This window comes from Lactuca virosa, chromosome 4, assembly GCF_052849685.1.
Source record: "Lactuca virosa cultivar CGN04683 chromosome 4, Lactuca_virosa_CGN04683_v6, whole genome shotgun sequence".
Classification (NCBI taxonomy): Eukaryota; Viridiplantae; Streptophyta; class Magnoliopsida; order Asterales; family Asteraceae; genus Lactuca; species Lactuca virosa.
Window position 1 is genome coordinate 78,407,469 of NC_136429.1, and position 72,089 is coordinate 78,479,557.

Genomic DNA, 72,089 nt, shown 5'->3' on the forward strand with positions numbered 1-72,089 from the left:
CGGGTGAGACCTTCAACAGAACGCGGTCACCAACCTGGAATTCCAAGGGTTTTCGTCTTCTGTCGGCGTAGCTATTTTGTCTATCTCTGGAGGCTTTCAGTCGTTCCCGGATCTGCACAATCTTTTCTGTGGTTTCTCGAATGATTTCCGGGCCAGTGAGAGTGCTATCAGGGACTTGTCCCTTACCCAGCTGCGTGTCGCCTACTTCAGCCCATCACAGAGCGGATCTGCACTTACGGCCATAGAGAGCTTCAAATGGAGCAGCCTTGATACTCGTATGATAGCTGTTGTTATAAGAAAACTCGACCAGGGGAAAATGGGTATCCCACGACTTGCCAAAATCGATAACACATGCTCTTAGCATGTCCACTAGCGTTTGAATTGTCACACCCCCGAAACCAGAAGACGGAAACGTCCGAGGGCTCGCATGACTTAAATGGAATATCATCACAATGAATATACATGAATCATAACATAAACATCACCATGCATCAATACATTACAACTGATATTGTTCACATCCAGTACATTGTTTTAAATATTACACATTCATAACATAAATTGTTTGAGAGTTTTCAAAACATAACATCCTAACGTACTTGATATTACCCTTCAGCTTACCTGTTACCTGAGAATACAAGTTATTTTGAAAAACGTCAACATATGAAATGTTGGTGAGTTCATAAGCAGGGTTGTGATAAAAATGATTTGTGTAGTTTGTAAAACCCAGAAAATCCGATATTTTCTGAAAAGACAATAGTTTACCAAAGTGTGAAGATCCATAAGTTGATGCATGAATGATTTCAAAACGTGTATAAAAAGGGAGTTTTGTATTATAGTTATAGAAAAATACAAGCGAGTGATGTTGATTTCCTCGAAAAACCCGATGTTTTCCGAATACATAAAATACAGTTGTTTCTCAAATTGCTATACCGCCACAACGAATGATTTTGATTACTCTTCCTTGATTACTCGGATGGTATTGGATTAATTAATTTTTGTGAGTCGTTATAACCATGCATAATAATGACTAGTTCGTCTGTCTTGGCAACCTATTGTGCGCCGGGATTGATCTTAAGATTTTGTCACCCTAGACTGGCCGAGTCTAACTGTAGCGAACAGCTGAGGTGTGGGGGAGTCACCCCCGTATAGATCTATACACAAACTCTCGCTCTCCTTCCAGGAGACTTTGATTATAACTACAGACTACGAACGACCCTTAGAGGTGTCGCCCGTTATTACTCACTTAATCCAAACAATATTGATTACTATTGATTAACGACCTGAATTTGTTTACTTTGATTACGCATAAGCCTAACAAACGAGGAGAAGAGGAATACAAAGCCCTGCTACTTTCGTGAGTTATTTTAGGCTGTTGGGTATACGAAGGACACGTTGGCCCATTTCGCATTTGATTACTTGGACCTTACTAGCAATGTTAATGGGCCACTAAGGCCCAATAGCACTTAAAAGCCATTGAGGGTCCCTTTAATATGAAATTGGGTCATAGAAGGCCCAATAACATTTATTATTATTATCCCTTGGGCCCAAAAATCATGTTAATGGATCACAAAGGCCCAACAACATGTTTGGAACTTTCAAGCCCAAAGTTTTGAATATTTACTTGTTTTAGGTATTGCATATTTGTTGGAAGGTTTGATTGAACGATTGATAATTTCGGATCGGCACGAGGCCGTTCGGTTGTTTTTAACGATTTTTGGAATTATACATATATTCACCTTCATGAGTTGTAGTTTTGTATTTTTTTTTGACTCAAACATCTTAATAGTAAAAGAATTGATTCAAAATATTGGTTTGACCTTTTCAGCCCTTCTTTAGTAAAAATGACAATTTTAGTCCCTTATATAAAAAAAGACATTTTAGCCCTTAAACCATTTTTTTGACACATTTGACCCATAGACTTGTTCAAGTGATATTTTTTTTTTGGCTCAAAACTTATTCTTTGGCAGTTTCATCCCTTCCAGCAAAGTGTTTTTCGGTTAAAGTCCAAACTTTTTGCAACTTTTAAAATTTTAGCCCAAAATCCAAAAACTTTACATTTTTTATCCTTTTTGGAAAAGAAAGCATTTTAACCCTTGAAATAGTTTTGTTTAACTTCTTATCCCCTGTTTTGAAGAATTTTCCATTTCAGCCCCTTGAAAATCATGTTTTTCGCAACTTTGGGCTTAATGGGCCGAAAAGCCCAAAAATTGGCCCATTAAGCTAATATTTACATTTCAAGTCCTTTGAAGGGCATAATATTCATAAAAACATATATATTAACTGTTTTGACTCTTTTGACCCTTAAGAAAACCGTGAATGGCAATTTTAAACCCAACTTTTGTTTATTTGACAATTTAAGTCCAAAAATTGGTTTTATGTTACAATATGTTTATCATAATCTTGGAGGGTAATTTTCTTGACTTGTTTAGTGTAATATATCTTAGTTCATGTTTGTTTTCCTTCTTATGCCATAGATTTCGTGATTTCTTCCCTCTTGTTACATATTTACCACATAAACACTTATAATCACACATACATGCATAAAATCATACATAGCATACACATACACATAGATCTACACATTTTACTTGTATTCTCCCCCATAAAACTTATGAAAACCGAAAAAGAGGGGTATGAACTCACCTTGAGTTTGTGGGTTCGATTTTGAAGAAGAATGGAAGAAATTTGATGCTATTCTCGGCCTAGCAAGCTTCTTGGAGGATCTTTGGCTTAGATGTGTTCTAAGATGCAAGATCACGAGTTTGAATAGATTAGGAGGAGATTTTTGATGAAATGAAGTAGTTAGATCATGGATTTAAGCATCAACTTACCTTAGATGATGACTCTTAGGGAGAATCCTACTTGAAAGCTCTTAAATCTCGAAATTTTTGAAGAAGAAGTAAGAGTGTTCTTTGAGAGTGTTTGAGTGAATTGTGTGTGTGTGTCTTTCCCTTTGTGTTCTCGGCCGAAGAAGAAAAGAGAGAGGAGAAGAGAGAGTGTGAAGTGATAGGTGCTTGGGAGTATGAGATGTTGCATGGATATCCTTTGTGTAATTGTGAGGTGGCATGTAGGAAAGTCAACTCTTTTTCCCCCATTTGTGTAGTTGGGCCGAGAGAAGGAGAAGGAAGAAAAGAAATTGGGCCTTCTTGTGCTTAAGTCCATATTTTGGCCCAATTGGATGATTTTTGGTCCAATTGGTCTTTGGAGAGGGTTCATGGCCCAAAATAAGTCAAGAATGAGTTTTATGGCCTTTTTAAGTTAATTAGATTTGTTATGGCCCATTAGGGTATTTTATTTCATTATAGGCCCATTATGGCCCAAAATGTTAAAATAAATGAGAGTGGGTCCAATTAGAGTCCATATAGAAGTTCTAAGCCCAAAATAGTCAAATTGGAAGCTTATTGGTCCATTAGGCCCAATAAGAAAATCCTAATCCAAAATGGACTTAACTGGGATTTCTACGGTTTCCAATTCTTTGTTGACTATTTACAGTGCTTGTATAAAGTGTTTGATGGAAGTTTGTTGTTATTGAATAAGCATCATACATGCTTTCACATTTTTGGTTCACAAATGTTATCATTGTTGTTGTTACAAAGCATCAAAATTCCTAGTTGTGACATCATCCTCCCGTTAGAGGGAATTTTGTCCCGAAATTCTTTTGAAAGCTAGATTTGAGAATGCGAGAATAGGTGTGGGTACTTCTGCTTCATTTGGTCTTCACGTTCCCATGTGAATTCTGGTCCGCGTCTCGCGTTCCATCGAACTTTCACAATCGGAATGCGACTTTGCTTAGTACGCTTCACCTCCCTGTCCATGATTTCGACTGGTTCTTCGATGAACAGGAGATTCTCGTTGATTTCAATTTCTTCAAGTGGAATGACGAGGGTTTCATTGGATAAACACTTTTTCAAATTGGCAACATGGAACACGGGGTGTACACTGCTGAGTTCAGCGGGTAACTGCATTCTATAAGCCACTGGACCTATTTGGGCAAGAATCTCGAAGGGTCCAATGTATCGAGGGTTTAGTTTTCCCCGTTTCCCAAAACGAATCACCCCTTTCCAAGGAGAGACCTTTAATAACATCCTATCCCCGACTCTAAATTCTAAGGGCTTTCGCCGCTTATCGGCGTAGCTCTTTTGTCTGTCTCATGATTATTGCAGTCGGGCCCTGATCTGAATTATCTTCTCGGTCGTTTCGCGTATGATTTCTGGTCCCGTTAATGCATTGTCTGGTGTTTGTCCTTTTGCTAGCTGAGTGTCACCTACCTCAGCCCAACACAACGGTGATCTACATTTACGCCCGTACAATGCCTCGAAAGGAGCAACTTTGATGCTTGAGTGATAACTGTTATTGTACGAGAATTCGATCAAAGGCAAGTGGATATCCCACGACTTTCCAAAGTCTATCACACATGCGCGAAGCATATCTTCTAGCGTTTGGATGGTTCGCTCACTTTGACCATCCGTTTGTGGGTGGTAGGCAGTGCTCATGTCAAGTTGTGTTCCCATAGCTTTCTGAAGTGATTGCCAAAAGCGTGAAGTAAACCTACTATCTCTATCTGAGATGATAGATATTGGCACTCCATGGAGTCTCACGATTTCCTTGATATAGATCCTTGTCAGACGTTCCATCTTGTATGATTCTTTTATTGGCAGGAAATGAGCGGATTTTGTTAATCTGTCAACTACTACCCATATGGTATCCAAACCATCAGTCGACTTGGGTAGTTTGGTCACAAAGTCCATAGTAATCCTTTCCCATTTCCACTCGGGAATTACTGGTTGCTGTAATAATCCTGAGGGCTTCTGATATTCCACCTTTACTTTAGCACATGTGAGGCATTTGCTAACGTAAGTGGCAATCTCTGCCTTCATGTTAGGCCACCAATAATGTTGCTTGATATCCGAGTACATTTTAACTGAACCCGGATGGATGGAGTATCGCGTCTTGTGGGCTTCATTCATGACCACTTCTCTGAATCCCCCAAGTTTAGGGACCCAAATGCGGTTCATGAAATAATATGCTCTGTCCTCCTTCACTTCGAGATTCTTTTCCATTCCACGTAATTCTTCGCTCGTTCTGTTTTCTGCCTTCATGGCATCCGACTGGGCTGCTCTGATTTGCGAGGTCAGGTGGGATTGGATGGTTATTGAGAGAGTCTTCAAACGACGATTCGAGTAATCCTTCCGACTCAAGGCATCAGCTACTACGTTAGCTTTACCTGGGTGGTACTTGATTTTGCACTCGTAATCGTTCAGCAATTCAATCCATCTTCGTTGCCTCATGTTTAACTCCTTTTGATTTAAGATGTGCTGGAGACTCTTGTGGTCAGTGAAAATGGTGCACTTGGTACCATAAAGGTAGTGCCTCCAAATTTTCAGGGCGAAGACCACAGCTCCTAATTCCAGGTCATGGGTGGTATAATTCACTTCATGTGTCTTTAGTTGTCGGGACGCATAAGCTATCACTTTTCCACGCTGCATGAGTACACAGCCCGAACCCTGATTCGACGCATCACAGTAAACTACAAAGTCTTCTGTTCATTCCGGTAGTGATAGCACCGGCGCACTGCAGAGTGCTTGCTTCAGAGTTCGGAATGCAGCTTCTTGTTTATCTGTCCATTCAAAAGGTACGCCCTTTTGTGTAAGCGAGGTAAGTGGCTTGGCTGTTTTGGAAAAGTTCTGAATGAATCTCCTGTAGTAGCCTGCGAGGCCTAAAAATTGGCGAATTTCTATGGGTGTTGTTGGGATCGCCCATCCTTCAATGGCTTTGACCTTAGAAGGATCCACATGTATCCCTTCTTGACTAACAACATGACCTAAAAAGTTCACACTACGGAGCCAAAACTCACACTTAGAGAGTTTTGCGTATAACTTTTCGGTTCGCAGGGTTTCCAGGATTTGTCGGAGATGTCGGCCGTGTTCTTCATCGCTTCGAGAATAGACGAGGATATCGTCGATGAAAACAATGACAAAGTTGTCAAGGAATGGTCGGCAGATTCGATTCATTAGGTCCATGAATGAGGCAGGGGCATTCGTTAGACCGAAGGGCATTACGACAAATTCATAATGTCCATAACGAGTTCGGAAGGCGGTTTTGGGGATATCCTCCTCCCGGACTTTGAGTTGGTGGTATCCAGATCGCAGATCTATCTTAGAGAAGTAACTTGCTCCTTGGAGCTGGTCGAATAGATCGTCGATTCGCGGAAGTGGATAGCGGTTTTTGATAGTGAGCTTGTTAAGTTCCCTATAGTCAATACACATCCTAACGGTACCGTCTTTCTTCTTAACAAAGAGAACTGGAGCTCCCCAAGGTGAGAAGCTGGGCCGGATGAATCCTTTGTCCAAAAGCTCGCTGAGTTGACTGGACAACTCTTGCATCTCCGCAGGAGCCAATCTGTAGGGCGATTTGGTGATGGGAGTAGCTCCTAGCACTAGATCGATTCGGAACTCGACTTGTCTTTCTGGGGGTATCCCTAGAAGATCCTCCGGAAAGACATCCAAGAAATCGCAAGCCACAGGGATGTTTCGAATATTAATCTCTTCTTTGGACTTATCCACTATATGAGCTAGAAACGTCAAGTCCTTCTTTCGTAGATACTTTTGTGCCTTAATGCATGAGATAAGACGCAGGTTCGTGTTGGGTTTGTCTCCGTATATAATTAGGGTTTCATGATTTGGGAGGCGAAGGCGAACGGCCTTCTCGTGACACATAATTTCAGCATGGTGGGGGCTTAACCAATCCATGCCGATAATCACATCAAAACTCCTAATGGAAACAGACATTAAGTTTATTTGAAAGACGTGATGATTTAAGGTCAGGGTACATCCGATGTAGATTTCCCCAATGGATTCTGTTTTCCCATTAGCCATTTCCACCGTAAAGGTTTCATTAAGCTTCTGGGGTTGTTGTTTTAACAAGTATTTGAATTTATTACTCACAAAACTTCGTTCTGCCCCAGTATCAAATAGGATGCATGCATAAGTGTGGTTTAGGAGAAACGTACCGGTAACAACAGCGGGATCCTGAACCGCTTCTCCCTGACCCATAGCTAGCACCCTTCATGTTCCTCCGTTCCCAGGGTTGTTGATGTTGGGTTAGTTTCGACGGATATGCCCAGTCTTTCCACATCCATAGCAGGTGGGGCTTGATCCTGCATTATTGTCGCTGTTGTTGGTGTTGCTGTTGTTGCGGTTGTTGTTGTTGTTGTTTCCTTGTTGTTGGCTCTGGGGAGGATAGGTCCTGCAATACCTTGCCGTGTGACCCTTCTGATTGCAACTGGTACAATGCATCTCCCTGCATTCACCATTATGATGGAGGTTGCACTTGTTGCACTTCGGGAGATTCCCAGAATACTGCCTAGGGGCACTTGGATTAGCTGAAGCTGGAGCATGTGGTGTGGAGGGTACTTGGGTGGTTGCAGCATTGACTGTCACTGTTTGTTGTTTCTTTGACGACCCTGAGCCTTGTCGCCCTTTTCTCTTGTTGTTCTTTCCATTCTTGTTGTCGCTCTCCTTCTTGCCTTCAGTTTCCACTGGCTTCTCGCCCTTCTTGTTGTTGTGGTCGTACAGTTTCTTAGCCAACCTCTTGGTACTGTCGAATGTTTCAGGATTTGCAGCTATTACATTTCCTTGGATTGGGGAGGTTAATCCCCAGATGAATCGTTCGATTTTCTTTCCCTCTGAAGTGATCATGCCAGGGCACAACAGTGACAGTTCGCTAAACCTTGATATGTATGCATCTATATCAGAATTTCGGACGGTGAGATTCCACAGCTCTTGCTCCATTTTCTGAATTTCGCCTCGCGGGCAGTACTCAGCCATCAACATTTCTTTCAATTCCGCCCACGGCATAACGTTGGCTACGGGGAGAGTCATGGCCTCTACATGTCCATTCCACCAAGTGAGAGCTTGGTCAACGAATGTGCATGCAGCGAACTTCACTTTCACCTCTTCGGGGCATTCACATATCTCAAATACAGATTCCACCTTTTCCATCCATCTCTTTAGGGTTATCATTCCACCCGTGCCATTAAAGGTTCGTGGCTTCGCGTTGGTGAAGTCCTTGTAGGAGCATGTCTTGGTAGGTCCTTGATTTATTCCGTTGTTCGAACTTTCAGCCCCTTGTCCATTGACTCCACCATTGTTCCCTTGGTGGATTTGCGCCATGGCCGCAGTAACCGCAGCAGATACAGCTGCTTGGAATGCAGCTGAGTTGACTTCGGGTGTGGTTGGTCTAGGGTTTCCACGGGTTGGTCATTGGGGCATCTTTCTGTCATGAAACGGAAAGATGTTGAGTGCCTATGATTTTTGTGAGATTGTGGTCCTATAAACTAGGTGTATTGCATGAACTTAAGTAGTTTCACAAATTATCATACAATCATGGATACATAACACATAGCAGATCACAACATCACAATAGAACACATAAAATTTTTCCATTAATATTATCTGCACTTTGTTACATGAAAATTTGCTCGAAAGAGCATACACAAGTGGTGCAAGTTCGGCAGTGTAACGACTCTATGAGTAGTGTAATCACTTAAACATAGAGTCGATGGTGCATAGCATAGATCATATAAGCATAATACTAAGGATAGATATGACTAGTCCTAGTCATGATGGGATGTGCCAGGGGGTGGTGCTGAACAAGTGGACGCTCCCTGAAGGCGAGCCACCTGTTGTTTCGCGTCTCGGAGGCGAGTCTCCCACCTCACCTGCCTCATGTGGAACTCTCGGATAACCTCTCGCGTCTCCTGTTCTGCACGCTCAACTCTAGCCCGCATCTGGTGCATCTGATCGACGGTGCTCTGAGCTAGGTCGCCAGTGTTCCGCAATCGTCTCACCATGACCAAAAGCGCGCGATCAGCTGGTCCTCCCTCCCTCAAGTCGTAGAACTCGCGTGCCATGCCAAGCGGAGGTCGCTGTCCCTGCTGTCTGCTCCACCTCCAAAGATCGATACCCCAGGGGGGTGTAGGGCCAGTCAGGCCCATCCGGTGAGCGGGCACCCTAGTCGGGTAAGGGGGGTTGATGACTTCGGACTCCGTGTCCGAATCACCATCATTGCTAGGTTCCTCCTCGAAGTCCTCTTCGGCTTCTTCTTCTTCCAGGACCTCCACGGGCTCGGCAGGTCCGCCCTCGACTTCCGCCTCAGGTTCCTCTACAGACCCTTCCTCAGGGTCTTCTTCAGGTTCCTCCTCCAGCCATCCGTTATTTCCCTGATTAGGGAAATACGGATCTTCGGGGTGATGGAAGCCGGCCATACAGTCTACGAGAGTATATAAATGTACTAATATTATTCCTAAGATGTTTTAGTTATTACGTAATTTGAGTTGATGTTCTTCTCTTGGTAACAAGGGGTATGTTTTTAGGTTTACCGTCCATCGAGGTTTTTACCGGGGAATGTATTAGTTGTACCTCGGAGGAAATGTAGTTGATCATGCTACATTCACCCCCTTAATACCACTATGAACAGTCCCGACTTAACGGAGATGCCAGCATTATCTCATTTGATTTGGTATTATGTTATTTTCCCTATATTGTACAAGTAGGGGTGTTTTATCGTTGTGTTTTATTCGTTTTGTTCAGAGTTGTTTTTGTCCCCCTTTGGTTTATAGTTGCATATCAATGTGTGGTTAGATATGCCAGTTCACTATAAACAGAGTTCTGATACCAACCTGTCACACCCCCGAAACCAGACGGCGGAAACGTCCGAGGGCTCGCGTGACTTAAATTGAATATCATCACAATGGATATACATGAATCATAACATAAACATCACCATGCATCAATACATTACAACTGATATTGTTCACATCCAATACATTGTTTTAAATATTACACATTCATAACATAAATTGTTTGAGAGTTTTCAAAACATAACATCCTAACGTACTTGATATTACCCTTCAGCTTACCTGTTACCTGAGAATACAAGTTATTTTGAAAAACGTCAACATATGAAATGTTGGTGAGTTCATAAGCAGGGTTGTGATAAAAATGATTTGTGTAGTTTGTAAAACCCAGAAAATCCGATATTTTCTGAAAAGACAATAGTTTACCAAAGTGTGAAGATCCATAAGTTGATGCATGAATGATTTCAAAACGTGTATAAAAAGGGAGTTTTGTATTATAGTTATAGAAAAATACAAGCGAGTGATGTTGATTTCCTCGAAAAACCCGATGTTTTTCGAATACATAAAATACAGTTGTTTCTCAAATTGCTATACTGCCACAACGAATGATTTTGATTACTCTTCCTTGATTACTCGGATGGTATTGGATTAATTAATTTTTGTGAGTCGTTATAACCATGCATAATAATGACTAGTTCGTCTGTCTTGGCAACCTATCGTGCGCCGGGATTGATCTTAAGATTTTGTCACCCTAGACTGGCCGAGTCTAACTGTAGCGAACAGCTGAGGTGTGGGGGAGTCACCCCCGTATAGATCTATACACAAACTCTCGCTCTCCTTCCAGGAGACTTTGATTATAACTACAGACTACGAACGACCCGTAGAGGTGTCGCCCGTTATTACTCACTTAATCCAAACAATATTGATTACTATTGATTAACGACCTGAATTTGTTTACTTTGATTACGCATAAGCCTAACAAACGAGGAGAAGAGGAATACAAAGCCCTGCTACTTTCGTGAGTTATTTTAGGCTGTTGGGTATACGAAGGACACGTTGGCCCATTTCGCATTTGATTACTTGGACCTTACTAGCAATGTTAATGGGCCACTAAGGCCCAATAGCACTTAAAAGCCATTGAGGGTCCTTTTAATATGAAATTGGGTCATAGAAGGCCCAATAACATTTATTATTATTATCCCTTGGGCCCAAAAATCATGTTAATGGATCACAAAGGCCCAACAACATGTTTGGAACTTTCAAGCCCAAAGTTTTGAATGTTTACTTGTTTTAGGTATTGCATATTTGTTGGAAGGTTTGATTGAACGATTGATAATTTCGGATCGGCACGAGGCCGTTCGGTTGTTTTTAACGATTTTCGGAATTATACATATATTCACCTTCATGAGTTGTAGTTTTGTAATTTTTTTTGACTCAAACATCTTAATAGTAAAAGAATTGATTCAAAATATTGGTTTGACCTTTTTAGCCCTTCTTTAATAAAAATGACAATTTTAGTCCCTTATATAAAAAAAGACATTTTAGCCCTTAAACCATTTTTTTGACACATTTGACCCATAGACTTGTTCAAGTGATATTTTTTTTTGGCTCAAAACTTATTCTTTGGCAGTTTCAGCCCTTCCAGCAAAGTGTTTTTCGGTTAAAGTCCAAACTTTTTGCAACTTTTACAATTTTAGCCCAAAATCCAAAAACTTTACATTTTTGATCCTTTTTGGAAAAGAAAGCATTTTAACCCTTGAAATAGTTTTGTTTAACTTCTTATCCCCTGTTTTGAAGAATTTACCATTTCAGCCCCTTGAAAATCATGTTTTTCGCAACTTTGGGCTTAATGGGCCGAAAAGCCCAAAAATTGGCCCATTAAGCTAATATTTACATTTCAAGTCCTTTGAAGGGCATAATATTCATAAAAACATATATATTAACTGTTTTGACTCTTTTGACCCTTAAGAAAACCGTGAATGGCAATTTTAAACCCAACTTTTGTTTATTTGACAATTTAAGTCCAAAAATTGGTTTTATGTTACAATATGTTTATCATAATCTTGGAGGGTAATTTTTTTGACTTGTTTAGTGTAATATATCTTAGTTCATGTTTGTTTTCCTTCTTATGCCATAGATTTCGTGATTTATTCCCTCTTGTTACATATTTACCACATAAACACTTATAATCACACATACATGCATAAAATCATACATAGCATACACATACACATAGATCTACACATTTTACATGTATTCTCCCCCATAAAACTTATGAAAACCGAAAAAGAGGGGTATGAACTCACCTTGAGTTTGTGGGTTCGGTTTTGAAGAAGAATGGAAGAAATTTGATGTTATTCTCGGCCTAGCAAGCTTCTTGGAGGATCTTTGGCTTAGATGTGTTCTAAGATGCAAGATCACGAGTTTGAATAGATTAGGAGGAGATTTTTGATGAAATGAAGTAGTTAGATCATGGATTTAAGCATCAACTTACCTTAGATGATGACTCTTAGGGAGAATCCTACTTGAAAGCTCTTAAATCTCGAAATTTTTGAAGAAGAAGTAAGAGTGTTCTTTGAGAGTGTTTGAGTGAATTGTGTGTGTGTGTCTTTCCCTTTGTGTTCTCGGCCGAAGAAGAAAAGAGAGAGGAGAAGAGAAAGTGTGAAGTGATAGGTGCTTGGGAGTATGAGATGTTGCATGGATATCCTTTGTGTAATTGTGAGGTGGCATGTAGGAAAGTCAACTCTTTTTCCCCCATTTGTGTAGTTGGGCCGAGAGAAGGAGAAGGAAGAAAAGAAATTGGGCCTTCTTGTGCTTAACTCCATATTTTGGCCCAATTGGATGATTTTTGGTCCAATTGGTCTTTGGAGAGGGTTCATGGCCCAAAATAAGTCAAGAATGAGTTTTATGGCCTTTTTAAGTTAATTAGATTTGTTATGGCCCATTAGGGTATTTTATTTCATTCTAGGCCCATTATGGCCCAAAATGTTAAAATAAATGAGAGTGGGTCCAATTAGAGTCCATATAGAAGTTCTAAGCCCAAAATAGTCAAATTGGAAGCTTATTGGTCCATTAGGCCCAATAAGAAAATCCTAATCCAAAATGGACTTAACCGGGATTTCTAGGGTTTCCAATTCTTTGTTGACTATTTGCAGTGCTTGTATAAAGTGTTTGATGGAAGTTTGTTGTTATTGAATAAGCATCATACATGCTTTCACATTTTTGGTTCACAAATGTTATCATTGTTGTTGTTACAAAGCATTCAAATTCCTAGTTGTGACATGAATGGTTCTCTCACTCTGCCCGTCGGTTTGCGGATGGTAAGTTGTACTCATATCCAGCTTAGTTCCAAGAGCCTTCTGAAGTGACAGCCAAAATCTCGAGGTGAATCTACTATCTCTATCCGAGATAATGGATACAGGCACAACGTGCAGTCGTACTATCTCTTGGATGTAGGTGCGGGTCAGTCTTTCCATTTTGTAGGTTTCTTTGATTGGCAGGAAGTGGGCGGACTTGGTCAGTCTGTCGACGATTACCCAGATAGTGCCATGGCCACTCGGGGTCTTGGGCAGTTTTGGTGATGGAGTCCATTGTGATATGTTCCCACTTCCACTCAAGTATTTCCGGCTGTTGGAGTAAACCTGAGGGCTTTTGATATTCTACCTTCACATTGGCGCAAGTCAGGCACTTTCCCACAAAGGTAGCAATTTCCGCTTTCATGTTTGGCCACCAATAGAGCTTCTTGAGATCCAGATACATCTTATCTGAATCTGGGTGAACGGAGTATCGGGTTCTGTGGGCTTCGTTCATGACAACCTCCCTGCAACCACCAAACTTTGGGGTCCAGATTCGGCTCATGAATTACTAAATTCCGTCTCCCTTAATCTCTAAGTTCTTCTTCATTCCCCTCAAGGCTTCATCCGACATGTTCTCTGGTTTTATGGCTTCCAGCTGAGCCTCTCTGATTTGGGCGGACAGATGGGAATGGATTGTTCTTGTTAGTGCCTTCATCCTGCAACTTGAGTACTCCTTTCAGCTAAGGGCATCTGCTACCACATTGGCTTTACCGGGATGATAGCGTATTTCACACTCGTAATCATTGAGTAGCTCTACCCATTGTTGTTGTCTCATGTTAAGCTCCTTCTGATCAAAGATGTGTTGAAGGTTTTTGTGGTCGGTGAAGACAATGCACTTGGTCCCGTAGAGGTAATGTCTCCAGATCTTTAATGCGAAGACCACTGCTCCCAACTCCAGATCGTGAGATCGTGAGTTGTATAGTTGACTTCATGTGTCTTAATCTGTCTCGATGCATAAGCAATAACTTTTCCTCGTTGCATAAGCACACAACCTAGCCCCTAATTGGATGCATCGCAGTAGACAACGAAGTCCTCCGTCCCTTCTGGAATAGACAAGATCGGTGCGCTGCATAGGACATGCTTCAATGTTTGGAACGCAGTGTCTTGCTTTTCTCCCCAACTAAAGGCTACACCTTTCTTAGTTAGGACGATAAGAGGCTTAGCGATCCTGGAGAAGTTTTGAATGAATCTGCGATAGTAGCCAGCAAGACCCAAGAATTGACGGATCTCTGTGGGTGTCTTCGGTGCTGACCAATTCTCGATTGCCTTAATTTTGGAAGGGTCCACATGTATGCCTTCTTCGCTAACCACATGACCGAGGAAAGTTACCTTTCTAATCCAAAATTCACACTTTGAGAATTTAGCGTATAATTTCTCCTCCCTTAAAGTGCCTAGCACTTTCCTCAAGTGTTGTCTATGATCTTCCTCACTCCGTGAATAGAAACGTATATCATCTATGAACACTATCACGAATTTGTCTAAGAAGGGGCGGCACACCCGGTTCATTAAATCCATGAATACAGCAGGTGCATTGGTTAGACCAAAGGGCATCACTACAAACTCGTAGTGACCATATCGAGTCTGAAATGTTGTGTTAGGAACATCACCCTCATGGACTCGTAATTGATGGTACCCTGATCTCAGGTCTATCTTTGAGAAGTAGTTGGATCCTTAAAGTTGATCGAAGAGGTCGTCGATTCTAGGTAGAGGGTAGCGATTTTTAATGGTGAGCTTGTTTAGTTCGCGATAATCTATGCACATCCGGAAGGACCCATCCTTCTTCTTCACAAATAAGACTGGTGCTCCCCAGGGTGACAAGCTTGGCCTGATGAATCCCTTGTTGATTAGTTCATTAAGATGACTGGATAACTCCTGTATTTCTGTTGGCGCTAGACGGTAAGGGGATTTGGCTACGAGGGTAGCTCCAGGGACTAAGTCGATTCGGAACTCGACTTGGCTTTCAGGAGGAATTCCTGGAAGATCTTCGGGGAAGATATCAGGAAAGTTGTAGACTTCGGGGATGCTCTTGAGGTCTTTAACTTCTTGTTTTTTGTTAACGACATGGACTAGGAATGCATGGCACTCCTTTCGCAGGTATTTTTGGGCTTTGATGCACGAAATGATACGAAGATTTGTGCTGAGTTTATCTCCATAGATAATGAGGGTTTCACCATTTGGCAGATTGAGGCGAATGGCTTTTTCCAAACAAAGAATATCTGCACGATGAAGACTTAGCCATTCCATGCCGATGATGACATCGAAGCTTTTTATGGAGATCGGCATGAGATCGACCGGGAAGGAATAAGCATTTAGAGTGAAGGTACAGCCTATGAATACGTCGTTAGTGCTCTCTTTCTTTCCGTTAGCCATTTCGACGGTGAACATTTCGGTTAGAGGTTGGGATTTATGCTTGAGTAGGTGTTTAAATGCATGACTAGAAAAACTCCTCTCCGCACCACTATAAAAAATAATGTATGTATAAGAGTTATCGAGGAGGAGCATACCCGTAACTACGGTGGGATCAGCGACTGCCTCCTCCTGGCCCATAGCTAGAACCCTCTCTGTATTGCCAGTAGTCATTGCCTTAGGGAAATTCCTCTTGAAGTGCCCGGTTTCACCACAACCATAGCAGGCTTGACCTACTCCAGCCCCAGGAGCTTGATGTGTTGGCTGGGATTGTGCTTTGAAAAAACAGGTTGTGTGCCCCTTTCTGCCACAGCTGTTGCATTGCATGTAACGGCAAGGTCCGTGATGATGGAAGCTACATTTGTCGTACCTCGGGAGGGTTCCAACATATATACTGGTAGGTGCTTGAGTTGTGGCAACAACAGCAGGAGTGGTAGCAGCATGAACTGCCATTATTTGTTGCTTATTGGAGGGCTCTTGCGAAGATTTGTCCTTGCGCTTGTTCCAGAACTTTTTCTTTCCACCACTCTCCTTGGGTGCTTCGTGGGTGGCTGGCAAGGTATCTTGACGATCCCCATGGTCTATCAAAGTCCGCGCCAATCGTTTGGCACTATCAAACAAAAGAGGATTGGCAGCCAGGACATTCCCTTGTGTTGGGGGAGTTAACCCCCATATGAATCTTTCTACTTTCTTGCTCTCTGGGGTGACCATCCCGGGACATAGAAGAGCAAGATCACTAAACCTATCAGTGTAAGCAGCAATGTCGGAGCCCTTCATCTTTAGACTCCATAGCTCCTGCTCCAGTTTTCGCATCTCGCCCCGCAGGCAGTATTCGGCGAGCATCAATTCCTTCAGATCGTCCCAACTCATGGCATTAGCCACCAGGAGAGTTAGGGATTTGACTTGGCCATTCCACCAAGTTAATGCTCTTTCAGTGAAGGTGCAAGAAGCAAACTTCACCTTTCTGGACTCGGGGCACACACATATCTTTAAAATTGATTCGGTCTTCTCGAACCAGTGGGTTAAGGCTATGACACCTCCAGTGCCTTCGAAAGACCGAGGTTTGGCGTTTGTGAAGTCCTTGTATGAACATTCATTCGTGTGTCCATGACTGTCACCAAGGTTAGATGGGTTGGCACCACTACCCGCCCCGCTAGTGCCACTTGCGTTAATCTGGGACATGGCGGCAGCCACGACGGTCGTCACTGCTGCTTGAAAGACAGCAGGATCGTACTGAGGAGGTGGCAGCGGATCTGTTGGAGGATTGTTGTTCTTTCTATTGGACTTCTTCTTCGGAGGCATCTTTTCTAAAAAGATACAAGGGGAAAATGACAATAATTCCTTTATAGTGGTCATGGGTCAGATATTTTGAATGAGATATATCTTAGTCCTAAATGCATAATATCTTGACATTACAGTGCTATCAGAGATCTACAATAAAGGTTTACTAACATAAGCAAGTAATCATAGATTTTTCATTATTGAGGATTAATACTACTTGTAACAAATCTGTGTAGTGTTATAGTGCTATAAAATACTCCTATAGTATTTTAACTATGTGCTTGTTTCTATTGTTTCATTTGTATAGAGTTTGGTAAGTTTTAGACTTGTCACAACACCACCGTCACTCCTAAACACATGTTGGTCATATCCCGGACAAATATAGTTGATCAGGTTATATTGGTCCCAGATATGATTACATAACTATTCAGGTTTAACTGTAGTGTCCAACTCGTCCTAAATACTTTTATGTAGTTCTTCTTGTGATACTGCTTCTGGTATGTATGTATACTTGCATACTTCTTGTAAATTATTTAGGTTTTAAAAGTATACTTTTAGTTCAGAGCGCTTCGGCCCCTTAGCGTTTATAGTTGTATACCACGTAAGGTTTGATATACTTAGTTCACTATAAACAAAGCTCTGATACCAATCTGTCACACCCCCAAACCGAGACGGCAGAAATGTTCGGGGGTGGAGGACGTCATGTACAGTATCACAACATTTGCATCATAGTAATCAAAGTAAACAAAACCATTACATTGAATATATAAGGTATTTACATCTGTTTGATACGTGATTTGTATACAACAAAAGTATACAAGACGCGACTCTACAAGCTCCGTCTTCTCAAAAACCGGCGATAGTACCTGTCTACTGATTCCCTAAGATTACAAGCGGTTTTGAAAATGTATCAACATTTAAGTTGGTGAGTTCATAAGAATGCTTTGTAATGAATACTAGTGTTTGAATCTGTAAAATGTATGTATGTTTCTCAAGAAAATCCAATATTTTCTTTAGTTGTATATGAAAATGTTAGTTGGTATGCCTGGTTACCACCAGTTGTATTGAATAGTGTTGTTTTGTATAAAACCCTTGTATGAAAAACCTAGCTACCACCAGTAATGTAATATATAATTCTGTATGAAAACCCTGGCTACCACCAGTAATGTAATATAGTTTTATCACTTAAAATAAAACTAATGAGGAATGAACTCCCGTAAACAATTGGTTAGTTTATACTATTGTGAGTTTGATATAACCATGTTTGATATGACCTAGTGACCTCTACGACGTTCTTCGGGCGTCGGAACGGTATGATATTTGTCACCCCAGGCATGCCTATCTAACTGTAGCTAGTAGTTCAGGTGTGGGATTGTCAGTCCCGTATAGATCTATACACAAATTTCACGCTCTCCCTCCAAGAGACTCTGATTATACTGTGGTAGGATTTAGTTTCGCACCCCGAAGGGCGCAATTGAAGTAGTGCCTCACAACTCTGTATTAACTAGTTTACATGTAATGTTGTAGTGTTATCTTGTACTTGAAACTGTATATATGACTTGTAGAGTAAAAATAATTATACTTAAATAATTATTTAGTATTGTACTCTTGTATTCGGAAATTTAGTATTGTATACCATAAACTATATCTACCATAGTATATATGTTTGTTACTGTATAAGCTCTTGAATTGATAAAACCGTGTGTTGAATCCCAAACTATACCTATTATAGTTTGCATGTATGTTATGTACTCGATTCACGTATTGTACTGAAAAACTTTGCAATTATAGTTGTGTATTGAAAACTTCCCTTATACTCAACGTTTTACAAAAGGGATAAAATATCTGAATATTTTGTAAAATGTAGTAATTTCTTGCTTGTATCAATTGCAAAAGTTTTTAATTATGTTTGAAACCCTTTGTATAAGAACCTAAAAATTCCTTGATTTGCTTGTATTCCCCCTGAAAACATAAAAAAAACAGTAAAAGTGTAGGGGTATGAACTCACAGTTGATTATGTGAATGCGCTGGACAACGAGACGGGAAAGATGAGCCTCAAGCTGATGTACGCAAAATTAACGAAATCCTGATGATAATTAAACACATATTTGTATTTAAATTAGCGAAACCAATAACAAAAGTGTTACAGAACACTTGTTTTTGTGTTAGGAATAGTTACCGAAAATGGATTTAAGTGGAAGGAAGGGTTTTCGGTCAAGCTCCACTCGAGAACAAGGTTTTCGGTTCAAATGAGTTTTCGGTCGGAAACTGTTTTCGGTAGAGAACTGGTTTTCGGCCGAAATCAGATGTTTAGTACTGCTGGTGTTTTCGGCCCTTGAAGATATGAATGTTGTTCTTGGTGTTCTTGAGGAAAATATGAAGATTTGAAGGTTCCTTCTTGAAGATGAGAGTGTTATTGTATGATCCTTGGGAGAAAAATGAAGGAGATTTCGTGTGAAAAGAGTGAAAAATGATCAAGTTTCGGAGGGAAAACCTTTATATCAGTCGGGTTTTCGGCCGGAGATGGGTTCTCGGCCGAAAGCCGTTTTCGGCCCGAGGGTTTTCGGCCGAAAACGCATGGTTGAACGAGATTTGCTGTTTTTCAAGGGAAAGCTTGATTTTTCGAGTGTTTTTTGTTCTGAAAATTTATATAAACTTTATTTACATAATTTGAATTGTTTCCTAACCCTCACGAACTTAATGGAATAGATAAAATTTGAAATTTTATTTAACGGAACTGACTTTTGTTGACTAAAAAAGGAATCGGGTTGTCACACGGGAGAGAGCTTAGTTGGTGCAGTATGCAGTAGATGAGGAAATGAAGAAGGTGAGGTATCATGACATACTGCAGAATGATAGCAGGGAGATCGTTAGTATCTCGGGGTGTGATACCCTGAATGATATGACTTCTAGAGCCCAAGAACGGGATATTGACTTGGAACACATTGGGAAAAGGTAACCAGATCAGTTGCTTATATTGAAGGGTCTTGGGAGGATACCCAAGATTTCGGATCAACTTTTGAGAGGCCAGCAGGTCCAGATTCAGTGCAACATGTGCGGGAAACTGCACGATGGAGTCTTTCGTTCCAAGGGTTTAATTAAGTGTAACTCTGGGTTTATCCTTTGTCTGTGTTTGAATTATGTTTCCAAGAGATGTTATATGCCAATTGCATACCGAGAATTATTAGTGGGTAGCGAAAGGTTATTTCCCTAATTGCGGGATTAGGAGTGTACAATGTCATCTTAGTTTATGGTCGAGATCGGATCAGGATTTTTTTGTGGACGGTCTGCAGTCAGGGTTCCGCTAGATGGTTATCTAGCATCGACAGGATTCGATTGTCTTTTGTAACCGTTATTGATTGGTTATTAATGGAGCACTAGTTGGTAAGAGCCGATTGTCATTGGATCGATCGTTGGAAAATGAGAAGGATGGGAAATTTTCCAATTTTTATGTATTGTGAAGACTTAGTCGAATCTAAGTGGGGGGGGGGGAATCATCCAGGGCTTCAGAAGCAGGAGCAGTTTTGAAACTGGGATAAGTTTCGCATCCTTTTCAGAAAGGAAGACAGCCCAAGCGGCTATATGGATTGAGGATAGTGTGAGTTGGAAGTTCGAAAAACTTACCAATAATGAGATCGCGTTCTCGGAATGTTTGATAGCAGGCCTTAGGGAATCAGGTTGGGGATTTCAGTCAGGACATGATTTCAGTTTGGGATGTTAGGCCATGTGTATGCTCGACGTTGGATGTGTTCGGATTAGTAATCAGTGATTGAGATAGTGTGGAAAGTGTTGTAAGACTGCGGGATAGCCGTAGCATTCACCAGCAGTGAGACAGCGTGGAAAGTGTTGTAAGACTGTGGGATAGCCATAGCATTCACTAGCAGCCGGATAGTGTGGGAAGTGTTATAAGTCTGCGGGTGTAGCCGTAGCATTTACAAGGTTAGCAGATATTGCTAGAAGTGTTGTGTAACGCCCGCAGATCCGGGCTAGTCAATTTAGAGAGGATGAGCATCAAAAATGAGTTTTTAATGGAAGGTTATTTAGAAGGTTTAATATTAACCAAGTTGTATTATATTTTACAAGGGTTCCGTACATATAAAGAACGTCGAAATCCGAGTTATAACGAAGAAGTTATGGCCCGTCGAAGTTTTTCGGCAAAACCGGCACCGCACCGGGAAACGTAAATCGTGAATTTACGATAGAGTGAATTTTAGCCTTAGTGATCTAAACGAAATTCGTAGAATATGTTAAACCGAGAACATCCATAAAAAGAACGCCCAAATCTGACTTCGTATGAGGAAGTTATGAATTTTCTAAGATTTGGCATAGCAGTGCATGGACCGAAACTCGAATTTTAGTTCGAGCGGTTTTTGGCCTACGCGACCTAAATGAGAGTTGAAGATCTCATTAATAGGAACTCATCGGTAAAAAGACAAACGAAAACGGAGTCCGTATGTAGAAGTTATGAATTTTACGCGGACATTTAACAGTATAATCTCCTCCTATTGTTAAATTTAAGATCGGCCGAGAATTAGCCAACGGAGTAAAAATGAAAGTTGTAGATTTTATTTTTACCTACGCGTGGATATAAATAACGTCAAAAACGAAGCTCGTATGCGAAAGTTATGGACGAAGCTTAGTCTTTACTTTTCGAGCGCGGCGAATTCGATACAGTTTTGTAAATCCGAGATAGAATGAGAATTAGCCAACAGGGTCTAAATGAAAGTTTTAGTACTCGTAAATACGAACGTGTGGATATAAATAACGTCGGAAACGGAACTCGTATGCGAAAGATATGGACGAAGCTTAGTCGCTACTCTTCGTGCGCGATAAATACGATACAGTTTTTGTAAATCTGAGATAGAAGGAGAATTAGCCGACGGAGTCTAAATGAAAGTTGTAGTACTCGTAAATATCAATGCATGGATATAAAGAACGTAGAAAACGGAGCTCGTACGCGAAAGATACGGACGAAGCTTGGAGACTACTTTACTATAAAATTCCTATAAATAAGAGATGAACTCTTCATAATTTCTTCACACCATAAGTCTTTCTTTCTCTCTCTAACTTCTCTCTAACCTCCCTAAACCCCTCCCAAGTCTAGGGAACCTCCCTAGCATGAGAAGAAAGCCCCGGAGCCCCCGACGGCTTCGAGAAGAAAAGCTTTCGGCTCGGAAACGCTGCTCCAGCGAAGCCCGGTTTTTAATAAAAACCCGCTGTAAGTGAGCTACGCCTATACTATATTTAATATAGCTTTTATTTAATTATAGTAACATTATTAGGACCTTAAAATAATTATTTGGGCTATTATTATGAGTTATATTGAGTGTTATTTAACGTTTATATAATAGTAATAATAGCTAGACTATTAATTAGTCGCGGTTAACGTTAAAAACTAAACCCTAGTGGTATTGATACTAGGTTTTGTTGAGGAAAAATTGTTTTGAGATAACGAAGCATTGTCTGAGTTCTGAATCACCACCTAATCAAGTGAGTGCATAGTCCCTTTCATGAACATGATTTTAATACAAGTATTGATTGATGTATTAAATATATGTTTATGTGCGAATTATTTGATGTTGCCTGAAATACGTGCTAAAGAACATACCTGATTATATATGATGATTTAGGACAAAGAGTAAACCTAAATTAATTATGAGGAATATTGGGTAGAATCTTCTTGCGAGTACGAGTGAGTTATACTCAGAGAATAGAACTTTAGTATATGTCATTGATCCGGGAGTATGGATTAGACATAGTCATTGTCCCTAGTCCGAGAGTATGGATTGGACACGGTCAAATGTCATTAATCCGGGAGTATGGATTAAGACATAGTCAGTTGTCCTTAGTCCGGGAGTATGGACAGGACACAGTTGTTCGACATTAATCCGGGAGTATGGATTTACACATAGACACATGTCCCTAACCCGAGAGTATGGAATGGGCACACTTATTGATCCAGGAGCATGGATTAGATCCGAGAGTATGGACTAAGTAAGAGGTAAAATTTAAGGTCCGAGAGTATGGATAGTCTCGTTGTGAGGATTAACGGGGTGGGGTAAGAGTTGCTTATATATATGGTGAAATCGTATATTTTATAAGTTCTAAATTATATGATATAACATTGTGGGATTGAAATCCCTATGTACTCACCAGGTTTCCCAACCTGACCCACTCAAGCTTATTTGTATCACAGGTGTCGATACGAAGCTACTTTACACTGAGAGATTTAAAAGAGATGTAGATCACTAATGTAAATAAATGTAAGTTCTGTTTATGCTTATGTTTCTGTATTGACGATGACATCCCAAATGTTTTAAAATGAATAAAAATACATTTCTTCGGAAATGCTTTGATAACGTATTTATCATGTTTTTTTTTCTGGGAACAAATTCCGCAACATTTTTATTAAAAGAAGTACTCTGATTTTTATAAAGCATAACCAAAATCGGTCTTTTCTGTCCGTGAAAATGGGGATGTCACATGTTGTAAGTCTGCGGGTGTAGCCGTAGCGTTCACAAAGTTAGCAGATAGTGCTAGAAGTGTTGTAAGTCTGTGGGTGTAGCCGTAACATTCACAAGGTTGGCAGATAGTGCTAGAGTGTTGTAAGTCTGCGGGTGTAGCCGTAGCATTCGCTAGGTTAGTAGATAGCATGGGAATGTGTTGGATCATGGAGGGAACAGTAGTACCCATCAGTTCGGGTGCAGCAGTGAGGGCATGGAAAATCCACAAATTTGTTTAACGGATTTCCCCAGATGAATTAGACCTGTTTGAGCCAGTAATAAGACCGTAGGAACATCACTGCAGTCATGGGATCAAGGAAGCGATGGACCGTCTGAGGTCTTTTGTGATATAAGGCTACCCTTGGTCATGTAGAAATCACTTTTAGCATTAGAATTGGTGAAGTCAGGATTTAACGTATGGATCCGATCAATTGGATCATAAGGTCGTCAGAGCCACAGTGGCAAGATAACCAGTGACAACTATTGACAGACAAGGATTTCGTTTGGAATTCGTGTAGAGCGACTACATGGGAGTCCTTTGGCTCCACAACCGTGTCGGAACCCAGTATTTCAGATGATTGGCAAACGAATTGAGACTAGGGAGGTCTTGGTGAATTTTGGAAGGCAGCCAGGGCGCAACATACTGTTTCATGCAGTTCAGTGTTTCAGGCAGTTCAGTGCTTCAAACAGTTTTAGTGTCTCAAGCAGTAATGGTATTTTAGGATTTCATGTATGGTTGGAGTAACAGATTGCTTGGGCTATGCTAAGAGACTCACAGCGGGATTATCTGAGCCTTGGCTAAGTATAAGTGATATGAAGGGATAATTGGGTCCATGGTTCCATTTTCTAGTGGGAACCTCGAGTTGTCAGAAATTGAGTAGTCAGTTGAGAGATAAGTGGACTGGGTTCAATAATAATGATTCAGTATGAGCGGTCTGTCAGGGAGTCAGACCATCTCAAGAATCCAGATTTCAGATTGAGTAAAAGTGATCATGCTGCAAGGAATTCATTTATCTTCGAGTTTTAGAACCCTGTGAGGATTGGTTACGGTTACCCTGGGAAGGATAGGGTGTGCTCAGGATTGTGACCATGTCACTTGAGTGGTTTGGCGTAACAAGGATGGTAAGGAATGATTTTGAGGACGAAATCTAATTTAAGTGGGGGAGAATTGTAACATCCCGTTTATTAGCTAAATAAATAGAGAAAAACTAATGAATTGATAGTAGCCCAAAAATCCATAATATTTAGAGGGGTGTTAGTTTCGGAGAGCCAAATGTTATAATTTGGATTATTCGGGGGTTAAAATGTAATTTCTGGATTTTTTTTTGTAAAGACTTTTGAAGATTGAGGGCTGTTTAGTTAATTATGGGTTTAATTTGAAAAGGATTTTAGAAGTGAGGGTATGCTTGGTAATTATTAGGACTTATTATGAAGGGAATTATGGAAGTAAGGGCTAAAAGGTAAATTTTGGATTTAGTTTGAAAGAGATTTGGTAAGGAGGGACTGATTGTGAAAAAGTGTATGGAAGTTTGATATTGGCACGAAAATGGACTCGGTGGCTTTTTCCTCCTATGTGAAGACGCATCAGCCAACCCTAACAAAGGTTCTTCAGCCTTCATGTGAGATTTCTGAGCCGCCACCTCCCATTTTACGTCCGTTTTTCCGATCATAAAAATCCGACGCCGCTTGCTACCGTGCCAATGAAACGCCACTGTGACTGCAGGACGTCATGATCAACGCAGAACATCTCATGGGTTGCCGGAGCTGAGAGGCGCGACCGCTACTGTTGTTCGTCGGCAGGACACATCCTCCGGTTTTCTGCTGCGGCTACTCTCTTCCCCTCCGCCTATTTTGTCACTGCGCTGCCGTCATCATCTCTACTCCGAGCAGCAGTCGCGATGGACATCTTCTCCTCCGATTTCCTTACACTGCCACGAGGATGGCCGAGAGTAGGTACGTATTTCTGTGCTGAATCATGATCTGAGTTTGCTAGTTTGTGTTTGTCGATTTTTGGCTTGTTTAGGAACCAATGGAGGACCCGCCACCACCGTGAGGTGGTGGCTGTTACCCTCAACCACCGCGTGCCACCACCAGCCACCGTGTGGAGGTGGTTGTGTGTGTGTGAGTGTATTAAGGTGTGTGTTGTATGTTCCGGGTTGTTTTGATGAAGTTTGGGTCAAAATTATAAGCCACCACCATTGGAAATGGTGGCTGCCGCCGTCGACCACCACTGCCCGAGGTGGCAGTGGGTGGTGTCCGACCTAGTGGAACCCTAATGGACCTAAAACCTTAATCTTGGACTTGGTTAGCTTGTGTTTGGGTTGGAAACCTTAATTAGGGTTTAGAAAACCCTAATTTTGGAAGATGTTAGTTTTGGATTGTCGGGACCCGCGTTTGGACTGTTAGACTGGAATTTTGATTTATGTCCAACTACATTGTATGAATGGCCTAATGGAGTGATGGACTTAATGGATTAAGCCCTTAATGGGTTAATCCCTTAATGGGTTAAGTAAGAATACTTAACCCTAATCGTCATTTCATGTGAGAAACCCTATTTTTGATTGGGCCTTGTGTTGGGCCTTTCTGTTGGATTTTAGTGATTGGACTCTTGATGGGCTATCCAAGAACAAATATATATGGACTAGAATAATTGGATTGGGCTTTATGATAAGGCCCATTGGACAGGCTTGGGCCCAATTGGGAAAATTGGGCCATAGATGGGCCATAATTGGGCCTTGATGATTATGTGATATTGGACCAGTGGACTGCCAAGTTTTTGGGCCAGAATAAATGGTCGGGCCTCAGGGTAAGACCATGTAGATATTTGGGCCCAATTTGGAAAATTGGGCTATATGTTGAGCTTTGGTTCATTGTTTGGCTCTTGGGCCTTTGGATTGGGCATTGGGCTTGAATCAAGCTAAGTTAGGGGTAAAGTAGTCTTTTACCCCAAGCATGGACTTATGGTTATGTGTTGGAACCCAATTATTAATTGGGTATTATTTTGATGTTGACAGTTCGGGAATCTGTCATTCAACAGCTAGAGTTTTGACTGCGGGACTTCAGCAGTGCGAGGTGAGTGTGGGCTGGGATCGATTCTCATAGTAGCCGAGTGTGGGCGGGGCCCGAATCTTGTAGTATTATTTGAGTATGGATGTGACTGGTTGATAGAAATAGATATACTTGTTGTCTGTGTGATACTTGTATGCATGTTAGTAGCGGAGTGTGGGTGGGGCCCGAATCTCCTAGACAGCGGAGTGTGGGCGGGGCCCGAATCTCCTAGACAGCGGAGTGCGGGCGGGGCCCGAATCTCCTAGACAACGGAGAGTGGGCAGGGGCCGAATCTCCATGAGAATGGTTGGGGGCCGTATCTCCTAGTTGCATGTTATGTGTATGGTATGTGGTAGTTTTGGGAGACTCACTAAGTTTCATGTTTACAGTTTTCAGTTTTGGTTTCAGGTACTTTCGGTAGCAAAGGGAAGAGCTCGGGATGATTGCAGTGGACACACCATTTGTTCAGTCTGTTATGTTTATACTCTGATATATTTGACAGATGTTATGATAATCTTGAGATACACGATTTATGATTTTTATATGTTGAATGATAATTATGATTTTATTAATGATTTAAAACGAAAATTTTAGACTGTATTTTTGGAATGTTTCATTATTTTAGTTAGAATCATTGTATTTGTTTATAATCAATTTCGAATTATTCTCTTTGTCATAAGCTCATCTAGATTTGACCCCTACTTACACTACTACATAGATCGATTAAAGTTACTTTTTTTTTCTTCGTATCAACGAATACGATCAAATTTCGGTTTTGTTGTTGGAGAGCTACTGCACTTAGTAGCGTAACTCCTCTTCATTATTTTAATGTTTTATTAATCGATTAAAAAACCCAACAAATATTTTACTTTTCTTGCATCTGCTTGTTTAGTTCTTTATAATTCCCTACTTTTGTAACTTTTTCGAGGGTTCATAGATTTTTGCAAACATACTTTCGTTTCTTTTCCAAGGGTTCAAGGAGTATGCATGCATTCTCTTTACTCTTGACACGTATTTTTCCCAATGGTTCATAGATCTTTACGTGCATACTCCTTGCATGCGCTACATCCACTTTACCATGAACACCTCAAAATTCAAAATTTTGTGAAAATCATTCAATACATTATTGAAGAACTCAATCAATACCATGCTCAACATCATATCATATCCGACTATGCCTTACATTCCATTAATGGAAGATAATCTAGCGTCTTGAGACGGGTTAACGAAATCGTCAGAATTTTGAAATTAAAACAAAATTCATTTCAATGATGCACAGTAATGCACAATATAATGTGTTACCATGACCTAAACGGACATATTACTAGCTTTCCTCAACCTTTTGATATATTCAAAATTAAACATTTTACATAAGATTTTCAAATCGGAACATAAGAGAATCATGAAACACTAAAATCAAAGAGTCGGCTTTTATTGGTTTACATATTTTTTTATTTAAAAACCAACTTTTATTGGTTCAATGAAATCAGTTGCGGACAATTTGTGCTCATGATCAAATTTTAGATCTGTACAAAATGTTTTCAATTATCGTAAGGTCCATGTCTATTAACTATAAAGTGTAAGTTTTGTTAAGATCATAAATTAAAGTGTTATGTGTATATAACTTATAAACTAGTTGATAAAAAGTCAAATAAAATGCTTTTATAATAAAAGAAAATGCATCATAAATAAAAAATCTATACCATATACTCATTATCATACATTAACCCTAAAATTTTACATTTAGAGTAAATTACATGAATGGTCTCTATAGTATAAGGTAATTTGTGTATTTGATCCCTAACTTATCTTTTTAACTAGGAAAGTTCCTATTTTATGTTTTTGTTGCGTCTTTTGTCCCTGCCAAAAGTAAAAAGACTACTTTACCCTTAATATTTTATTTATTTAATTAGTTTATTATTTATAATTTATAAAAATAAAAATTTATTATTTATTATAGTATAATCATGGTCTTCCCTTCCCCACTCCACTGCATATCTCAGGCCATATCACCAACCACCATCTCCGGTCATACCACCGACCACCATCTCCGGCCAACAGAAAATAACCTACCCCATAAAAAATGCAAACAATCCAATAGTAATTTGATAAAAATGAACCTTATAAAATGATTCTGATAAAACATCCAAAAAAACAATTATACAGATCGTTACTCAATTGTCGAATCCCAAAAATAAACCAGAAACAAAATCCTTAAATAAATCCCCCACTGAAACAATCAATCACCAGGTTAGCTATTTTGGTTAATGGAGAAAGTTTACATAGATCAGAGATCGAGGCTAGAAGGGGAGAGAACAGAGGAAGTAAAGATCTGATGATTTTCTTGTGATTTGCCAAACACCACCACTTAACGCCAACAACCGCTCTCAAATCCGACAACCACCATTCATCGTCGCCTCACCCATGTTCACTTCCAAAAAAGACCACCACTAACCATTAGCATCAAATCAAAATGAAAATCAAACCTGAAAAAAATCAAACCCAAATCAAACATGAAAATCAAATTTGAAATCAAACCTTAAACTCAAATTTGAAAATAAAATCAAAATCAAACCTTAAAATCAAAACCAACATCTTCAAATCTTTTGAGACATTCATTTCTAGTATGAAATTGAGAAAAAAAAACGAATGCAGATAACGTCAAAGAGAAGGAAGACATCTTCGGACAGAAAGAAAATTGAAAGCAAACGACGGCATAAATGAACGACATGACACCAGTTGAGCAGAACCTAAAAATCCGACGTCAATGGAGGCGGAGATGAGCAGCGACAAAAGTACAACTTTTGATTTTGATCTCCGGTGGAAGAACAAGACGAGGAAGAGGGTAGGGTTGGTAGAAAGGGAAGATATCGAGAAGGTACAATATACAGAGGTTTCTTGTGGTCGTGGGTGTGAGGCGACGGATGAGAGGCGGTCGGCAGCAGAGCTTTCCGACGGCTGTCTCTCTCATGGTTTTCCAATTTAGGGTTTGAAATAGAGTGAGGGATACCAGGTTGGTGGGGATGTTTATTCTTTTTTGTTCTTTTCTATTTTTTTTTTAATTATGATAAAAAAAAGGTAACAAAAAAATTTAAAAAGAAATCATTAAGGGCAGTATAGTCATTTCAGGTTTGGTAGGGACTCAACGTGAAAGAAAACCAAACTATAGGGATAGTTTGAGTTAAAAAAAAGTTAATGATCAAACGTGTAAATTACCACAAGCCACATGACCATTCGTATAATTTACTACTAACTCGAAATAATACATTTATCATAGATTAACTGGAAAATATTTTTGTTCTTTCAAGTATTTAATACTTTGTCTCCATAAGAAGTAGTTGAGCCCAAGATCCAAGAATAGATTTAAGATGCTAACCAACCACATTGGATATGCTATATTACTATCCACCCCACCGTGTATATTGAATCTTATTTACTTAATAAATAAATAAACTTAATTTGATAAAGAGCTAAACATTGCTCAATTTTTAAAGTATTTTGTAATAATTATAATAATAATTTGAAATAAACTTATTTTAACCAAATACAAACTTGCTAATATCATACAATTGTAATGGTAGAAGCATGGTGATCTTAAAAACTCCTAAATCTTAAATAAATTATATCGTTATTTCAATCAATCTTCAATCTAATACTATTGTATTTTTAAGATTATAAAATTTAATATCATTATTTATAGTTATTAAATTATATTATTTATATTATATATTTATAAAATTTATAAAATAGATATTTTTATTATTGTTATTATTATTTATATAATTACTATGATGATAATATCATGACTACGAATTATCAAAAACGTTGAGTTTTATATATTGTCATAAAGTTTTCGTTGGGACCTTTAAAATAAAGGAAACCATAAGTTTCGTAAGTCACCTACCAGGGCCGATTTCGAGGATTCAAATGCCTAAAACGAGCCGGAAAAAAAGGCCCTTAGGCCTTAAAGTGTAACGAATTAAAATTACATAAACTAATGTTTTTTTAAAACGACGATAAACTTTATAGCAAAATCATAGTATTTTTATGAATAATTACATATCGTAATAGCTAACCGACGATCTGTGAAGCTCTCCCAGCGTTCTTGATAGCAACTTGGTTGAGCAATTCTTCGTAGTCTATACTTTCTAAGATTTCGTTCTCGATAGATATCATCGCCAAACCACTAAGCTCCTGTTTGATAGTTGCTGACTGAGAAATGTTGATTGGGAAATGTCTGCCTAAGTAAGAATTCCTGATTGAGTAAGAAACTATGTTGTTTGATTTTACATCTAACTGAATGTGCTGACTAATGAAAAATGATCATTTTACCCTGCTGAAGAGTTATAAAAACATACAAATTGTCATATGAAATGTAAATTACACACAAATCATTTGAAAATCCAAATAAAAATTATAAAAGGAATCATTGTTAAGTTATAAATAGATTCATTGTCCAAAAAGTCATTGGCTGTACCAAGACCAAGAACAAATGGCATACCCACAAATATACCTACTTCAATTTCTAATCCTAATGTATGTATCCGCCACAACAGTTTCTTTACCTGGATGGTAAAGGATCTCGCAGTTATAATCCTTGACTACGTCCAACCACCTCCGCTGCCTGATGTTCAGGTTCGGCTGATCCATGATGTGTCTCAACTCTTGTGGTCCGTGTAAATGGTATAGCGGACCCCGTAGAGATAATGTCTCCAGATCTTGAGAGTGAATACCACTGCCCCCAACTCCAAATCGTGCGTGGGATATCTCATCTCATGCTGCTTCAACTGTCGCGACGCGTAGGCTATCACTCGTCCTCTCTTCATGAGGACCGCTCTCAGTCCCGTGATGGATGCATCACAGAAACACTACAAAATCCTCAACTACCTCCGGGAGAGTCAAGACTGGAGCCTCGCAAAGTCGTTGTATGAGGTTCTCAAATGCCCTCTGCTGCTTAGGGCCTCATCGGAAATCCACCCCCTTCCTCGTCAGACGAGTGAGGGGTACTGCAATCTTGGAGAAATCTTGTATGAATCTCCGGTAGTACCCTGCCAATCCCAAGAAGCTCCTGATATCCGAGGGAGATTTCGGAACCTCCCACTGCATAACGGCCTCGATCTTGGCCGGATCGACCAAAATCCCCTCCTAGTTAACGAGATGTCCAAGGAACTGAACCACTCGTAAGCAAAACTCGCACTTTAAGAACTTGGCATAAATCCGATCTCGTCTCAAGACTCCCAATAGCTCCCGAAGATGCTCCTCATGCTGCTCTCTAGTATTGGAATACACCAAGATGTCATCTATAAACACAATGACTGAGCAATCGAGCATCGGTCTGCATACCCGATTCATCAGGTCCATAAATATAGCTAGCGCGTTGGTGAGCCCAAACGGCATCACCACGAACTCGTAGTGTCCATAACGAGTCTGGAATGCGGTCTTCTCCATGTCCTCCTCCCGTACCCTGACCTGATGGTACCCGAACCTCAAATCTATCCTGGAGAACCAATATGCTTCCTGTAGCTGATCAAAGAGATCATCGATCCGTGGTAGTGGATAACGGTTCTTCACCGTCAACTTGTTCAACTCCCGGTAGTCAATGCACATCTGGTGTGAACCATCCTTCTTCTTCACGAAGAGAATCAGTGCTCGCCACAGAGAACTGCTCGGACGAATGAACAGCTTGCCTAGCAGCTCCTGCAGCTGAGATGATAGCTCCTGCATCTCAGGTGGTGCCAATCGGTATGGAGCCTTGGTGATAGGGGCCGCACCCGGCATAAGGTCGATCCTCAACTCGACCTGCCTCTCCGGAGGCACTCCGGGTAACTCCTCCAGAAACACGTCAGCGAACTCCCTGACGACTGGAACCTCTGAAATTGAGACCTGATGTCTAACCCGCGTATCTACCACATACGCTAAATAAGATGCACATCCATGCTGAATATACTGTCGAGCCCTGGCGGCTGAACAAAATCTTGAACCCACCTTGGTGCCCTCGTCGAAGATAACCAGTTCCTCCCCCCCCCCACACTTGGGGTTCGAACTACCACATGCTGACCCTCGCAGTCGATCATGGCACCAAATCAACTTAGCCAGTCCATACCCACTATCACACATACTTCCCCCATGGGAATCAGAATCAAATCAATCGGGAAGGATACCCCGAAGATCTCCAAAACGCAGCCCCGATAAATTGAAGAAGTATAAATCCCATGTTCGTTGGCGATGGAGACTCGCAATGGACACTCTATCTCTCCTAGAGGCAAACCGAACTCCCTACTGAACGATCGAGAGACAAATGACCGACTTGCCCCGGAGTCAAATAATACCAAAGCAGGTAAGGACTTCACTAAGAATGTACCTAACATGGTACAACACATATAAGCAGAAAATAAATATAATCAATTAGATAAAGGATAGCAACATACCAGCAACCACATCTGGTGCTGCCCTGGCCTCCACGGCTGTAAGCTGGAAGGCGCGTCCTTGAGCCCTTGGGGTCCCTGCTCTACCCTGACTCCCTTCAGTAATCCTCAGTGTAGTCGGCGCTGGAGCCTGCGTCGGCATGGGCAACGAGCACTGGACAATTGGTCTTCACGTGACCAACCTGATTGTAGTGGTAGCAAATCCTCATGTTCTGAACCGGGTCTGGCTGGTGGAAATCCCTTGCAAAGTGCCCCTCCTTGCCGCATTTGCGGCACGCATTACCAGATCTACAAACTCCTGAATGACCCTTCCCGCACTTCCTACAAGTGCGGTCGCACCGGCCCCCAGACCTCGAATCAGTGGTCTTGGCCGCTTCGGCGCAGGTTGTGAATGCTCGTGGGCTTGCCTCTACTCCCATAACTGTAACTTGATCTCAAGCTCACGCCACCTAGCGGCCTCCTGTAACTCCATCAGTGTATCGCAACGCTGGGTAGCAACAAACTGACGGATGCCAGTCTTGAGCATGCTCAGATAACGTGTCATATGAGCCTGCTCAGGATAAAACTTCGGGAAAAACATCTCCCTCTCAGTGAACATACGGGTGATCTCCGTCACCGACTCCGCATCCTATCTCAACTCCAAAAACTATTGAGCCAACCGTTCTCGCTCGACCCGCGGAATATATCGGCAGCGGAACATCTCCCTGAACTAATCCCATGTCACTGTAGCTCTCTGATCATCAGTATACGACCCTGTCATCAATCTCCATCAGTTCTTTGCTCCGGACCTTAACAGGTTCAGAGCATATTTGACCTTCTGGTCAGCAGGACATGAGCATGTGAAGAAGCATCCCTCCACGTCAGATAGCCACCTCATGGTTATGATCGGGTCCTGAGTCCCATCGAAATTTGGGGGCTTCGTGTTATCGAAGTCCCGGTACTGAAAGCCCCGACCTACCCCCACCTGCAGTCGTCACGGCTACAGAGGCCGCAGAAGCCGCAGTCTCCGTAATGGCTGCATATCTGTCATCAAAGTACTCCACCATGGCGGTCTTGATAGACCCAAACATCTCCGACAACTGAGCCCGGAACAATGCAGCAACCTCATCATGCAGGATTTCCCGAATACTGGCGTCCATCTCATCTGGCTGATAGTCTCGGGCACTGTTGGTGCACCCTGACTGCCCTGTCTTGATCCTGATCCGGATCCGGTCACAAATCGTCTCGTAACCACCATACTGAAAATATACCAGAAAGATATCAGATACTTCGTATAACAACGGGGAACCAACTCCCAACAAAGCCCTAGGGGTGGTGACTTCATTGTTACGCGTATGGGTCATGTGCTTTCAGTAGTACGGGCCCATACTACCTTCCAGACCTACCCATATTTGTCGCAAGTATCATCACAACGCCCTAACAATATACATAAGAATAGGCGAGCGTTCAATCCTCACTTCCTACAGGAAGGCTAAATATCTCATAACTGGCCGACTAACCCCGCACAACTCATCCTACCACCAACTTCCACATGATCCTCAATTGGTGACAGTTAACTATTGCATGAATACAATCACATGTCGCATGACTTAAACAATCTTAGACTAAAAGATTTAATCCTACAACGGTTGGACTCAGACAACAGCTGCGCAGCAGGACCAAATCCTTTACCCTAAGACCATTTAACCCATGTAGCATGTGACTTAGAGTATTCACTCAATAGTTAGTTCATACACGAAAAGAGTCATACAACAATCAATGGGGTACTCTACACAAGATAAGGCATCAAAGATCAGGAAATTCTATCATACGATTCCTAAGGATCCCTATCTTATCACTAGCATGCTCTTCTAACATATCACAAAATCAAATAATCCGTAAGGTATGTTGGGGTCTACTTACTGCCTCCGGCTGATCGTACACTTGCATCCTCCTTTAGTATTTTGAAAACCATTTGAAAATCATTTTAAAAATCTTGTCCTTAGTTTGACACTGGATTCACACGAGTGTTCCTCCAATTCACTCAAACCAAGGCTCTGATACCAACTTGTAACATCCATAAAATTCAAGCCAATTTAAAACTTTTTCAACCATTCAAAAATCATTAATTATTACAAAGTGTTTTCAAAATAGTTTCATGTCAGAGTATCCCAGAAATCAAAATCATAAAACATGAGGAGGTGTATGATTACGCCTTCGCCTTCTCGCGATCATCTGAGGTACCTGAAACAAAATCAACAACTGTAAGCCCGAAGCTTAGTGAGTTCCCCCAAAATACCAAAGCCTTAAAAACATAACAATATCATACAAACAACATGCATAATGAGCCATCAGTCTGACTGGACCACCTCGTAGGGCCATCAGCCTATCTGGACCGCTCTCCGAGCCATCGGCACGTTTGGACCGCCTTACGGGCCTACAGCCTATCCGGACCACTCGTCGGGCCTTCGGCCTGACTAGTACGCCCATACCGGGTCTGCAGTCTATCCGGGCCGCCCTGGGTATGTTGGCATAGAGCACAAAACAGGATCGCCTCAATCCAACCCCCAATCAACAATCCGCACATATATATCATACACTAGCTAGCATGTACAGATAGTCATACAGATCTAGCAGATCACTAATCATATCATAATCCTATATACCAGGATACCGATCTAACAGATCACTAACATAGCGTCATCGTATAACTAGGATACAGATCTAACAGATCACTAACATAGCATCATCTTAAAACCAGGATATAGATCTAACAAATCATTAACATAGCATAATCCTATAACCAGGATACAAATCATAAAGGGACGGCCTTGGTGCCTTAGACCCTGTTGATATAGTGAGAAGAACTCACCTCACAAGTAACCTAGGATGATAATGTCAAACTCCCAAACACAGATCTAAACCCAGACACCTACAATCATCATAGGGCCATTTCTATCAAAACCCAATTTACCAAAATACCCTTGAATTCAAACTTGGTCAACCCTGGTCAAAGTCAATAGTCACAGCCAAGGTCAACAGTCCTTGTTGACCCAACTCGTTGAGTGCATCTAGCAACTCGTCGAGTTCCTTCATAACTCAGAGACCGAAAAATCGAGTCAACTTGCCGAGTTTCCAAACAACTTGTCGAGTCCATGTAGTGTCCAGAGGGTTCGGGAAAACCCTAACCAATTCGTCGAGTTGACCATGCAACTCGTCGATTTCATGCAGAATCCAGAAAGCGGGAAACCCTCATTCAACTCGTCGAGTTGACTATGAAACTCGTCGAGTTCCTTCAGTCATTTTCTCATTCAGATGCTTTTAAGCGAAACCAAAGCTCCAAACTGTAGGTCTAGCCTCCTAAGGTGTAGTTACCACGTAAAGTTGCTAACTTTACGTGCATGCAAGGCTTCAAGAAGCTAAAACACTCAAAACTAGCCTTAGGAAGAGGTTTTGGACATGGATGAGGGCCAAAGCTTCATAAAGCTTGAGGCTTTATGTCCATAAGGTCCTAGAGGAGTCCAGATCTGAAACCATGCCCTTGTGACAAGCTCAAATCCGAAAGTGACTCCATTTTGCACTAGAAATGACCATTTTCTTTCACAAGGGAAGATCTAAGCAATGAGAAGTCAAGGTAATGACTTTTTACCTTCAAATGAAGCCAAAACGATGTAGATGCTAGATCTACAAGCTCATTCTCGTTCCAAGCTTCTTAACCTTCAAGTTTCTTCAACAAATGCACCAAAAACACACTTTTAGCCTCACACACACTCAAAATAGGGGTTAGATCGATTAGGTTTTGCTTTTGGACGTCAAAAGGTGGTAAGGAGGTTGGAAGGAGGACTTAAGGTCCTTTAAATATGGTGCAAACCCAAAAAATTAGGGTTTTCATGCACAACCTCTACTCGTCGAGTTGGGGTCCTTCAACTCGTCGAGTAGGGTCTAGAATCCATGCGGCTTCAACCTTCTCTACACGACGAGTTGGGACATCCAACTCGTCGAGTAGGTCTAAAAACATAGATATATAAAGCTTTAAAATTTATACCTGGGAGTCGGGATGTTATACCCTAATTCTTTCTTGGGACATTGTGGAGCGTAAGTAAGACTTCAATAACTTCAACTTGGAAAAACTCATTTCTATAGATGTCACCGTTACTATAATAGTTAACAATATTCTATATGCAATGCTTGCATTTGGGAAATAATCAAGTTCTTTTAGAAACTTCAAAACATCGATTGGGTTGCTAAATTCGTTGGTTTCCAATGTCTTAAAAAATTTTCAACTCTGTATAACGTTCCTCGGCATCAATATCCGATCTTTCTTCAAACTTGAATGCTTTTTCAAGACGATGACAATACAGCTTAAGATCTTTATCTTCAATTCCCTTCAAATTATGTGGAAATAAAAAACCAAATACTTTGTCATACTCTTTGAATTGTTCAAATCTTGTCTCAATAGAAAAATAGCTTGATCAACAATGTATAAGAAATAATTTACTCTGAAATTCCTCTTCAGGTGTAAATGAAACTTATTCGCTACTTGAACTCTCATCAAACCTTTTTTTCCTTTCAATCAAACGCTTTTGTGGAAATATTGGATCAAAACCCATTTCAATAGTAATGTCCTTAGCTTCATCAATCGCTTTTAAAAAACCAGTTTCTCTATAATCCTTGAAGTACCCAATCAATTTGTTTATTTCTGTAATAGCATTATCAAGATGCATATCCTTTGACTGTAACTTTTTACTCATAATATTCACATGGTTTAGTACTTCATGCCAGATAACAGTTGATACCAAAAATTCAAAGTCACCAAGTTCTTTTTCTGCTAGTGAAGTTGCTTCACTTGCAATTGCAGCATCATTATATTTTTCTCCAACTTGAAGTAAAGCTTCACGTACATCAACAAGTTGCATTTTAATAGAATTTTACACTCTCAACTCGACTTTCCCAACGAGTTTGACACAATGGCTTAAGACTCCAAGATTTTACATTATCTTTTAGGATTTCCCACCTCCTAGTAGAATTTGCAAAGATAGTATAAATACGTTGGATGAATCCAAAAAAGTTATTTCCTTTAACACACTTGTTAGCCATATCACATAATGTTAGATTAAGAAAAAGGCAACCACAATGAGTGTAAAATGCTCTAGGATTTATATCTAAAAATCTCTTTTGCACTCCTTGGTGTTTTCCTTTCATGTTTGCTCCATTATCATAGCCTTGATTACGCATATCATCAATTTCAAGACCAAAAGACTTTAACTCCTCAAGTGTAATATCAAATAATCCTTTTCCGGAGGTATCATCAACATTCAAAAAACCTAAAAATGACTCCTCGACAGTAACAGAATTATATGATAACTTCAAATACCTCACTATTATAGTCATATGTTCTTGGTAAATTGAATCGGGAGTACAATCAAGTATGACTGAGTAGTAATTTGCTTGTTTATCGTCTTGATAAGTTCTTTTTTAACTTCTTGAGCTATCAAAAGTATTAGTTTGTTTTGGATTGTGTGCCCAAGATAATGCACATGAAGCTCATCATTTGTGATCCGCCGCACATGCTCTGTGATAACCGGGTCAAACTCTTCCAATATTTTAATGACACCCAAAAAATTTCCATTACATGTTAAATATATTTAACAAATAAGAAGTGGAATCAATCATAAAAATTAACAAAAAGGTATTTGCTGGAATTGGAAAAAAAAATATACAATCTATAGTTACCTTTTTTATACAACTTTTCATTTGATCCACGGAATCCTAAATTATTTTTAGCAAGAAACTTCACTACTCCAATGATTTGCAAAAGGACTTGTTTCCAGTAATCTCTTTCTTTCTTGAATTGCTCGTATTGAACTTTATCAATTGTTTCATTCAAGTTCAATCTTTTACGCATATCAAACAACTTATTCCTATTTGTGAGATGATCCAAGGAAATTGCGTGTTCTTTAACTCTACTGGTAACATGGTGCCAATCTGAATAACCTTCATCACCTAATTTACCTTTAGAAATTCCTTTTCTAAACACTTTACAACAAACACAAAATACCTTGTCGAGCTCTTTCGAATATATTATCCATTCTCTGTCACACTTCTCCAAATTTGATAAAGTTCTTGTATATAAAGCTGCAGAAAATCGTCTACCAAATTTATCGTAGGGACCATAAATAATAGTAGTATCTCTTTTAGGACCTTTCTCAACCAAATGTTTAAGCTTTTCATAATTAAGTTTTTCCCACCTTCTTGGATCACATATATCAACAAGCTCTTTAACGGGCTCTTGCTTTTCTGCTTCTTCTACTTCTACTTCTACTTCTACGTTTTCTTGGTGCTCAGCATGCTCTTCAACATGCTCTTCAACATGTTGTCTACGAATAAACTTATCTAGAGCAGCAGCGTCGACCTTTCTCTTTTCTTCTTCTAGTTTTCTCTTTTTATGTTTTTGACTACCAGATGGTTGTTTAGACTTCATCACTACAAGTTCATTACTTTCAACTTTTAATATTCAACTAAATACAAAAAAACATAATCTGATAATTTGATTTCAACATCTGATAAATTTTAACATAATTTCAACATTCAATCAAATAAACAATTTCAAATTTTAGATAATAATAACAATTTCAACATTCAACAGAATTTCAACATTCAATCATATAATCAGATTTCTGATTTCAACATGGATTTCAACTTAATTTCAAAATTCAATCAATAATCACATAAAAAATATTCAATTTTAACTGAATTAGTGAATTCTGATTATGATTCAAGTTCAATTATTTTATAATGATTCAAGTTCAATTGTTCATCAATCATCATTCAATTATAAACTAATAAAACTATTAATCTGATTATCTGAATAAGTGAATAACCAATTAGACAATTACCTGATATGAAGTTATGAAAGATCAATCTTCAATGCTTCTCTTCTGCTGCCTGTTGGACTTGTTGCGATTCAGCGATTTGATAATCGCGGATGCACTAAGCCGCTAATAATCAATTAATCGATGATAATTGTCAATTGATGAATTCGTTGAAGGCTTTGTTGCCGACCTGCTGTTCTACGCTGTGGACTAAGGAAAAAATTGAGCTAAGACTGTAAAAATGTGTTGCAATTGAATATACTGTTAGTATAGGGTCTTCGTTTTCCTCTTAAGAATGGTTCATGTAATGAAAAGATTAGCAGCAAACGATGTGGCTGAGGCTCGAGTTGGACTCGATTCCCTTAAACAGATTCGCCGTCTGTTCCCAGGGTACAACAACCTTAGCAGTATTGTGAACTGCCGGATATGACGACTTGCCTGAAAGAATCGCCGGAAGCAGGAGTACAGAGAAGGAGGAAGAAGAAGAGTATTTTCATCCGTGTGTTTGAATGAGACGGCCAAGGAGTTGAATCTTGAAACGAAAACAAATCACTAATTGATTGAGCGTTTAATGGCAATAAATGTCATTAATTACGCAATTAATGCATCCGTTACAGAATTCAAAAATAGGGACCAACAAGTTTTGCAAAAACGAGGGTAGCGCGCGCCCGAGTTTTCGGAGCTGCATTCGTGTCCGCAGGTTGCGCCCATGCACGAGTTCGGTGTTTTTGGTCTACGGAACCAAGATTTGCACCCCCCCTGCGCGCGGGTAGGAATTGTAGCATAACCATAGACACAAGCTTGTAAGCCTTCCATGCAATGAAGCTTATAAACCTTGTTGAGTTTGGTCTCTCTACCAATGTGGGACTCATTCCCACATTCCTCTCTTTTGCTAAACTTATTCTCAAATACCCATCTTTGAGTATCGATATCTCATTTACTTATACTCTATTTTGGACATATAATATATCGTTTCGAAGTCCTCATGGAGGAGAACACAAACCCACTTAGAGTTCGTTATATATACAACATATGTATATATTTATATATGTCCAAAGTTAGTAAAAATATAAATATTTATACTAAATTTCCAACATATACTACTCAGCCCTTGTGGCCATGGAGGTTCGCCTGCAGTGACTCCAGGGCATGAGGCAAAGCCTCATGTTTGCAGCGGAGGATTAGTCGGTGCGCGAAAGCTGGCCCGGAAATCCTCGTTAGGGAAGTTCCCTTTCCAAAAAAAAAATTGAATATACTAAAAAAAAAATTGGGCCCCTTAAAAGACCCCCCACCCCTTACCACCGGCTATGTCTTCTACGGTGTACAATCTGTTAAAGCATAAATTGTGCATTGTCATGTTGTACACCGTAGGCAACTTACAAAACCTACAGTTTCCGTTAACTTTTTTTTTCCGTATTTTTTTTATTTTCTTGTTTCAAACTTGTATAGTGATATAGTTATACGTAAAGGTATGTATTTTGGGTTGATTTCGTAGTTCGAAAAAAGAATTGAAAGCCAAGAACAAAACAATAGTTATTCATAGGAAACAATAGTTTTTAGAAGGAAACAATAGTTTTTATCACATACGGTTTGGGAAACCGTAGTTAATAGAGAACATATTGTAGGTGATTTTTTCACCGACGGCATATGTGCAAATGATTTTTTTTATACTAAAGCCTCAAGTCGTAGACCATGTATGAAACAGTAGGCGATTTTAAAAATCTACAATTTTATTGGCTATTTTTGGTTATCTGCAAAAATTTGGCCATTAAATAAGAAATAATTAAGGAATTTGGTTATCATTGTCTTATGTTTAAAATAATATGGATATTTTAAATATACATGATCATAATCTGTTTATATTTGTAAAAGATTTTAACCTACAAAGGGAAGATTATATATTTGAACATCTTACCTAAACTAGCTTATTATTCAAAACAAATAATAATTGATTAGTTGGTTAAACAATTAAGAGATCATGACTTATTATTTAAAAATTAAAAGAACAATATTTTTTTATTGTTATTGAAAAATTAAAGAATATTAATGTTAATATAATTAAAAAGAATAATTACATATAGTCTTGAATTTAATTAATAGATTTAAATAATTTGACTGATAGATGTGAAAATTGTTTTTTTTTATCAAAAACAGAAAGCAATTTAGTTTGGAACTTCAAAAAAAAATTATTTAGCACCATATGTTAAATTTAGAGTATCTTTGGTCTTACTTTATTTTTGACATCACATTCTATTTATTGAATGTAAAATAGAGTAAATACTCTAATTAAACTCTATTTTACACCCTATAAAAGATTAATAATCACATTTTAAATTTAATGTGTAAAATATACCATCTCCCATCCATTTTATTTTTACATTTTATTTTTAGAATGTAAAATAGAGTTTGGAGTGAGATTGAAGATGAATCACTACAAACTTTATTTTAAATTTTAAAAATAAAATATAAAAATAAAGTATGAATAGATGTACTCTTAAATCTTAATGAGGATGTTAATTCATGGGTATTCATTCACCTGCTAAATAAAATGTGGTGGAAATACTAATAAACTCTAAACTTTGGATGGCAAATTAATTGGTTAGCTAGTTTGTATACTCCTTAGTTAGAATCTACCTGTTCATAGTCGTGTTCATAGTCGAACCCGAGACTTCTACTCGAAAAGATATTAACCTCACCAGGCTAGCCCTATTTGGGTATTAAACTCTAAAGTTTATTTTACACTTTGTCTAATCATGGCCTTGATTAAATTTCATCAAATTTACCCACGTGCCATGTATATGGTTCATGGTTTTTTTTTCTACCAATTATTATTATTATTATTATTATTATTATTATTTGGAAGTTGGAACATTATAAATGTTACAAAAGAGGATGCTAATTTATAAAAAAAACATACAAAATGACTTTAACAACTACAATAATGACTCTTACAAATTGTTTAATACAATGCTAATAGATAGAAACTCACTTTACATTAGCAACGAAACTAAAAAGACTAGCAGATGCCTTTAACCTTCTTTGATCTCTATATTAATTACAACTATCTAGAACTTTTAGTGTGCAATTATATATTAAACAAATTTCAGCCTTCCAAAACTAAATAACAATTAATAAGTTTCACTTCCTGAAGCTTTACATTAATCGTGGATCATATCAAGGGAGGCATATTCCTCTCTTTGTGGTGGTGGTAGGTGCCTTTTGGGGACAGCAAATGTACAAAATGTGTTTCCTCTGTGTCTCAATATTTAATTATACTCCACTTGTTTTAATTAAAAAATTACTAAATATCCAACAAAATCTACATGCTAATAAACATTTCCCACGTCAAGAGTATAAAAAATATATATATACCCACTGAAATAATTTATTACATAGGATGCCACTCGTTTGAAAAAAAAAAGCAGTAGGCAAGACTTGGAGTTTTTTTTTTCCCTATTAATGTTTTATTTGTAGAGTGTTGAATATGTAATGATTTATATCTTGAAAAGTGTTGTATATGTAACGTCTTAATAAACGGTTTTAATTAGACAATAGAGTTTTTTTTTATAGTTGTTGTCAGACTCAACTTCTTATCAGACTCAGACTTAGTAAGAGGCATATCAGAAGCTATAAGACTGAATCGGAAGCTTCCAATTATGGTATCGAAAGGTTTGAATCTGACCGAATCAAATCAAGCCTCTTATCAGACCCAATAAGAAACAATATCAAACAACCTCTAAATGACAAATTTACCCTTACATTTAAAATAATAACAATATTCATCAATTTTACCGTGAAAAAAAAATCCAATAGATAAAAGATTTGCATCTTAATTCATTAAACTGACACGTCTTAATTGAATATTTTGTCCGGATTAAATCAAAATATTTTGTCCTGATTAAATCAAAATAAATGATACAACCTTGTCCATATTAAGTACTTAATTTATTAAGTCTATTAAATCATAGAGACACATCACTCTATCTTACTCCCTCTTATACCATTTTCCTCTTCACTTTTCACATAATTACATAAATATAAGATCATAATAAGAATATTATACAAAAACATATCAAGTTTATGTATCATATGGAAAAAGTGAAATTCTGATACAAAACAAAGCAATGTTTGCCTGCCTATACAATACAAGGAGCTATAGCTTTTTCTCTTTCCCCCAACACCAAAAAAAGATATGCCAAAAACCCAAAACCCCCCCACATTTATATCTACACTTTATAACATCAAAACTTCAAATCCCTACCCCCTCCCTCTCTTCCCAAAAACATCACAACATAAACATATATAAATCTATCCATCATAATCATAATCATAATCTACTTAATCGCATATGATTTGTTGCAAACAATCTCAAGCGCCTCCATTATCAACCCAGAAAAGCTTGTCATAGCTTGAAAAACACCCGGTAAACCCGTTTGAATGTTGTTTAAAGTCATAGCTCTTGTAACCTCAACCGCTTTGGAGTGTCTGACCATTTCGTCCTCCACCCGTCTCTGACACGCCACGAGCTCCGTCTTTTTCTCGGAAAGCGGGTCCCGCGCGTCCAAACCCTGCCCGTTGTCCTGCCCCGGGAGCCCTAGCCCGACCATCGAGTAAGAATGGTAGTACTTCTTCTCTATGTTTCTCAAAGACGACGCTTTTTTCTCAAGCTCTTTTGATGCTGATTCTGTTCGTTTTTTCACTTTCATTTCTTCTGATTGTTTCATGGAAATCGAGTGGACGACATTTATGAAGCTCTTAATGGCTTCAGATGCCACTGTGTCGGGTAACCGATCAAGGGCTAGTTTCCATTCATCAAAAACCAGGTAAACATCGGATGATTGTGAGGTGTTGGATTCTTCTGTGTTGATGGGGAGGAGAGTGAGTTTGAACCACGCGTGAAGGGATTTGATGAAGTCTCTTTGGAATTTTATGAGGCGGCAGAAACTGGTGTGCCAGGCGGACACGGCGGCTTCCAGGTCACGAGTTGACTGGCGGTGGAGGTCGGAAGTTGACTCGCCTTTCGTTGACCGGTTGACTAGTCCACGCACTTGTTGGACAACGTGGTTTTGGTATTCATGGCATTGGTTCATGGATCGCCACATGTACATAAACCTGAAGTTATGATGACATGGCGTATTTTAATATCGGTTGAATATAACTTTTTTACCCTTGTAACAAAATGACAATTTTGACAATTGAGAAATTGCTTTTTCAATGGTCCCCACCACGAAAAGCCTTTAAAAAAAATTGTGATTTTTTTTTTCTAAAATGACATCATCATTTTACGTGGGGATCATTTAAAAAGCAATTTCGTAATTTGCAAATTACAGATTCCAATTCCTTTAATGGATTTCATTCGTTCCAAAAACATTTAATGACGAAAACGCCCTTAAGAAGAAATTAGTTACCCATGACAAAGTTCAACAAGCTGTGGGACCAGCTCAGCATCTCGTAGGCCCACAATAGCAGTAGAAGTGGTGGAAACAGCCTGAGAGGTAACAACTATCAATGACTGCAGCTTTGTTATCGATGCCTTTGTTTTATTCAATTTGCCTTCATCTTCCCCTTTGTACTCTTGGCTTTGTAGTGAAGATAGCTTCCTGTCGTGCTCGATTTTCACTCCTTCTCTTGCCTACATCAAAGGGCAAATATGTAAATTTAACTTCAACACGCCTTTAAAGAGAAAAAATGGAAATCTATTCCAAAAAAACACACAGAATGAATATGACATATCAATGATTTCATTATGATATGTTTTATACAAAATTCTGTCAATTTTAGCAGTAAACATTGTGTTGCCTGCTATGCATGTAAAACCAAAAAAACTTTGGTTTTTAGGTCAGTTTGGGCAGGTGTGATATGAATTGACCCCGCTGCCCTTCTTTTTTTTTCCAAATTCGATGACAGACAAAGATTGCTCCAGGTTGTCATACTTGGTCAGACTCCCTGTTTTTACTTCTTACAAGGGCAGTCTAGTCATTAGTCATTACACAACAAAAATTCTTTTCCTTAATTGCTGTCTGTCTCCGTTTATACACTTAGATCCAGGAAAAACCTTCCCAAAATACCCTTACTGTCCACTGGTTATTATTCAAACAGTGGGAATTCTTTTTGGTCATTACCCAAAAACTTAAGATCTGAAAGGAGAATAAATTATTCAAGATACCCTTTTGTATGTAGCAGAATGTGTCAGTCATACATGGTCAGACACTCAGACTACCTACCAGCTAAAATCTCCAGGGGTAACTTGGTCATTTTACAACATAGTATGTTCTAGCAAAGATAACAACTTTTTCAGCATACCCTTTTCCCTACATACATGGTCAGACTACCATAGAAAACGTACAAGGATATTTTGGTCATTTCATTACAAAGTATGATATGGGAAAGACGATTACTTTTTCAAGACGCCCTTTTCTTTTTCTTTCTTCATATCCTGTCTTATATCCGATAAGTGGTCCATACAAACCAACTAACAGGATTGAATGCCACAAAACGTGCTGCTGTTGTTGTTCTAATTAATTAATACAGAAAGAAGACCCAATAGAGAAATTTTACAAATTTGCCCTCAATTCACTCTTCAATTTCCATCATGTTCTTAAATACTGCTATCTTTTAACCATTTTTTATTCAAACATCATCCTTAGTATCCAAACATCACTTTAACAAAAAGAGAACAAAAAGAAACAGGGCTAAAGTCACACATAACATGACTATCAATTAGAACTTAAAGGAGCATCATATGTTGTTGATATAAAATCAAGATAAAGTTGGGAAAAGTAATATTTTATTTTTCAAGACACTCTTTTATATAACACGATGGATAAAACTATTCCAATACAGTGATTTCACCACTGGCTACAATGGTAAAAATAGTCAAAATCTATGTGCCACTATTGACCAGGGGCATTTTCGTCACTACAGTAAATTCCCACTAAAGAGTAAAGAATATCATCATCAAAGGCAGCCTTTTTCCACGGTTGCACATCTTTATTTCAAGATCTTGTTTGAAAAAATTGGAGAAAAAGATAACCAGAAAAAACAAATGAATTTCTTAATCATGCCAAAATAATCTGTGGTGTCGGAATCGTGTCTGTGCTTATCAGTTTTGAGGTTAGAATAGTAATTTTGTTACCTTTACTTCTTGGTAGAGTTTCATCTCCCAAGCCAAGAGACGATCCAGAGTTGAACAGAGACTCTTTGATCCTCCCGGTTCACCAATTGAACCGGGCTCAAACCGGTACTTAACTGCCAATGGTGGCTTCGATGTCCAGCTTGAACTCAAATTACTCAACACCCCACTTGAATGATACACAGTTTCTGCAATCCAATTCCAAAAAAAGTTTAAAAAATCGAAATAAATATTGGCCAATTCGAAATTTTTGATAATAAAGATGAAAGAAAATCTTACTTTTCATTTGCCGAAAACTCCGGTCGAGCTGGGCTCTTCCGGTTTCCAGCATCTCGGAGACTTGTTCACCGGCGTCGGCTGCCTTATCGAAGTATTCTTTGATAGAAGCGACGATTTCCGCTAAATCGCGGTGCCTAACCACCATTCTCATATCGGAATTATCATCATAGTGACCGGTTTTCCAGCTTGCCGATGATGACCCAGCATCTTCAGACTTTTCGGATTTACTCATTGTTGAGAACTTCGATTTGGGGGCGGAAGTGAAGGCGGAAGGTGGTGGAGCCACCGATTCGTTATGGACTGAGGATCCGAAATTGGAGCGACTCTCCATCTCGGATCTGGAATCTCTATCGATTTCTTCATCGTCATCATCGGAAGTGGAGCTGGTGGTGCTGTAATGATCTCCCCATTCGCTACATTGCACTTCTTCTCTCTCCTCTCTCTCACCATCATCTTCCGTTTCGAGATGGTGGCGATGGTAATCGTCATCATGTTGTTGATGAGTTTGAATTTTCGGATGATGATGATTCTTTTGTGAGTAATTCGAATAAACTGAACGCTTGTCTTCATTGTTTTCCCGATGCCCTTGCTCTTTGTAACCCGAATAGATTGACGCCTTGCTCGAATAGATTGAGGATTTGTCGTCATCGGTGTCGAAATTTGGTTGGCGTTGATTGAAGTATTCAGAATCGGGAGGCGATGGAGGGTAGAAATTTTCCCAATTCCAGACGGAGGAAGCTTGTGAAGGAGTGGATGCATAATTAGCTTGCGCATTGTACGTGTATTTATCTGGATTGTAACTGTAATTATTTTGGGGGTTTTCACGAGGATGATGGTTGGAAGATTTGGGAGGAGGAGAAGTAGACGCTTCGCTTGATTCGGAGAGAATGTGAGGGAGTTTGACGGAGAGTTTATGCCGTCGTTGATGGTGGTTGAGAGAGGCGGTACGGCTTGGGGCCGCGGAGAGAATCGGTGGGAGCTTGGAGCTTGCAACAGAGGGAGATCGGGGAACCGGCGGCGGCGGTGTTGGTGTCTCGTATGAATGAAACGAAGGGGGTTTGACGGTGGTCGTTGTGGAGGAAGAGGAACGAGTGGGGAGGAGAACCGCAGGTGTCTGATCAGCTACGGAGAGGGGTTCTCCAGCTGCGAAGTTAGCGAGTGCGGATCCGGTGATTTTTAGGGAACGGCAGTAGTCAGAGTGGGCAGCGGCGAGGTGGTGGCGGGCGTAGACGGCTTCTTTCATGAGACGGCGGCGTTCCTTGCAACGGCGGACTGAGTCCTCGTTGCCTAACTTTGAGGCCGTACAACCCATGTCGGAATAGCTCTATTTTCGCCGCCGGCGGTGTCGCTATGTTTCTCAAGCTAACTGGCGCCTGATTTCAGCACTTTAGAAAGAGAAAGGAGAGTGGCAGAGTACAGTGTGTGTATGTGTCTTCAACTAACAAAAAGGAGGATTTATTTGTTTCTTTGTTTTTCTATTAAAAGACTCAAAAATAAGTTTTTTTTTTTGTTATAGAAAAGTAGAAAACTATACATATTTTAATTTAATCTAAAATATTTGTATTGTTAATTACATTTATAATAGAACGGAATAAAAGAATTATGATCAAAGTAAAATTATCAGTCGTAACTAAATTTGATCGAGACAGTACTAAAAGATATTGTATTTTCTGGATAACTTTTAGAAAAAAAATGTTACATTCTTATGAAGGGATACGATATTTAATTCATAATAATAATAATAGGCTAATATGCTATAATATTTTATTTTTATAAATATAATTTTAGCAAGATAATTAAGTATTTTGTCTTTAAAGACAAGAAAATATAATTTGAAGGCAAAAGTGGAAACAGAACAAAATCCCTTGAATTCCTATTTTCCAATAGAAGAAAACAAACATGTCCTTTATCGTATTCTTTACAATCTTAGGAAGCATATTAATAAATACATCAAAGCTAGTTTTTTTTTTTTTTTTTTTTTAAACGGAAAATATAATTTACTTTTAAACTATATTTTTTAAATTTATTTATGTCTACGGCTTGAACCCTCAAGTTTAAGGAGGAAGGGCAACACTGGATACTGTTGGGCTAGAAGTCATTTGGTCATCGATGCTAGTTATTAGTAACGTATATCGCTGATGATGTGAGTTGACTTCTTTAATTAAGGCAAGTGAAATATATTATTGGATATGTTTTATCTGATTAATTTAAAAAAAATTGAACATTTTGAAAACTTTGTTACCCTTTTAAGTTATTTATTCGTTTACCTGAGGTAACCGGTTACCACAATATTTTATTTAAACACATGTATACTTCGTCGGTATTCTGTGTACAAAAAATAAAATTTAATGGTCTTGTTTATACTAAAAAAGCAACAATGATATTTTTTTGATATAATATTTTAACAAGCTTAACATCAGTTTGTTAATATAATATTTTAAGTTTCTTAAAATTTTATTAATTTTATTAAAATATGATATTTGTCATCATTTCACATAAGTATGAATATAAGTAGGAAAAAAATAAAAGGATATTTAATTTCTCGTAATAAATATATCGATGGTAGTTATTAGTAATGTATATTATCGATGTGAGCTGACTTTTTTAATTAAGGCCTATGAGATATATTGGATATGTTTTAACTGAGTAATTTAAGAAAAAATTGTTTTCTATTTGTATTTAGATTCTATCAAAAAGTTAATATATAAGGGTTGTGGGATTGGTCTTAAGATGAGGTATAGAGGAGAGGGGAGTAAAAGGACACGATGGGACTTTGGAGAGCAAAGAGAGAAAAAGAGAAGAAGAGAGGGGTGTCTCGATTTGGGAAGGAAACAAAGAATAAGAGAGGGAAGAGCTAGATGGCGGAAGGCGGAAATACCAACTCCCGTGTTCGATTGTGAGAAGGAGAAGCAATGTTGCAAGAGATATGGGATCCATTATGTCTACCTTAAGATATAACCTAATTGCAATATTGGCAAATTTAATGGAAGCGGATATTGATTTGTTTTTTTTTTTTTTTTTACATATGAGATATAACCAAATTACAATATTGACAAACTTAATGGAAATCGGTACTCAAAACGTTTTTACACATTTGGATATGTATTAGTCAAAATACATGTTTCCAATTATTATATTTATATTAACATTTGTTATCATCAAATAAGAATATTGTATTACCATAATCAATGTGACGTCATGATCATCATGATATTTAAACGCTCCAAAATAAATTAGTCTCAAGCTCTAATCTCACAAGTTTTAATCTTAGGTAATATGTCGTAAAAAAAATAGATCATTTAAAAGGTAAATGTTGAAAACTATAAGACTCACCAAAACCTAAAAATATAATAAGATTAGAGTTTTTGATTATATAGTTGTTTATTATAATGTTTTGTTATTTGTATGGTCATCCCAAGCATTAGGAGATCTGCGCGACGACCTGCGGTAGCACTACTTGAAGGGACATAATTCTTACCCTACTTACATTTGTAATAAAATTCCTTTAGGCTCAGATAAATAAAAATATAGGTAGAAGTCTGAAACGAAAAAGAAATTTTATTACAAATTTTTGGTGAATCGAATCGAATCAGTGTTCACAAATTTTTTGACACGTTCTAAGAAATAGTATGATGGACAAGAATACGGATGCTAATTGTATGTGATATGTGATACAATCTTGTTTTTTATTATCTAAATATATGCTTTCGTAAAATTTAATGTACTAAAATGTGCATATTGATAGAATTTTAATCATGTCATTGTTTTTTCACTTAAAATAGCCTTAAGGAATAGGTGGGTTATAATCAAACTTATAAGTTAAATTGTATTTAAACTTTATAAGTTAACTATTCGATAACCAAATGGCTTCTAGACATACTTTCATATATTTTTTTTTGCCAAACACTTAATTTGTAAAGATATAGAATTAAATCATATCCAATTCTACATCAGATATAGGTAATTTTCTATATTTTTAATATTGTTTTATCAAAAAATGTTTGTTTTTGTTTCTAATTTTGAAGTTACAACCTAAAGAAAAATTTTATTTGAAAAAAAAAATAGAAGTTAACAAAAAACTAATAAAAGTATAATTAATTGACTACAAAGTTTGAATAAAAAACTCATTAAGTTTTATTTTTTTTCATCTCATATTTTTTTTTAAATGTACTTTAAAGAGTATGTGTATGCTTATTCCTTTAATTTTGCTATTTTAACTTGTCGCTTTGTGTAGTACATGTGTTTAAGCTAGTATGGATAATATATAATTCATAGGAAAGATAGAATGTAACAACTTGACTTAGTTTGGGAATTGTTTCGACTTGAATCACATGGGAGAAACAACACACGTACTAGAATAAGGATATACGGAGATAGATCAGAGTGATTCATTGGATTAAGCCAAAGTACATAAAGTCTTGAGGAAACTCGACATGCAAGACTCCAAAAGAGTTTGTGCTTAATAATGTATCGCATGACATTAAGCAGTGTTAATGTCCTAGTTCAACTGTTGAGCTAAAGGAAATGAGTTGGGTCCAACATGATTTTGCTATGGGATCGGTCGTTTATGTCATGACATGTACCATATATAATGACTCGAATGCCTTAAGCATGATGGGACAGATCATATCAATATGGCAATAATCAACGAATCGAGATCAAGAACATTCCTAAATGTCCTAGGAGGACAAAGGATAAAATCATGTTTGTATGGAAAAGATCAATATAAAGGTTACATTATTGCTAAGTTAGTAAGTTTTAGGTTAATAAAGACGATTCTGTACACAGTCAGAGTCCGTGCTTTTACTGAATGGTGAAGTATTAGCTTAGAAGAGTACGAAGTAATACACCATACTGGAATTAACAATGAACAATATTGCAGCCAGTTAAACTGTAAAGAAAAACTATGTGACTAAAAGAGATCCATTAGTGACACCATTGTTGGATTCAATCATCGATGGTCCTTTTGATGTTTCTTTTTTACTACAAGGGTGAATTTAACTCGAGTATGGATCCCAAGTCACAAAATCTCACATGTTGTATACTTAGTAAGTATTGTCACATTTGATAGTTAGTTGATGAGAAGACATCATAGCTAACAGAGTCATATCAGAAGATGATCTTTCCAATCCATTCTTTAAGCCAATGTCACTGACCAAATATGATAGTCAAACAAAGTCAAGACGCATTAGATTTGTGAATGAATTGGCTTGAGCACATTTAGTTTAGTTTGTTTTAGATTTGGGAACCTAAGCAATATAAGTCTTTACCTGATTTGGCGATTATTAAATGGAAATCTTACTATATGATGGAGATCAGTCATTTCCTTAGCTTATCAATGTGTTCCACTTTTACATGTTTGGAACCCAGTTGTCACACCCCTGGCTAATGGTGAAAACACAGAGGGTTGACTGCAACATAAATTTTCTTTTATTAATAACATCAATTATATCTACTAAACTTAAACCTATCTATCTTCGTGCAACTTACCCTTCCTTGCGTTGGGTTTCTTTTTATCCTAGGAACACATGCGATTCTTGAAAATGTCAACTTGATGTTGGTAAGTTCACATGTTTTATAAATATCAATAAAACTCTTTGAAAACTTTTAGGATCTTTGTTTATGAATATATTTATCTTTCATAAGTTCCTTATTTCATAGGTTTTTAGATTCGTAGTTTCTAAAAAATCCTATTTTCGTTTCTTGAATCTTATCCTTAGGATGTACTATCTATCCTAATATTTTAGAATTTTATTTCTTAAAAAATCTTTGTTTCTTTTAGGATATCTATCCTAAAAATTTATAATTGTCATTGAATCTTTTTTAATCAAATCATACAACTACTTGAAGGCGTCCCTCTAGGCAGCTTACATTAAGATTTTCCGAACAGTGTTATCATGAGCCCCTATAATCGACGCTATGCACCGATATATACCCCACACGACGCTTCATCGGACGTCAAATAATATTATTTTTATACTTAAGAAAGTTATCATGTTGGGATTGTAACTAGCAATCGTTGGTGGGGGTGTCAGCCCCGTATAGATCTATACATATTTTTCTGGCTCTCTCAAGATTAACGATTATAGGTTTAGGGTTAGCCGAATTTAATCAGGCTAAAGGATAAATAATAACATCTCACTAACACATGTGTTTATTAAATCTTACGTATGATTATCATTTATTCATTTCTTTCTTTACTCTTTGTTTGATGAAATGTTTTCCCTAATTATCACTACATATATATATTCTTTACCATGATATATATATATATATATATATATATATATATATATATATGATAATTAATATTAGTGAATACTTCACAATTATTCTCTCTCTCTCTCTCTCTCTCTCTCTATATATATATATATATATATATATATATATATATATATATATATATATATACAATAATTATGATTACTTTCATAACAGGATATTAGGGCAGAGTAACAACTAAGTACAATGCATATCCTAAAATTCGGCCAACATTACTTCTAGGTACTAAGTTATCCTACGAAATCAGTCAGTGTAACATCTAGGTATAATCTTTTCTTAGTATATCGGGTAGCATAACGATTAGACATAATATCATTGCTTAATACTAGGCAGAGTTTCTACTGATATATTATCTTATCATTTCATGTTTTACATAAACTACTGACATAGTTACAGAATATATTTTGATAAGCATGTACCCCCCCCCCCTCGGTAAAATCTTTAAAAACTATAAAAGTGGGGTCGTGAACTCACCCTAGTAGTGTAACCTTTCAGTCTATGGCTACTGCATCCAAAGCTTCGCGCCATCAGGAGTAGTAAAGGAATGTCGAAAAGGAGATGATAGATTTTTGAGGTGTGGACTTTTATAAGTGGAGACCTCTAGTTACAGGGCTTATGTGCGTGTCGTGCACACGATTCGTGGCTCAACCAAAACTCACCACGTGTCATAATTCTGGTGGTCCACGTCTCTCAAATCTCGATGGATCATGATGTCAGGTATGCACCAGTGGCGAGTTTACATTATGGTAAGGTGGGTCCTTTGACCCACCTAAATTTTCAAAACATACAACAAAATATATACCAAAAATATTATGACCTACCTTATAAAATATGAAGGACCTACCTTTTAGTATTTGGCAAAAAAGAGAAGGAAAAAAGATAGATATTAATACCTACTTTATAGTGTTGGACAAAAAAATAAAAAGGAAAAAAGAAGTATAAAGTATGGACAATAAAAGACATATAATATTTGGTGGCATGAAGGAGTCTCACATCGACTCCAAAAAGGAAACGGTGAGAGGTTTTTCATTATAAACACACGATTCATTTTTCACTCTTCCACGCCATAAAGTTTGTTGATGTCTGATACCGGCATTACTACAAGTTTAAGTTGGTTTTTAAGGAATTACCACTTTGGGCTACGTTTTTTCACCACTAGTTTTTATACAAGTGGAACTGTATATTTTTCTAGTTGAGCCGGTCCAGATATGTAACGCCTGCTTCCTGGTATGCACTTAATTCATTTATTTATTCATTTTGGAAGGGCTACTCGACGAGTTGGTGGACCTAACTCGTCGAGTAGAAGGCAGTATATGTGCGGGTTTTAAGTGAGCTACTCGACGAGTAGCACATGCTGGATGAAACCCTAATCTTTAGGGCTTACACCCTATTTAAGCATCATATATGGCCTCCATCCCAGCCTCCATCACCTCCAAACCCTAATCTCGAAACCCTAATCAACCTTGAGTGATCTTGAGTTATTTATTTGCCATTGTTGTGATTTAAAGATAGAAGAAGGAAGCAAATGCTTGGAGTTGCAGAATGAAGGTTGAAGATCCAGAACTAAGGACTCATTTCTGTCTTCATAGAGGTATAAAGCTTATACCTTGGCTGTTATTCACTTAGATCTCCTTCTTAGCTTGTATGTTGTCATTTTTAGGCCATTTCCAAGGTCATTCCGAGATTTGAACTCTTGGAGATGAAAGGACTTCAGATCTGGGCACTCTTAAGCTTTAGAAGCTCAAAGTTGCCACCTTTATTCAGCCATGACTCCATTCTATGACTTAGACCTTCATTTTGGCTTGTATTGGATGTTTTAGCTTCATAACACCATGCATGCACGTAAAGTTAGAAACTTTACGTGTAATGCTAGTCTAAGGAGTCCAGATCTATGAGGTAGAAGCATTGGAATGGATTAGAATCGACTGAATGGATATGTCACATGGAAGACTCGGCGAGTTGTTCTTGGACTCAGCGAGTCGGGTCGTGAACCCTAACCCCTTTTCTGGTTGTGAGTGAAACCATTGAGTTTAGGAGAGGATTTAATGAGTTGGACAAGATTAGGACTCGGAAGCTGAAGAACTCGACGAGTCCAAGGAGGGACTCAGCGAGTTAAGGTCGATATGTCCCGATGTTATGACAGGAAGAACTCGACGAGTCTGGGAAGAGACTCGACGAGTTGACTTAGTTGACCACGGGTCTGAGTAGTACATGAACTCGCCAAGTTGGGAGATGACTCGACGAGTTGGGGTTGACTGAGAGTTGACTTTGACCTTGACTTTGACCAGGGGTAAAATGCTCATTTTACCCTGAGAAGGATTATCATATTTTGACTAAGGATTATTGTGATATTGATAGTCAGAGAGTCGTTGGAGCAGGTACCAGATATTCCTCACCGCGAGTTTTTGCAGACAGCTTTACGAGGTGAGTTTTCTCCAGTAGGAACGGGTCTAAGGCACCAAGGTTGACCCGTTTAGATAGCAGTAGTTTCGGACCACGGTCCGATGCCGGGCGGGGCCCGCAGTAGATTTATATGTTTTCCGGGTTTTGATCCGATGTCGGGGCGGTCCCGAGGAATGCTTGTATGCTTGTATGATTGATGTCTTTGTGATTCTTGTATGTGTTTGTTATGTGTTGTGTGTTCCGGGCTTAGGTCCGATGACGGGGCAAGCCCGAGGAATGTCTAATTAATATGTTATGATAGTATGTTCCGGACTCCGGTCCGATGCCGGGGCGGTTCCAGATGAATATTAGTATGTTATCGGGTCTAGGTCTGATGCTAGGCGGGGCCCGAGGAATGTTTATATGCTAGGATTATGTGCTTATGTTATGTGTTTGTTGTTATGTATATGTATGCCGAGATCTGCTCGATGTCGGGCAGGGCCCGATGCCGAATATGGTTCGATGCCGGGAAAGCCGATGCCGAGCTTGACTCGATGTTGCAGGGCGGGGACTAGGATATGTTATGAGATATGTGTATGGTATGTGGTAGTTGGGGAGACTCACTAAGCTTCGTGCTTACAGTTTTCAGTTTTGGTTTCAAGTACTTCCACTAGCAAGGGGAAGGGCGTGGGATGATTGCATGGCACACACCACAGCTTTTGCCTGGGATTATTTAGACTCTGATATTTTTATCATATGATTTTGATACAGTATTTGACTTGATGTTCTGAGATACATGATTTATGGTTTTCTTTATGATGATGGATGACTTATGGTTTTGTTATAAATGATTTTAAAAAGAAAATTTTGGTTTGTATTTTGGGATGTTTCAAGTTGGTATCAGAGCCTTGGTTTGAAGGATTCGGGCACACTCTCGGGTGTGTCTGAACTCAAACTAAGGACATGGTATGAAAATTTTCAAATGAAAATCATTTTACAAAAGAATTTTTAAAAAGAGAAAATAACTTTAAAAAGAGAAAAAGGGTGTGGTGCATGCAATCAGCCGAGCTCAAGTAAGTACTCCCAAATTACCCATACAAGTTTATGTTATGATATGGTTATGAGAATTGCATGCTAGTTTAGGACTAAGGATCTAGGAAGGATGCCTTATGTGCCTATTATGTGTATCTCAGCTTTATAAACTGCATGCTAGTACAGATTAGTTAGTGATGGCCTGAATGTGATATGCTTGATTATGTGTACTCGATGCTCGAATGCTGCTTGCTTTGTGCTTTTAGGAGTTCTAGTTATCTCTTACTAACTAGTAAATGAATATGTTAAGTTACATATTGCGAGGATTAAATAATTTCAGAAGGTTAGGTCCAGCTCTATTGCGCAACTCTTGTTTGAGTCCAACCGTTGTATTGTAGGATCTCTCATTCGAAGAATCATCTAGTCTTAGTGATATGTAATAGTATTCACGCGCTAGTTAGGGAAAGGTAGCAGGGACTTATTATGCAGCTGATAGCAGAGAGTGGGTTGGTGATTACCCTAGGGCAAGCCCATGATGAAGTTAGCATGAGATCAGCAGTAGTAGTAGAAGGGACTTGGTGGAGTCAAGGCAGTTCTTGAGGAAAGTACGGATAGATGCGGAAGGTAGTATGAGCCCGTACTACTAAAAGCAGAGGATCCGTACTTGAATCAAGGAAGGCTGAGATGAATCCAGGAAACTTGTAGTATGTTAGATCCCTAGAGATTTGATGAGTATATTGATGTTTGTTATGGTGTGTTTTCAGTATGGTGACGTTACGCCCTAGGCCGACTGGCACCTCAGGCACTGGTGAGGGATCAGGCTCGGGCTCGGGATCCGAGCAGATGGATGAGTAGACGAGGGAGTTTATTTCGTCTGAGATCACACGCAACATTTTAGAGCAGACTCCTGTAATCTTTGGTTCGGTCAAGGAGGGTATTTTGGAGCTTCTGGATGAGAAGTTGAGCACGTTCCGTTCTGAGGTGGCGGCCATGATGGGGTCGCGCACACTGAATTTCTGGGAGTTCAGGGCGTGTGGATCTCCCGACTATCATGGTGTGACAACCCGAAACTTTTATCCTGTACAATTGATCTTTATATATCAACATTTAACTTGATTTCTGTTACCTTTTAACGCCATTTAAGGGTTTAATCAAGCGTTCTAAGCCTCTTACAATCAAAGTTTGGGTCCTAGGCCGAGTCATACCAAGTCATAGTACCACATTCGGGCCATACACCCTCTCGGGAGGAGTGTACGGCCGTACACATGAGTGTGCGGCCGCACACCCACCCCCCAGCCGTACACCCACCTCCTTATAAAGGAGGAGACCCCCTTCACTTATTCCTTTCATTTGGCTGCACTTTACTTTCTCTCTCTAAAAACTTCATCCAAGAGCACTCTAAGGGCCTTAAAACGTGAATTTCTCCATCATTCAACTTGTTATACTAGTAAGACACCTTGATCTAAGCTTAAAACTCATCATGTTCTTCGTGTTCTTCATCACTTGAAGGTGTGCGGCCGCACACCTTCATAAGGTGGCCGTACACACCTCAAAGACTCTCCAAGGTGAAGAGTTTGGCCTTCAATTGCTAGTTGGACTTGGTATTGGCCTTGAAACACCCGAAAAATCGACATTTTGAGCATGAATGAAGAGTGTACGGCCGCACACCCCTATGTACGGCCGCACACTCCCTTGTACGACCGCACACGCCCTCTGTACGGCCGCACACTCCTGTGTGCAACTGCACACACATGTTGACCGCACACCCTGGCCGCACACACACTCTCTTGGCCGTACACCTCCCTTGTTTGATCATATAGGGTCCCGACAAGCAATTCCAAGTCTTTAGGGTGGTTTCCCGTCATTTTTAGTCATGAAACACCCTAATTCTAACACACATATGTGTTATCACATGTTAATAGGATCCACTTGCGTACGAAACATCGGTTGACACTCAGCATTCGTAACCGATCATACACCCAGATCCTACGTCAAATAGTGAGTTCATACCCCTACGCTTTTTCCGAGTTTTTCATGTTTTCAGGGAGGAATACAAGAAAAAGTACAAGGAAACTTGTGCTCAAGTATATTATTTTGTTTAAAATAATTATATGTTCAGTATGCTTTTAACACAGAAAACAGTTTTACCAAACGATTAAGTAATCAACTCGTAGAAACAGTTTTCAAAACTAAAGCAAAGAACTTGTGAATCTTGTCATAAAATGCGATATTTTGCAAAGGATTCATACAAAACATAAACAGGATTTTCAGTATTATTACTTGTAAATTTGTTAGGCTAAGTTTTGAGACACGTCCTTGGTAACACTCCACCGGATTCGAGAGTGTAGGACTAACACTTGTAACCAGAATCTCTTGTAGGGAGAGCGTGACTATTGTGTATAGATCTATATGCGACTGACTATCCCGCACCTTCACTGCCAGCTACAGCGGGACCGTTAGGTTCAGGGGTGACAAAGTCATAAAAAGATACTGGCCCCGTTACGTGCCTTATCCAGTCTAAGTACGGTTATGACACTCACAACTTAGGTAGCGAAAATTTACTTTTGTAATAATGAAACAAGTGAACTAACCTCAAAGTAATAACCGATTTGATTACTAGAGGGCATTAGTAATACCCTTAGGATCTAGTTCACTACTTATTTATTTGTTTTATTTATGTAATAAGACTAATACATCTCACTGAGAGCAAACATGGTTTTTCAAGGAAACTACATCTAACGATACAAGTATGGTAGATACTTGTACACCTCATTCCAGAACAGATAACCAACTATCAACTTTTAAGGAAAATATAGGATTTTCCTGGGATAACTCAACCTTACATAAACAGGTTGTTAAACAAGTAACGAATGGATAATCAAACATCTTTCATAAGAAAATATAGGATTTTCTTGGGAAACACTTTTCAAAGGATTAAAGAAACATTTCTTTCACCAGAACTAAACGCTTATGAACTCACCAGATTTATGCTGATATTCTTTCAAAACTGCTTGTATTCTGAGGGAATTAGTAGACATGTACTTCCAGGAGTTCGGAGAAGACGGATCGTTAGAGTCACGTCTTTACTTCTGATATGAACAAAACTATGTATTAAACAATGTAAACCTTTTTCATGTATGTATTCAATGTCTGGTTGTGTTTACTATGCTTGCTATGATACAATTGTGTGATACTATGCATGACGTCAATCACCCCTTAACGTTTCCACCGTTCCGGTTTGGGGGTGTGACACATGGGGCTCGGGACCCCATTGCTAGCAGCAGGTGGTTGGCTGATGTCACCAACGCGTTCCGCACCAGCAGATGTCCCGAGGGGGACAAGCTTAGACTTGCGTCCTTTTTTCTGAAGGACAAGGCACGTGACTGGTGGGAAGAGGTTGGGAGAGCCATTGGGGATGATACAGTGTTAGATGCTATGACCTGGAGTGATTTCTCGGCCAGGTTTAGGGCCGAGTTTGCACCTGTAATTGAGGTGCAACAGCTAGCGAGGGAGTTCCAGGATCTTGAGCAGACTACTGAGACTGTGGCGGAGATCACCGCCAAGTTCAGGGAGAGGGCCCTTCTTGTTCCGTAGTACATGGCGGACGAGGAGATGAAGAAGGCCCGATATCACGAGATGTTGAGGAGCGACATACGGCAGTTTGTGAGCCGTTCCAGCTGCAAGACGCTGGAAGATATGATTGCGAGAGCTCGAGAAAGGGAACTAGACTTGGAGATGAAGAGGAAGAGTAAACCCGAGGGGGTGCAGACAGCGAGTGCGGGCAAGAAGCCCAAGGTGTCAGATCACAGATTGAGGAGCCAGCAGGGCCGCAACCGGTGTGGCAAGTGCGGCAAGATGCACGAGGGGGCGTGCAGGGCGGGGAGTTCGGGCTGCTTCAAGTGCGGCCGAAGTGGTCATATGAGTAGGGATTGTACAGCTACCACCACCACCATATCAGTTTCAGATCTGATTTGCTTCCAGTGCAATCAGAGGGGCCACAAGAAGGCCCAGTGTCTGAGTCTGGCAGCGACAGGACAGGTGGCGGCACCCGCTCCTTCCACATTGAGGATTACAGATGGCCGTCAGGGCCGGGCGGAGGCGCCCACAACGAGGAGCAGAGCTTTTCAGCTTACAGCTGAAGAGGCACGTGCGGCTCCCGATGTTGTGACTGGTATGTATTCTCTCCTTATCTCTTTATTTATATTGATTGTCACTCATGTTTATGTGTTTTATTATAGGATTGTTCCTAGTGAACGGTATATATGCTTTGGTACTGTTTGATTCGGGGGCTACCCGATCTTTTGTGTCGCTCGCACTTAGCAAGCGATTCATTGGAGCTCCAGGGGAGCTAGAGTGTCCATTGGATGTCGAGATAGCACATGATAGGACAGTACGGGTCGCCAGGGTTTACCACGGATGTACGCTACAGTTGTTTGATCAGAAATTTTCAGTGGATCTAGTCCCTATTCCCCTGAGAGGGAATAAGGTTATAGTTTGTATGGACTGGTTGAACCCCAATGGGGTAGTGATTGACTGCGAGCAACAACTAGTGAGGATCCGGACTCCTAGTGGGGGAGGGTTAGTGATTCAGGTCGAGAGGCCGTAGCATGGGTTGAATTTATGCTCAGCAGCGAGAGCTAGGCGCTACCTTCAGCAGGGGTGTGTAGGTTATATCGCCTATGTTATGGATACCCGGTATAAGGGTAAGGCGATAGCGGATGATGTACCGGTAGTGTGAGAGTACCCGGACATATTCCCGGAGGGTCTGACTGGGGTACCTCCGGAGAGACAGGTCGAGTTCAGGATTGACCTAGTCCCTGGTGCGGCTCCGATAGCCAAGGCACCGTATCGGTTGGCTCCTCCCGAGATGCAGGAGTTGTCTACGCAGCTACAGGAGCTGCTAGACAAGGGATTCATCAGACCGAGCAGTTCGCCATGGGGAGCCCCGATCCTGTTTGTGAAGAAGAAGGACATGTCACATCGCATGTGTATTGATTACCGGGAGCTGAACAAGGTAACAGTAAAGAACCGTTACCCACTCCCGAGGATAGATGATTTGTTTGATCAGCTGCAGGGAACATATTGGTTCTCCAAGATTGATCTACGGTCAGGTTTTCACCAGATGCGAGTCAGGGACGAGGATGTCCAAAAGACGGCATTTAGGACTCGCTATGGTCATTACGAGTTTGTGGTGATGTCGTTTGGGCTCACCAATGCTCCAGCCGCGTTCATGGATCTCATGAACCGAGTGTGTAGACCGATGCTGGATCGGACTGTGATAGTTTTCATCGATGATATATTGGTTTATTCGAAGACTCAGGAGTAGCATGAGGAGCACATGAAGGAGGTGCTGAAGACACTGAGGAGGGAGAGACTTTTCGTAAAGTTCTCCAAGTGTGAGTTCTGGTTGCGCGAGGTGCAGTTTCTAGGGCATCTGTGACAACCCGAATATTTTATTCTTATAAAATTTCTCTTTGGTCAAACTTATTCCTTCCATGATTCTTAGAATTAGATGGGTTATAAGTGTTGGAACCTAGATAACTAAGTATGTTATAGTTTGGAAGAGAAAAAGCAAAAGAAATTGAGAAGCTTCGCATGGCCGCAAACAACTTCTAACCGTAAACGAGGATTCGACCGTAAACGAAGCTCTAACCGTAAACGAGGCTTCGGCCGTAAACGAGGCTCCGGCCATAAACGACTTGCCAACTTCGGACCGTAAACCCATCGGCCGTAAACCCTTGCATATATATACGAGTGTTAGCCATTTTCCCTCATTTCTCATCTTCCAGCCGTGATCCTCCCAATTCTCTCTCAAGTATCATCTTCCAAACCTTCAAATCTTCTTAGATTATTCTTTGGATCTTCAAAGTGTTCTTCAATTCTTCAAAGACACCAAGAACACACACAAATCTCCAGCCTAAAACACTTGAATCTTCATCATCCTTCAAGAACAGCTGGCCGTAAACACCTCCACCTGGCCGTAAACTCAAGAACACTTGGTGTTCTTGGGCCGTGAACACCTCCAGGTGGCCGTGAACTCCATTTCAGCCTTCAAACTTGTTTCTAACACTCTTTTGGACTCGTTTGTGCTTCGGGATTTCACTCGGGAAACTTACAAATCTATACTAAATCTTCTATTGAATCCCACAAATAAGGTGGGTTCATACCCCCATATTTTCAAGCATTTTAAAATATTTTAGGGGGGGGATACAAGTAAAACACAAGATTGCTTGTGTTTAAAAACATGATTTATTTATTATGTTTTTATATCATTTAAATGTGTTTGAACTTGAAACTTGTTAAAACAGGGAAACCAACTTGTAAACTATAATAGGCATAGTTATGGATTATAGAAACTATTTTGTATAGTTCAGGTTAAAATAGGGAAACGAACTTATAAGCATGTTTTATGAAACGAAAGGAAATCTTTTCACAAAATTACTTGTTAATTATAAAAAGGTTTTCACTGTATTACTTGTAAAATCGTTAATCAAATTGTGAGTCTCGTCTCTGAGTACTTACCTAAGTACCAAGAGAAGTCCAGTCTTATGAACCAGAGTCTCTTGTAGGGAGAGCGTGAGTTTGTGTATAGATCTACACCCTGTTTAACCGGCAAGTTAACGGGTGACAAACGTCATTTTTCGATATTGACAACCATTCAAGTCATATCAAGGTATCCGTCATATTAGTATAGTTATAAGACCTCACAAAGAGAACATAACGATATATTTACGTAGTAATATACTTTTACATCAACCGTCTCAAGGGATACTAACTATATGATCTCTCGGTATATACAATAAGGTTAGATAAAATTGAAGTCCGATAGACAGTGGAATGTGTGACTTCTGCCTCATTTCCTGTTCCTTTTTTGGTTGTGGGCTTAGGGCAGATTCACCCATTCAACTGTCTATCCGATCTCGGTATTATACAACTCGTGTGTACTAAGTGATCATAGGAGGGTAGTATCATCACGTCGAGCTTTCAGGGTAATTACATGTTCAGATAGGATTACTGATAAACAAAACTGAGTATCATTAAGCTAAGTACAGTAATTATACTTGTGCTTCTCGGTCTTGGAACGTTTAAGACTACAAATCGGTTTTATAGAAAATATAGGATTTTCTATGGTTTACATCGTTATTTTTGAAGATAAACAGTTTTCGATAGAACTTTCTGAAATCAATGTTTCACAATAGAGTTAGTGAAACTAGAAACTTATTTAAAAAATGTTTAATACTTCTTATTAAACTAATATTACATAAGGGACCTTTATGGTTAATTCTATAACTCCTTAGTTTATACATTCAAATTATATATAAATAGTATCTGATAGGCAGTGGAATGTGTGACTTCCGCCTCATTTCCTGTTCCTTGTTTGGTTGTGGGCTTAGGGCAGATTCACACATTCAATTATCCGTTCGATATTAGGTTATATATAGTCAGTATAAACTAAGTAATTATAGAAGGAACTATTGTGGTTACCATTTTACCAGAGATTCGTAAATGTTAATTATGTAATTACTTGATCAATACATTAGGATTATATATAATAAAGATCTGGCAGACATTTGAATGTGTGACTTCCGCCTCATTTCCTGTTCCTTGTTTGGTTGTGGGCTTAGGGCAGATTCACACATTTAACTATCCGTTCGATATTAGATTATATATAGCTAGTATAAACTAAGTGATTATAGAAGGAACTATTGTGGTTACCATTTTACTAAGGAAAATATATGATTTTCTTAAGGAATATTTTCATCAAATACAAAAGAACTATTACAGTTAACTCCGTAAGCATGTGGTGAATACGTTAGGCAGATTCACACATTCAACTGTCTAATCGATCTGTATTATATATAATTAGTATTCACTGAATGATTACAGAAGGATTAAATACAATCATTTTACTTATTAAGAAAATATAGGATTTTCTTAAGGGAACGTTTTTAAATTAAACGATCATTAAACTTAATATACTTAGTAAATACATCAGGGTTATATACATGAAGACCTGACAGATAATGGGATGTGTGGATTCCGCCTCATTTCGTGTTCCTTGTTTGGTTGTGGGCTTAGGGCAGAACCTCACAATCGACTATCTATTCGATCTAAATGTATATGACTTGTATTTACTAAGTACTCGTAGAAGGAACAATCATGAGTTGTTTTACTTATCATTCATATACAATAGAAAATATAGGATTTTCTGGAGGAATTGGCGAACTTTTCAAAACAATAAAGGATATACTTTTTATAACAAAAATACTTATGAACTCACCAACTTTAATGTTGACACTTTTTCAAACCACTTGTATTCTCAGGGTCGTAAGTAGACAGGTACTCTCTCCCAGGAGTTGCGAAGACGAAGCTTTACGTCTTATCTTTTGTTGTACTTTTCATGTATTTCAAGTAATGTTTTGAACACAATCTAAATATTATCTTATTAATACAATGGTTGTTGTTACTTTGATTACTATGATGAATGTGTTGTGATACTTGACATGACGTCCTCCACCCCCCCCCCCCCCGAACGTTTCCGCCGTTCCGGTTTGGGGGTGTGATAGCATCTCGTCAACCAGAAGGGTATTCTGATCGATCTGGCTAAGATAGAGGCTGTGATGCAGTGGGAGGTTCCGAGGTCTCCAACTGAGATTTAGAGTTTTCTTGGTCTAGCGGGTTATTACAGGAGATTCATCCAGGATTTCTCCAAGATCGCCGTTCCCTTGACCCGACTGACCAAGAAGTCGGTGACATTCCGATGGGGGCCTGGGCAGCAGGCAGCCTTCGAGACTCTCAAACAGCGATTGTGCGAGGCACCGATTTTGACTCTGCCCGAGGGAGTAGATGACTTCGTGGTGTACTGTGACGCGTCGATTACGAGTATGGGTGCAGTTCTGATGCAGAGGGTTCATGTGATAGCTTATGCATCGAGGCTGCTGAAGCCTCACGAGGCTAACTATCTGAAGCATGATTTAGAGTTGGGGGTTGTGGTGTTCGCCCACAAGATTTGGCGGCATTACCTCTACGGGGTCCGTTGTACCATCTACACGGATCACAAGAGTTTGAGGTACCTCATGGATCAGCCGAATTTGAACATGAGGCAGCGTCGGTGGTTAGATGTGGTAAAGGATTATGACTGTGAGATCCTTTATCACCTAGGCAATGCCAATCTGGTGGTCGACGCCCTGAACCGCAAGGTGGTAGCGGCTCCGATTAGAGACATATGTTTGAGGATGACAATGATCACTCCACTGTTGGAGCAGATTAGAGATGCGCATGTTGAGGGCCTGAAGGAAGAGCGCCAGAAGTGCGAGAGGATTGTGGGTCGGGTGGCCTCTTTTGATTATGACAGTCGATGATTGCTGACCCTGCATGGGAGGGTCTGGGTTCCGTACTGGGGCGGAGTACAACAGGTTCTGATGGATGAGGCCCATAAGTCGAGGTTCTCCATCCATCCTAAGGCGACGAAGATGTACCGAGATCTTCGCCCTGATTACTGGTGGCCCTGCATGAAACGGGACATAGCATGGTATGTGGAGAGGTGCTTGAACTACAGAAATGTCAAGGCTGAGCACCAGAGACCACACGACAAGATGCAGCCGCTAGACATTACCGTGTGGAAATGGGAGGATATCACCATGGATTTCATTACCAAGCTTCCCAGGACCGCACGTGGAGTAGATTCGATATGGGTCATCGTGGATCGGTTGACCAAGAGCGCTCATTTTATCTTGATCCATGAGAACATATCGGCCGAGAAGTTGGCCGAGATTTATGTACGTGAGATAGTGGCACGACATGGGGTGCCTGTTTCGGTGGTATCAGACCGAGATGTCCGTTTCACTTCCAGATTTTGGAAGCGGTTTCATGAGGATATGGGTACTCGTCTCCACTTCAGCACCACTTTCCACCCTCAGACAGACGGACATAGCGAGAGGACGATACAGACTCTCGAGGACATGCTACGTGCATGTGTTTTGGATTTCGGTGGCAGTTGGGATACGTATCTTCCGTTAGCGGAATTTTCGTATAACAACAGTTACCACGCTAGCATAGACCGACCTCCCTTTGAGATGCTCTATGGGAGGAAGTGTAGGACCCCAATCTGTTGGGGTGAGGTCGGTCAAAGAGGCATGGGGAGTACTGAAGTAGTACTCAACACTACAGAGAGGATCCAGCAGGTCCGGAGCAGGCTTCAGACTGCTCAGAGTCGGCAGAAGAGCTACGCCGACAAGAGGCGTTCAGACATAGAGTTCCAGGTGGGCGACATGGTCCTCCTGAAGGTGTCACCTTGGAAGGGTGTCATTCGGTTTCGGAAACAGGGCAAGTTAGTCCCTAGGTACATCGGTCCATTTAGGGTTTTGGCTCGGGTGGGTCGGGTTGCTTACCGATTAGATCTTCCAGCAGAGCTCAGCCATATCCACAGCACCTTCCATGTTTCTAAGTTGAGAAAGTGCTTAGTGGATTATTCAGCAGTGGTACCCCTGGAGGATATTCAGGTTGATGACAGCCTGAACTACATCGAGCGACCTGTAGCTATCCTTGACAGGAAGTCGAAGGATTTGAGGAATAAGAGAGTGGAGCTGGTAAAGGTGCAATGTCAGCACCACAAGGGTTCGGAGTGGACTTGGGAGCCCGAGGAGGAGATGAGGGAGCACTACCAAGAGTTGTTTTAACATGCAGCAAACTTCGAGGACGAAGTCTAAGACACGTGGGGGAGAATTGTAACGCCTGGTTCCTGGTATGCACTTAATTCATTTATTTATTTATTTTGGAAGGGCTATTCGACGAGTTGGTGGCCCTAACTCGTCGAGTAGAAGGCAGTATATGTGCGGGTTTTAGGTGAGCTACTCGACGAGTCGAAGACCTGACTCGACGAATAGGACAGGTTGGATGAAACCCTAATCTTTAAGGCTTGCACCATATTTAAGCATCATATCTGGCCTCCATCCCAGCCTCCATCACCTCCAAACACTAATCTCGAAAACCTAATCAACCTTGAGTGATCTTGAGCTATTTATTTGTCATTGTTGTGATTTAAGGATAGAAGAAGGAAGAAAAGGCTTGGAGTTGTAGAAGGAAGGTTGAAGATCCAGAGCTAAGGACTCATTTCTGTTGGAATAGTGTCCAATGTCATTAACTATTGGTCATATTTCTAATAATAGCAGGGTCCTTTTGGGTTGCCCTCAAGACCCAAATTGAGTAGAATAAATAAAGGAGAAATTGGTTTATTCATTATTATGGTTAATAATTAATTAGAAACTAATTGGAAATATATTTTGGAAGTATATTATGGGAATTAATTAACAGTTTAATTAATTAAAAGGTTGAATGTTCATTAATCGATAGTTGGTTAATCAGGAATGTTCCAAAACCTTATGGAATTAGGGTTGGATGAAAATCACTCCATCCCACATGGGAAAGGAGTGAAATTTCGTGGTTATGCCTCCATCCCACATGGGAAGGAGTACAAAACCCTAGGAGGCATCCAAGGCTATAAATAGGGCCTTAGGGATTTCATTCCTCCTTGCACCTTGGCTTGAGTATTCGCCAACCCTTCTTCCTTCCCCTCTTAGGGACGATTTCTAACCCCTTTGGGTTTGTGAAATTGACCCTTCTCCTAGTTATTTTTGTTCCACTCTTTGGTGTCATTGGGTGTGATACCATTAGAGGGATTCTGGTTTGGGTCCTTTCATCCAAGCAACTTCATGGAGGTTCAAGATCTCAAGCATGGAGATAAAGGGCATCATAAGAGGTATGTTTTCTTACTTATGTTTTAGTTTTCTAGTGTTGATATAATTAGCATGAAGCCATAGATCCATAGGATGCATGTACACTTAGGTATATCGTTGTTTCGATTTTTCCGCTGCCTAGTTTTAGAGTGTATTTGATGCATAGAAAAACCAACAGTGGTATCAGAGCCATTGGTTCATGGTTATGTTCACCCTAGATCCATGTTTTCTGTAAAACTTTGTTTGAAATTGAATGGTAGAAGGATTATTGAAAAATTCGTAATTGATAATACCTTAGTCGCAGCTCACGACGTGAGAGCTTAGAGCTCACGACGTGAGCTCAGCAGAATTAGGGTTTTCAGATTTTTTCCATTTTTCAAATATAAAGCTTTATCAAATATGGATAATTACCAAATTTTAAAATGTTTTAAATCTGGAAATTGATAAATGTTATTTAAATGTTTTATTTGAATTTGAATATTTATTAATAGATAAATATTGTTTAAATATGTTTATTTGAATTTGAATATTTATGTGTTTATTTGAATTTGAATATTTATTAATAGATAAATATTGTTTAAATATGTTTATTTGAATTTGAATATTTATGTGTTTATTTGAATTTGAATATTTATCTATTATTTAAATAGTGAATTTAAATATTTAATATTATTTATAAAAGAGATTTATAAATTTGAATATTACCCCCTTCTGCTTTATTAATTGTTACATTGCGTCCTCGCAATTAATTAGAATTAATAATAGACAACTAAATTTAAAGAGTTTTAAATTTACCCCTTATATTTATATATATTAGAATTGTGTCTATTATATGTATAAGAAAGTTACAACATGCGCCCTCGCGTGTTTAAATATTGACATTGTCAGTCTTACATCGACTAGGCTCAGCCGTTCTAATGTAGGGGTTTAAGGAGGTCTCTTTGATTCCTAATGATGTCGGTTTTTAATATGCTTCGCGCTTACCACCCTCACCGCCCAATTGCATTTTGTGAATGGAGTTACCGAAAGGGTTTGATAGTGATAATGGTCAATCTAAAAGTATTTTAAATACAAGTATAAAACAAAATCCCGTTTTATTAATAGAATGTGAGTTTATATTATCCATGAAAATTGCACATTCTCTTTATATTCTGTTGATGGAGCTCGTGTGGTTAACCGACACATCAATATAGGGTATAGTTGAGAATGATATGGAACTCGCAAGAGTCGGGGACCATGCGATTTTGCAAGGTTAATTCTCAATCTATTTAATGTGAATTTTATGTTATCCATAAAAGTTGCACATTCTCTTTATAACTTGTTGATGGAGCTCGCGTGGTTAACCGGCACGTCAATTGGAGAGTATAAGTAGAGAATGATGTGGAACTCGCGAATCTCAAGCGTAACTTGAGCCGGGGACCATGCGGTTTTGTATGGTCGATTCACCATCTGTTCAATGATCCGTGGCGACCCCGTCATTGAATTTGAGATGAACATAATTCGAGATTAACATGCCATTGATAGTCAATGAATCTCAAAGATCTAGGAATTTCGTGGTGATCGAAATTGGCAAAGGGCTTTGCCTACCTAAATAACTTTATGGTGTGTTTACGGCATCCCTTTACACATCATGGAGCCAAATATGGATCCTAGCCTTATAAAATAATTTTATTTAGGGTGATTATTTTCTAAGGATAAGTAAAACAAACTATAATGGAATTTGTTATTGAATGATGTCTATAACCTTATCCACTAAAATCTACTGCTATAAAACCTTTGAAAGGATTAGCTATGAGGATGATCAATCTTGTCAAATTCGTAGTTTGGGAGTAGTTCTCATAAACGAAAAGAAAGATCATGCGTTTGTTAAAGCTATTCCTTGGTTACTTCAAACATTGCATTCTAAAGTGTTAGAAAGAGCAATTGTCAAATGTACGTTGTAAAATGACATATTGAAGTAAAATGGAATTTCCTTGAGTTAGGAGTTGACTAGGATTAATCGACTAGCTGACATGTACATATAATCAATTCATTTTGATTTTGATATGAACAACTTGGAATGACCATGAAGGAGTTGTGGAGCATGTTAAAGTTTCCTTTTGGAATTAACATGGCAGTCATAGAAACTCAAACTTCAAAACACTCCCATATTTTACTATCATTAATAGAAGTGTCAAGAAGAAGAAAGCCAATTGCACACGGTTTAAAAGGCGATTAGTGTGGGTATACCTAATCTAGGCCCTAATACCTAGGACAAAGGAAGGCTTATTTTAAGACATGTTCTGATAGTTGCTCGTTTCCATAACAAGAAAAGGACTAAGAAATCAAACTTGCCCAAATGTATATTTGAGGTGAAAGGACTGGAACATGAAGAAGTTAAATTTGATCATGGATCACGAGCCCGTGCTACTTTCCATTGGATCAAAAGATAACTAGTTCTTTCATGTTTGTTATTCAAAAAAATATATGAATTTATAATGCCATCAAAACATTACTTCTAAACCTTGAGTATTTTACTGAGGATTAGTACTGACATTTGCAAGAATGTGCAGTTACTAAAATGAAGTAAGAAGACTAGAACATGGAGAAGATAATTTGATCATGAATGCCAAGCCCTTGCTACATTCATGGGATCAAATGACAATTCTCCTCAAGAGTTTAGTCTATGGTAATATAACTAAAATTTTTTATACTATAATTCATGAGATAGTTTTGACTTATTTAAATGTAGAGCATTCTAACATGTTAAAAGAAAGTCATGAAATCTATGAAGCTAGTATAGTAGCAATCGTTCAAAATTGATTCGAACATTTAAATAAGGTGTATTATTGTGAATATTTGTTGATGTTAGTTCAACTAATGGATCGTTCAGAATGACCACAATATGTACTGATTCAAATACATCCAAATTTTGGGTGAAATGTATTTGTGGAATCATAGTCTTGGATACATAAACGAGAAATGCATTACCAAGTATCCAGTTGGATCGGATTTTGGATATCATTTGACCTCGAGTCTCATGATAAATGCAAATCTTGTTTATCAAGATAGATGATGAATGTTTCACTGGTTGATGTGAGTATCTGTTGGAATTAGTTTACACTAATGGACCGTTCAGATTAATCGCAATACATGGTGATACCAACTTCGTATGAATGTGAGTCTGAAACCTTTCAAGTGTTCAGAGCTCTCATAAAGTGAAGTTGAGAATCAATTGGGCAATAGGATGAGACACTCATAGTGAGAATCTCAGTGCAAACTTTATCGATCATCTAAGTAATTGTGAAAAAGTTTCATGATCTGTCTCCTCCCAAAACACTGCAACTAGGAAGTGTTAGTTGGATAGAGAAACAAATCGTTCATTGATTTTGTACTAGATGAGTCGCACTGTATTTGCTAACAAATCGTGGATTGTACCATGAATAGTGTTACAAGAAGTCCTTTGGTCTTGTGCCAACTAAGTAGGTTCCTGAAACACTCTATGATATGTGAAGTGGGATTCTATCCTCACTTCCATATATGTAAGTCTACGATTATGAGGCTTACGCTCGTCGTTGAAGCGCTCGACAATCTGGGACATTGAATAGAGATGTGTTATCTCGTTGGAGAACCTATCAATCATTTTGGATAATTGTTTAACAATCCTTATGAGAACAAAATGTATGTTGCTCGAAGGGCAGTCTTCCGAGAGAGGGAGCTGATTTCCAAAAGGGCTAGTGGGAGCCACATTGATCTTG

At 39.2% G+C, this 72,089-nt stretch overlaps 2 protein-coding genes across 2 annotated transcripts; both read right to left on the reverse strand.

Annotated features, from left to right (window-relative positions):
• Positions 1-36,906: 36,906 nt before the first annotated feature.
• On the reverse strand, positions 36,907-39,119 carry LOC145104663 (uncharacterized). Its single transcript, XM_079041870.1, has 4 exons — positions 38,372-39,119; positions 37,687-37,962; positions 37,196-37,529; positions 36,907-37,105 (listed from the first exon to the last, which is right to left on the reverse strand). The coding sequence occupies exons 1-4, from the start codon at positions 39,117-39,119 to the stop codon at positions 36,907-36,909; spliced, it is 1,557 nt and encodes a 518-aa protein (XP_078897996.1).
• A 4,448-nt stretch (positions 39,120-43,567) lies between these two features.
• LOC145105658 (bZIP domain class transcription factor (DUF630 and DUF632)) lies at positions 43,568-48,374 on the reverse strand. The gene is made up of 4 exons (XM_079042740.1): positions 46,922-48,374; positions 46,646-46,830; positions 44,919-45,142; positions 43,568-44,622 (listed from the first exon to the last, which is right to left on the reverse strand). Exons 1-4 carry the CDS (start codon positions 48,231-48,233, stop codon positions 43,845-43,847), a joined length of 2,499 nt encoding a protein of 832 aa, XP_078898866.1. The 5' UTR covers positions 48,234-48,374; the 3' UTR covers positions 43,568-43,844.
• Positions 48,375-72,089: the final 23,715 nt, after the last annotated feature.

Coding starts and splice junctions, on each gene's coding strand:
- LOC145104663 (XM_079041870.1), bottom strand. CDS start 39,119: ATGAAGTCTAAACAACCATCTGGTAGTCAAAAACATAAAAAGAGAAAA. Junction 37,530..37,686: donor CTTTTTTGGATTCATCCAAC/GTATTTATACTA, acceptor ATGTACGTGAAG/CTTTACTTCAAGTTGGAGAA. Junction 37,106..37,195: donor TTGATTGAAAGGAAAAAAAG/GTTTGATGAGAG, acceptor TTGTTGATCAAG/CTATTTTTCTATTGAGACAA.
- LOC145105658 (XM_079042740.1), bottom strand. CDS start 48,233: ATGGGTTGTACGGCCTCAAAGTTAGGCAACGAGGACTCAGTCCGCCGT. Junction 46,831..46,921: donor GAGTTTTCGGCAAATGAAAA/GTAAGATTTTCT, acceptor ATTGGATTGCAG/AAACTGTGTATCATTCAAGT. Junction 45,143..46,645: donor AACTCTACCAAGAAGTAAAG/GTAACAAAATTA, acceptor CCTTTGATGTAG/GCAAGAGAAGGAGTGAAAAT.